Genomic DNA, 64752 nt, shown 5'->3' on the forward strand with positions numbered 1-64752 from the left:
ATTTTTTTTCTTTAAAATAACAATTTTTTTTATTTAAGCTATCGCACGTAACAGTATCACACCTTTATTTAAATATACTTATATATAATTATCCCATATATATTATAAATGCTCAATTTATGGAGAAAAGATGTGTATACAATTGTTAGAAAATAGCAAAAATAAAAGCTATGAAACCGGATTGGATAGATATAGAATTATCGAAGATTAAATATAATTTACAAAAATGTTTCATTTAAATAAAAGAAAATATTTGCCAATTTGCAAGGAGTAAAAGATTCATGGGAAGAAACAGCAAACATCAAAAATTAAGGAATAAAGTACAAACTAAGTACTACTAGTCATGATATGATTTGTCCGAATCTTAAATACAACAATTAAGTATCCTATGTTTGCACTCGAATAGTATACGACCAACATTTTTAGATTTATATCATATTTTTATATATGAAAGATCTATTGTACAAATTTTCTTCCATGAAGTTTAAATCATTTCTCAAATAGTTAACGGGATGATAAGGGTACTATTTGATCACATGCTTATGGATCTTCAAGGACATATATACAAGGAAATGAGACAAAAACATTGATGTTTCTTATACAACAAAAATATCTAGCATGAAACTAAACAAATTAGTATGTGTATATGATTATTATATAGGCTTGCATTGAATTAGTTTGGACTTATCAGTTTTAAACTAGTTTGATCACTCACATCCAAAGCCGACGGTTAACTATTACAAACTAACCAAACCATCTTTTTCAATAATTGAATTAACCATATCGTTTATAACCAAAATCAAACAGTATTAAAATCTATAAATTGAAACATCGGCTAATGTTTGGCTTAACCTATAGTTGAACTAAACGTACTATATACTCGCCGTTATAACCTACATGTCATAAAAAAATGCTAGTGGGGATGCTAGTGAGGTATGAGCCCTATTAGTCGAGGTCCAATGATATATACAACAAGTTGAGGTTTCCTAGTTTTATATCATTTGTGTTGATAGGCTGTATTAAAAGAGTATTATTCTAAAACACTTGAATAACCAAACTAGAAAAATTAATATATTTGAATTTAACTCCAACTCTCCAAGAACTATATTATTGTATGGTGGAATGTTTTTTTTTAATTCTTTTAGAATATTATAATAAATTGTAAAGTTAAAATATAAAGGAAGAGATAAAAATGAAAAGTGTGAGAAGGATTTGTGACCATATAAAAAAATAAATTCAAAAATAATAATTAAAAAATGATAACTCAAAATATAAATAAAGCACGCAAAAATTTAAAAAGCTAAAATGTTACCGTCATTATTACCGTTCAAAAAAAAGACAAAAAAATTGACGGAAAGACACAATGCCGAGATCAAAGACACAATGACGAAAATGAACAAAAGACACAATTATAACTAAAAAAGACACAATGGATTAGAGATGAGCAAAATGGGTACCGATTTGGTACCGTCGGTACCGAATCGTTACCAAAGTTTTAAGTTTCGGGATCGATAAGGTACCGGTACGGTACCAGTATTTCCCGATCTTTTACCTTTGGTACCGGTATAATCCCGGTACCGGTACCGAACCGAATATTTCGGTACCGGTAGCGGTGCCAAAAATTAGTGATTTTCGGGATCGGTATTTTCGGTACCGGTATGGTATCGTGCTCATCTCTACAATAGATCGTTAAATATAACACAATGCCGAACAAAACATAGTCCAATGTTGAGTAATATAACACAATATACAGAAAAAAGGGACACACAATATATCGTAAAATATAACACAATGCCGAACAAATATAGTTCAATATTGAGTAATATAACACAATATACTGAAAAAAAGACACAATTAACGAAAAAATAAACATAAAACACAATAATAAACAAAAAGACACAACGACTTTTTTCACACACCATTGTGTGTGTTTGTTTTAGAATGAGAAATACGGTGGAAACATTTTTGTGTTTTAACTTTTTTCGTTTTTTTATTAAATCTTGACTTATGATTTTTTTTATTTTTTCCTTAATTTTTTAAAGAGCTTTTTCATATGACTACAAATTCTGCTTATCATTCTCATTTTTCTTTCTCTGTAAAATAACTTTATCCTTATAATAAAACCCTAAAACAAGCCATTACTCAAGTAATATTACGGAATATTAAACTTATCCTCTGGTGATAGATTACTAGAGGGACCTGTTTAGTAATGATATACAATTGAAGGGTTTGTGGGAGTAATAATAGAAATGGGGGATGGCAAAGTAGGTATAGGGTTCCATTTTGTGGTGAATAAGAGACAAAACAAAGAGACCCAATAGTCTTTGAAAGAGACAGAGAGTTGGTTCTCACACTTGCATAGACCGGCGCGTGAGAGACAACTCGCTAAACCATTGGCTACCATACTCATGATGTAACAGCTTCAATAAATGCATGAGATTGGTCACCGACTTGTTGGCAATTTTGTCTACTGATTGGATAGAAATATGCTAAATTCCATTTTTACCCTTCTACTTCTTTGAAGTAAAATTACCTGAAAAGATACCTTTCTATAAGAAGTTAATTTTTTTACGCCATTTAGATCCCTTAATTATAAAAGGTTGGGATTTTACAAAAAGAAAAAAAAAGTTGTGTTCTAAATGCTCAATTACTAGAAACAGAAACCATTGTGCACATGTTTATGTGTAGAAGTTATAAAAGTGTGTGATTGTTTTTGAGGACAGTGGTTGAGACGAGTCTAATCAAGAAAGTAAGAAAAATCAAGGCATGTGCAAAAGCACAATAACGAGCTTGAGCTAAAGGATTGTTGGTGCAGAGGCATCCATCGCATACTTACAACACAAATCGAAGATTCGTGTCATCGATTAGACATGTGGGTCAAGTTTTGTTGATCTACAAGACGACTTTAACATTCCCTCGACATACTAAGGTGATCTTTATATTTTTAGAAGTAAAATATATGCAGTCTGCGGACCACATTTGCAGACATCTGTAGAAGAAGAGGTGGACCAAACCTCTGCAGTCTGCAAGAAGAAGACTTTTGTTTTTTAACGTCTGCAGATTGCTAACTTAATATGGTGGTGGTGTACGAATTGTGGTATCGGGCAATGGCGGTACTAGATGGTGATAGTGGTAGTGGTGGGTGATGGTAGAAGGCGGTGGTAGTTGGTGGTGGTGGTGGTGGTAGAAGTTGGTGGTGGGTGGTGGGCAGTGTTGGTGGTGGACGATGGTGGTAGACGGTAGTGGTGGGTGGTAGTGGCAGATGGTGGTGATGGATGGTGGGTGGTGGAGGTAGACGGTGGTAGTGGCAAACGGTGGGTGGTGGTGGTGTTGGCGAACGATGAGTGGGTGGTAGTGGTGGTTGACTATGGGTGGTTGGTGGTGATGGTGAACGGTGGGTGGTGGTGGTGGGTGGCGAATGGCGGTGAACGGTGGGTGGTGGACAATGGGTATTGATAGGGTGTGGTGTTTTAACCCTCTACAAACCTTAGAAGATCTTAGAAGTGAATGAGCCAAGTATGCACCAAGAAAAGTTTGCGCAGACGTTTTTTAATGAAAGGTCTTCGAGAAAACAAATAGTCTGCAAATTACAATGTCTGCGCGGCGTAGATAAAAGAGGTTGCGCATATCTTTTTTAGAAAAACAAACACCTAACTAACAACTTACAACATTAGAACCATGAGAGTCATGCTCATTGGATAGATCACTAATTTAAAAGGTGAAACAGAAGAAGAGATACTTGATGTTGAAAAAAGTTGTACAAAGTTGCAAGCTAGAAATAAGCATGTGTAAAAAGACAATGACTAGCGAATGTGACATTTTAGCATCGTTGCTAAAGGTGTTCATAAATTTATAAACCAGTAGAACTATCAAATTACACACTTACACTTGTGTGACATCCCACATAAATTGGGGAGAAGAATAAAACCTTCTTTATAAGAAAGTAGATACCTTCCCCCATCAAAACGTGTTTTGGACACTTAATGTTAGTGGATGAGAGTAGAAATCCACGGTTAAGCGTGCTCAAGTGAAAGTAGTATCATGATGGGTGACCTCCTGGGAACTCTTTACATGGGCAACCAAAAGCAAATCCATGAGGTGATGGTGGTACGTCCTGATAAAAGTGAACAATATTATGATACAGCGGTAGCTGGGTTGTTACAAGTTGAGATCGGATTATTACAAAATATGAATGCCATTAGGAAGTGAAGCCAATATGATGAGTTTAGTGACGTATAACTCTTATGACTTCTTAGTCATACATTTTAGCTAAATTTTGTACTTTGATGAACAAGTTCTGCTGTCACACCCTAAGAATTAAACTTCTTTTAGCCAAAATTCACACATAGAGAATTTGGCGTATAGTTGTTATTCTCTTAAAAGTTCTAATATCAAACATAGGTGGTCAAGTGCATATATGATATTGAAAATCAAGTTTAAGGACGCGATAGAAGTACAGTAAACGAGCATGTATGAGGATTTGAAATGTTGGATGAATCCAAAATCAGAAGATGGTGATGGTCGGGTAGAATTGTGTATATTTTTATATCATTTACATAAATTAACAATTTTTTAGCATGAAAAATTGTACTTCATACATGTTCATATGTTGCTGGTTGTTGAAAGTTAAAGATGCCAAATTGCGACTTGTATGACAAAATATGAAGTCTCGGGAAGATCGAAGAGTAAACGAAAGCTAACCAAAGTGGAGAATTGAACCTAAGCGAGTTATACAAGCATTGGACTGGATACGAGACGAAAACATGGAATTCCATGTCCCGACGTAGCTTACTCTAGGACAAAACAATAGGGCATAGTAAACATCAAAACAGTTTGTTTCAGCATTGGAAAACAAGGCCCGGTGTAACTTACGTGGGGTGATAAATATTGATGCAAACCAACGAGTTTTTTAGTGTATAAATGTTTGTAATAAACCCTAACCCATTTTTAACTTCTCTCTAATGTTGAGGCTAGTAAACACCACTAATCATCATTCGATCGATGTATAATAGTTCCAACCATCAATTGAAGATCTAATGGCTACAATGAGGGGATAATTCTTTTAGAGTCATGTCTGGGTGTAAGATTATGTAACCTAGGGTTTATTGTCCTACACTTTGATTTGAACCTTTGTAATTAACTAAATAGTATGGATTAACTTGTTAGTATTATCTTGGATTCATACTTGTTAAGATTTCCTTTCATCAGTAACATTATGAAATGAGGATTGTTATTAAGACTGATTCTGACTAGGTTTGTTAAATTTTGCTAATTTATGAGGTGTACAATTGTTTGTGATTCATAGAGTGAAGGTTTTCTTGCACCAGTTGCATATGATAGACGATTTTTGACACATATGATTAGGAATGTATGTTGATAAACCTGAATTGTTAAGTGTGTTTAACTGTAATCAAGTTAATTGTGTAGGCTCCTCTAGTGTTTCATGTTTCTTTAACCGAGTGTGATTTGTCTTTCATTATTTGCTTACAACTTGTCAAGTGATCGTGTTATTTAAATCTCAAATTACTACTAGTGTGATCATCACTAGACTAAATCTTAATAATATGATAATATTCAAAATGCTAAAAATAAGATACAATACACACTTACCACGTACTCCTCTTGGTTTGACACCTTATTTACATGCACTTGTATAGGTATTTAAGACTCATAATTACTTTATTTCTTATTAGACCACGCCATTTAGATCAAAATGGCGTCGTTTTGGGGGGGGGGGGGGAGGTCGTGCGCTTAGTGTTTTGTTTGATGGGATTTTTTTACTTTTATTTTTTTTCCCGTTTACACGAGGTGTGTTGTTTGTGCAGGTGACAGGTGCATGCACACCTGTTTCTCAAGGAGACTATTACGACTTGTTTTTTAGCCAGAAATTGAAAGATTAGCAACGCAAAACCATGCTCAACAAAGACAATCATAAATGGAAGATCAAAACCCACGAAACCAACATACACAACTTGAAGATGCCCCAAATGCCTACCAACCAGCCAATAATGATTAACCCAGACCACCAACTCCACTCGAACCCATTCAGACCATTCAAAATCCTAATTAGTCAGTTAACCAATCCCAAAATAGAAACAACCGTCAAGCCACACCATCAGTATTCATACAGAGGATGAAGAAGAAGAGGGAGGGAATGATCAGAATGGGGGAAAAAATAGAGAATAATTGGAATGTTCGAGACAATACAGAGTATTAAAAAGCTGATGAATTAGAAGATGGTTGTGAGATACTGTAACATTGGTTAATCATGATCAGCGTGCTGGAAATGGATCCGAGAATGTAGAAATAAACCTTAATGGTAATGCAGACAGAGGGGTAATTTGGAAATTTTAAGAGAAGATGAAGAACCATAGGGTGGGGATCAAGTTAACATAGTGGATCGAAGAAGAAGAAATATGGTAGCCCTCGTCTAGGGTGTAAACAATCGGTTCAGCCCATCGATATCTGATGATGCTTCCTAATAGTCCCACCAGTTCGTATACTGGGACGAAAGATATTCAACTCTTGTTCGCCTTATATAAATTGTTTGCCCACGTTTCATGGTATAGCTTCTTAAAAGCTTTATTCACATTTGTCACATTTTGGGGCAATACGTAGTTAGATTGGTGACAGGAGTTAAAATCAGGATGAAGTTTGATTGCATTTATTCTAATTTTCACTGAAAGATAAAGTCATGGTTCAACTCGTTACCGGTTAATAGTATTAGGAATTGGGCCAAGATGCAGCAAGTTTTCTTGAATGAGTATTACTCTCAGGCCAAAACCAATGATGCCAGAACTGATATTCGTCAATTCCAACAACAGTTTTGTGAATGACTCCATGAGCCGCTCATGCATGTTAAGAAGTTCAATAGGAATGTTCGCATCATCAGATCGAGTTATGGGAGCAGATTATATGTTTTGTGGACAGGAAGATAGAAAGAATCTGAAAGCTTCAAGCAATAGAATATTATTAAAGCAATATGTGGAAGATGATTGGGAATTTCTTGAGCTAATGTGGCAAGATTCAAAGGCCGAAGCATAAGCTGAGAGAAGAAGGAAACACTCTACAAACAAAATAGTTAGTCGGAAACGAGTACATATGATCGAATAACAACATTAGATAAAGAATTGCAAATGTACAAAAGAGAAAGAAGAAAGTGGTTGGTAGAGTTTGGGTGAAGTACTCAGTTTGTGAAGACTGTGGAGAGATGGCTCACATAGTAGAAAGTTGTTTTGAGTATGAAGACGAAGAGGTTAATTATACTTACGTGGATTCTAACGGTCAAGGGTTTAATTCAAACACACCCCACCCGTGTTGGAGGAACCATCTGAACTTCAGATACGGGAATGAAACTACTCACTCAAACCCCAATTTTCAGGGCTCGAATCAGAACCGCCAATAGAATCAATATCGTCAAGACGGGTATCAAAATATTTCTTACAACCAAAGCGATAGTCGGGGGTATAACAGAGACAATTACCAGGGTAATATTTCCTCCAATGGGTAGAATTAGGATCAACAAAAGGGATCCTCGGGAAGTATTTATGATTTTAGTGTTAAGATGGATGCACTGATGAAGATAGTTCAGACTCTCAGAAGGAAAATCATAGGCAACACGAATTGAAAGACAAGTCTGTAGCTGATATGGAAAAACAGCTTGTTCAGCTAGCATCAGATGTGGTTGGATTAAATAAAAATGTGGGTCAACAACCAATTGACACCACAAAAAACCCGCAACATTTCAGCTCGACCTCGAAGAAGGGGAATAATATGCATATCAATGTGGTAAGTCTAATTTTAAATAATCATGTTTTTGGTGCTGAAATCACTCCACCATCCCATTTTATTGATGGGATGGTGGAGGACATTTGTGACATTCCATATACTGAGTTTGAACATAAATTGATTTCACAAAATAAATTTAAAATAAAAGCTGCTGAAAAATCTGTTTGTGAATAATGTTTACAAGAAATTTTTATTGAAGCCGATAATAAAGGTGTGGAGGTTAATACCACCTCATACCCTTTAGCTTTAGTAGAACCGGTATTAGTTTCTGCCTCAAACAAACATTAAGATCCGAGAATGCCTCTATTAGAAATAAAAACTGGAGGATTTCGAAGCAAATGTGCACTTATAAATCTTGGGGCTTATGTTAGTATCATGCTTAGAAGTCTATATGATAGGTATGAATTTGGTCCTTTAAAAGGAGTGGACACTATCGTGGTGCTGGTTGATCAAACTTAAGCACGCCCTCGGGGCATGATCACAACTGTTTTGGTTAAAGTGGATGATTTTTGTTACCTAGTTAACTTTCTTATACTAGATTGTGCTTGATATAATGCTAAATATATATGTTTCCCTTGTTTATTTTATTTAATATTTTAACTGTATTTGTTCGTTTTTAGTCAAGATTTGTATACTACTAACGATTTTGTGTGTCATAGGTTCCGGGATTTGATCGTGATTAAAAAGAGCGAAAAACGAGCTAAAACGAGCCGAAATGGAGATCTGGAACGCGTCAGGAAGAACCAGACCGGGCCGGTCTGACCGGCCCCCTTGGTGGAGCACGCGGCGCTGCACGGAGGGGAAGGCAAAAAGCCCTTAGCGCGACGTCTAGGCAATGCTGATGGGTTTTTAATTCGTTTTTGGTTATTGTCGGGCCTAGTTTTTGCTATTTAAACACCTTTAACTTAAACCTGACATAACCTGAAGCCACCAGACGATTTTGGAGAGTTCTTGGAGCTATTTTATGAGTTTGTTGGTGATTTTGAAGGCACGAAAACAGCCGGTGAAGAGCTTTACGTTCAAGATCGAAGACTACGGGTTTTATCGCCTTTAATCTTTCGTTTCTCATTATTTCACCATGTTTTCAGTTTTATTTGCTTTGTTTGATTTAGACTATATGATGCTAGGCTAAACTTCATAAACTACCTAGGTCGTGATGAACCTTTGTTCGGTTTGATTTTGATTGGGATTTCTTTTCGTTATGGATTTTATGTTCTAAGTAAAGTGTTGAGTTTGAATTAATTGATGCGTATGATTGCTTGGTTTTATTTACTTGGATTTATTGTTTCACATTACCCTTGGTGATTGTTTCATAGGATAGGGTTTTGTTAGGTCATTTACTGTGTGTTCTTGACTAGTTTATGATTGATATGCATAAAAATCATAGAAACAATAAAATCAATTAAATAGATAAAAGTGAGCTGCTAGCCTAGAAAGCTGTAAGGTGATAGGTTATTGATAGATCTTTGTTGGTCAGGATTGCTAGATTTAGTTCTTCGTAAGGAGTCCGTCTTGGTTGTCAGCTTAGTCAATTAAGTCAATTGAGTCTTCTTAACTATCTTTGATTTCCGCGCTGTAAGGTAGGATTTCGTCATAAAGATACTTAGACATAAATTATTAAATAACCGTAAGGAAGTTTAATTTATAAAACTGGTGAGTCTTAAAACTTGTTAGAAATCCATAGGTGTCTTCTTGAAGGTCAAGGGTCCTGTTCGGGTTTTCTGTCAATGGTCTATTTTACGATCCCAGTTCCATAACTTAAGTTTCCCATTTGATTGATTGTCGTGACATTGGGGATTCTAGTCTATGTAGTTATTTTCATCATCTGAGTTAATCTAAGTGTTTTAATAGTTTATTATATTTTATTTAATTAGGGTTAGGTTTAGTTAATTAATAATTAGTTTAAAACCCCCCTTAAAACATTATTATTAAAGAGTCATGTCTTGTAGTTGAGTCTAATTAGCTAGTATACGTAATTTATAAAGTCTTGTGGGTTCGATATCCGGACTTACTTAGCTGTACTAGAGTCGACTGGTACACTTGCCGGTTAGTAGTTTAAGTTAAGTTTAAGAGTCTAGAATTATTACTTAGTGTCTAGATTAGCTTATTTTTAGTTAATAATTATTAGACTACCTCAAGCACATCAAGTTTTTGGCGCCGTTGCCGGGGACTTTTGGCGATTGCGTTGCTAGCTTTGATTGGACTTACTTGCTATATACATGCTATTTTGTTTTTGCTTTTGAGTTTTTAGGGTTTTAGTTAATTAGATAATTACGTGTTTATTTATTTATTTATTTTTTTTTTCTTTGAGTCGTAGGTGTCTAGTTGTCCGTGTCTTTTGCTTGTTTAGATTCTTGTAATTATGTGTGAAATTTGTAATGGACCTCACTCTACCATTAAATGTCCATACAATAGTAACCTTAATTGTGATACGTGTGGTGATCCTCATTTACACTATGATTGTCCATACAAGGGTTCTCGCTTTATTTGTTATAGATGCGCTGGTTGTCATATGACTCGTGCATGTCCATATAATCGTACTAACCCTTCTGTGCAGCCGGTACATAATTTTTCACAGGGACCTTTTCCGTATTATTTTGATAATTCGTATCAGGAACCTCAGCAAAACCAAGAGCTGTGTTATGATCAATTTTCTAATAGTCTTTCTGATGAGGATGTAGCTGCTATGGGTAGGATAGAAAATATGTTGGTCCAATACATGGCTACAGATACCCAAAAGATGCTCGTTGAGCATGATACCATCTTCAAAAATCACCATGATATTATTACAGATCTCCAACGTCAAGTAGAAGAAATTTCTAGGAGACTGGATGAAGAAGATGAAATGGAGAGGTTGAGATCCTTGGAATATGTTGAGCAGTCAGAAGAGGATATCACTCAAGTAATGGAGTCAAAAATGGATGTTGAAGTCCCACCTCCGGTTTCACAAGCTATTATTGATTTTTGGAGTGACTCTGATGATGAGATAAACGAAGAAGAGTGGGATGCTTATCAGATGTCGTTAATGAAGAAAGAAGAGATAGAGGATGAAGTGGATTTGGTAGATTCACTTGAGTTTATGTTTGGTGTTGAGGATATGGTTAAGGTTGATAATGAGCTTAACGAGGAAGATGAATTCCTTGATCTGGAGTTGGATGGATTGTCGGATTATGACGGGGGAGACACATTAGACGTTAATGAGGATGTTGCGTTTTTCGAGGCCCTACTTGTAGAGGACAGTGTAGATGAGGATGTGGTGTTAGAGGAAGAACACTATTTCCGACACGTGGATTGTGTTTTGAATGCTTCTCGGGAATTAAAACCACGGGAGAAGGTCGAGGATGATAGGTTACCTGAAAACGGAACTTGCATATACTTTAGAAGATGGTCTACGGGAGTGAAAAGGCCATTAATAGTCAAACACGACCAGTCTTCTCGATACTTACAACGCATTCGGCTCTTTCCAGGTAAGTTTAAATATAGGTGGTCTGATCCGTTACTGATTTTTAATTCTAATTTAATATTTTGCGGTTCCATCATTGATATATTAATGTTTGATAAATTCCGGGTGGAACTAAACGGGTTAGATAGAGTCCAGATTAAGGAGAAACCTCCTGATTAAGTTCAACTGTGGGGAGGTTTCGCGGAGTTTATATAATTAATCGAGTCACTAACGTAGTATTTTGTAGTGTTTTTTTTTTTTGAGTTTTGCTAGGTAAAAGAAAGATTGAGTGAACTAGAGAGATGATCCCCAAGGAAGAGTATACTGAAAAAGACAAGTGTGGGGATGGAGTAGCAGTGGAGCCGTATACTTTATATTTATTTATTTGCTGCTAATTATTCATGTTTTATTTGTGGGTTGACGTACTTTAATTGGATAATATCTATCATTATGATAAGATACATTTTTTAGATATGCTTGTTTTGTTTTTCTGTTTGCGTTCGTGTGAGAGAGAATGAGTTACTATTTACTGAGCACGTTCGTAGTTGGAGGGCATTCATGGAAGAAGACTTTGGCATCATGTTTCATGCGCATATTACCAGCTAAGTCTTTTCCATTATCTAGCATATTAACTTTTTATTTTGTTTTTATAATTTTTTAGAGTTGTTAGTTTTTGTAGTCCGACGTTATTTTATTTTTGTTTTAAGTCGTCCTTAGGACAATGCAAAATATAATTGTGGGTATGGGACACAATTGTTTTAACTAATTTTAGTTTTGTTTTTGTTTTCGTTTTGTTTAAAAAAACAATAAAAAATAAAAAAAATTGAAAAATGTTTTAAAAATGTCTCTTGAATATAGTTTTTTGCGTTAAAGTGGGAGATGATGATATTTATCAGGAAATCGGTGTTTCAAACTACTAATAATATGAGATAAATAAAAGAAAACGCACTTAACTTGGGATGTCTCGGTAGGCTCAGCCTTGAAAATGAAAGGGCAATTTGATAAAATGGTTAAAACGAAAATCTTTTGTGGGTAAAGCGTTTTGTCCGTGGAAAATAAGTAATGAAAGGTCAGCCATACTCAAGCCTCAATTCTTGGTATGAAAAAGTAGAAAAATCATAAAGTTTGAAAAGTAAAAAAAAAAATTGAATACGTTATCATATGATGCTTGGGTAGGTTTAACGTTAGAGTATGTCGTGTAGCCTGTGATATAAATCTTAAACTGCTAGTTTTAGTGTTTTACACCTCATTGGCGTATGGTTTTATAACCTTAAATCTTGTATTGATGGGATGCCCCGGGTCCGAAGACCATGGGTCTGTATGCCGACTATTCATCTGGGTATTCACAATTCAAATGGGGTTGTGAATATTTAAAATTAAGCCAAAAAGAGCAAACCCTTATAAGTCTATAAACATGATCACAAAAGTACAAAAGTACAAAATTCACTACAAACTTGATCATCCACGCTGTTAGCCATGTGGGGTCCCCTTGCTCGCGTCTCATTACCATTAAGAAACGGACCACAAAGGACACGCTACATGTAAGACCTACAGATGAAATTTTGCATACTCACCTATGGTGATGGATTTGGGGTGTTGCTTGATAACGGGGGTATGTCATATTGTGGGGAGCACTAGCTATAAAATAATTGAACCTTAATCGTATCTAATGTCTGCTTGGTAGACTTTGATGCTTAAGCTTAGGTGGATAAACAATACCCTTGATCGTCTTAGCTATTCATGAAAAAATAGAGCAACAAATGTTTTTAAATCTGCTAATTTTGAGGTTTAATTCAAGTTGGGGTGGTCTGTTCCGGTAAAAGCTGAAAATAAGTGGGTCTTAATTGTGTAAACCACTAAGTAAAAAAATTGTCGGGTCATATTTGCCCCGGTAAAGATTAAGGCATGGGTTTAAGTGGACAACAATATCGGTGATCGCGGTTTTTGCGTTTTTCTGAGCTTTAAAAATTAACCTATATGTTTGTTAGACTTTAATTTTCCGATTCTGATACAACTGCATCAAACTTTTCAGGGACGAAAAAAGAATAAGTGTGGGGATATTTGATATAATGCTAAATATATATGTTTCCCTTGTTTTTTTATTTAATATTTTAATTATTTTTGTTCGTTTTTAGTCAAACTTTGTATACTACTAACGTTTTAGTGTGTCGTAGGTTCGGGGATTTGATCGTGATTAAAAATGGCGGAAAACGAACTAAAACAAGCCGAAACGGAGATCCGGAACGCGTCAGGAAGAACCAGAACAGAGAACCGGTCAGACCGGGCCGGTCTGACCGGCCCCCTTGGTGGAGCATGCGGCGCTGCGCGGAGGGGAAAGGCAAAAGGCCCTTAGCGCGGCGTCTAGGCAATGCTGATGGGTTTTTAATTCGTTTTTGGTTATTGTCCGGCCTGGTTTTCGCTATTTAAACACCTTTAACTTAAACCTGGCATAACCTGAAGCCACCAGACGATTTTGGAGAGTTCTTGGAGCTATTTTATGAGTTTGTTGGTGATTTTGAAGGCACGAGAACAGCCGGTGAAGAGCTTTACGTTCAAGATCGAAGACTACGGGTTTTATCGCCTTTAATCTTTCGTTTCTCATTATTTCACCATGTTTTCAGTTTTATTTGCTTTGTTTGATTTAGACTATATGATGCTAGGCTAAACTTCATAAACTACCTAAGTCGTGATGAACCTTTGTTCGGTTTGATTTTGATTGGGATTTCTTTTCGTTATGGATTTTATGTTCTAAGTAAAGTGTTGAGTTTGAATTAATTGATGCGTATGATTGCTTGGGTTTATTTACTTGGATTTATTGTTTCACATTACCCTTGGTGATTGTTTCATAGGATAGGGTTTTGTTAGGTCATTTACTGTGTGTTCTTGACTAGTTTATGATTGATATGCATAAAAATCATAGAAACAATAAAATCAATTAAATAGATAAAAGTGAGCTGCTAGCCTAGAAAGCTGTAAGGTGATAGGTTATTGATAGATCTTTGTTGGTCAGGATTGCTAGATTTAGTTCTTCGTAAGGAGTCCGTCTAGGTTTGGTTGTCAGCTTAGTCAATTAAGTCAATTGAGTCTTCTTAACTATCTTTGATTTCCGCGCTGTAAGGTAGGATTTCGTCATAAAGATACTTAGACATAAATTATTAAATAACCGTAAGGAAGTTTAATTTATAAAACTGGTGAGTCTTAAAACTTGTTAGAAATTCATAGGTGTCTTCTTGAAGGTCAAGGGTCCTGTTCGGGTTTTCTGTCAATGGTCTATTTCACGATCCCAGTTCCATAACTTAAGTTTCCCATTTGATTGATTGTCGTGACATTGGGGATTCTAGTCTAGGTAGTTATTTTCATCATCTGAGTTAATCTAAGTGTTTTAATAGTTTATTATATTTTATTTAATTAGGGTTAGGTTTAGTTAATTAATAATTAGTTTAAAACCCCCCTTAAAACATTATTATTAAAGAGTCACGTCTTGTAGTTGAGTCTAATTAGCTAGTATACGTAATTTATAGAGTCTCGTGGGTTCGATATCCGGACTTACTTAGCTGTACTAGAGTCGACCGGTACACTTTCCGGTTAGTAGTTTAAGTTAAGTTTAAGAGTCTAGAATTATTACTTAGTGTCTAGATTAGCTTATTTTTAGTTAATAATTATTAGACTACTTCAAGCACATCAGTGCTAAAGCGGTGAATACCACACAACATACACTTATACTGGGTAGGCCAAATTTAGCCACAACACATGCAGTTATTGGTTGTGCAAAGGTAATATTTAAGTTGAAGATATGTGACAGTGTGAAACGGTCATTATTGTTTGACAATGTCACTAACCCTCTTGTTATAAAAACCGCCTAAAAGTGGATATTGTTGACGAGTGTGCGTCATTTGGAAAGGATCACACGAAAGAGGAATGTTTTGTTATTGACATGTATGAGTGAAAGAGTAGCCAAGAAGTTAAAAATCTGAATGGCATAGTAAATGAGGTTATAGACGGTGATGAAATAACAACACGTAAAGGAAATAGGACTAGTGATGCATGTGTAGACGATAGAGTGGTAGAAAAAGTGTTGTTTTCAAAAGGGTACTTCACACAAAGTCGAGTTTTAAAATTTTAAATTAATTTCTATCTTAACTAGACTGCACACAATAGGCAAGTGTACCTATCATATATATAGTATAGTTTGGGTAAGAGTCAAGTATCGATCCACGAATACACTTGTTAGATTTTTACTACTAAATCATTGTATTTATTTTAACCAGAAGTAAACATCGTATTGATTTTGGTTTTAACAAGTAAATTTCTGGAATTGAAAAGCATATTAAGACAATATTTAGGTTTTCTATATTTTTCGTAGAAATGATCAAGGATAAAAGTGTACCATCTTGGTTAGAACTCCTCTTAACTTGGTTTAACAATTAATTGGTAAATATGTGATATAAACTCACTTTGATAATGAAATGTGGAATAGCACCTTAATCCTAAGTCATGTTATTCCATGATAGTTATATAAAGAGATTTGTATAAATTCATGACCTCCATAAAAACGTCATTTTATATAAGCAAGTTGGTTTATATTAAGTATACACAAGGATACTTACTTTAAAGATGAGACAATCCTTAAAAATTACTAAGTGAATTGTCCTTGATATTTTAGTAAAAATAACTTTTGTATTATACTTAACATACCAATTGAGATTAGTTAAGTTGTAAATGATTAACCTTTAATTAACAAGTATTAACCCGCACAACTCTTGGACAATTGTAGAAGTTTGTAATAACCACACAAGAGTTGTTCAAATTAGGTTATGTTATACACTCACTTGACAAGTAACCAACCAATTTTAGTGCATTAACATTAACAGCTTGTTTTCACGCATTGCCAACATTGACATTTAAAGATGATTAATTACTACCAATAATTCATTGGGTCCACGTTCATATTAGGATTTATGTTCTATCAACCAAGGTCTCAAAAGAATGGCAGTTCTCCGGCTTATCATCAAGCTCGATACTTGGTGTCTCTTTTAAGAGTGATATAGCATTCTTCATCAAGTGATAATTACAACATAATGTTTACTTTTTATAAATCAATCACATATGTAACCAATATTATTAAAATTTAGTTAAGACTCATGATAAACCAAGATGATACTATGAAAATTTAGTTAAGACTCATGATACCAAGATGAGTTGTGTTCTCTGCCATGTTCATTCGGTCTCGGGCACAGTTAATTGTTTTCGGGATCATCTAAGGGTTTTTCGGTCAAATTCTTAAGATCTCGGTCAATTATCGGGTTCTCGGTAAACCATCGGGTTCTCGGTAAATCTCTTGGGTTCTCGGTTTTGGTTCTCTGTTACTTGTGTCTCTGGACAACTGTGGTGTTCTCGGCTAAGATGAAGAGTTCTCGGCTATTATTCTCAATCAAGGGTTCTCGGTTGTGTTTTCGTTCACTGTTTTCGGTCAAGGTTCTCGGCTACTTGGGCTTTAGTGACTGTGTGGATTTGGGCCTGGTGTTTTGGGCCTCAGTGACTTGGGATCACACAGTAAATTGTTTTGGGCCTAAGTAATTTGGGCTTCTGCTTTATGGATCAATTAACTAGTACATCCACTAATGTTGCACTACATCGGTAGAGTTCTCGGGTTCTTAGTGTTAAGTTAGTATTGAAAGTTCGTTCTCAAGTTTACAAGGGAAACCTAAACCATCAGAAATAACATTCATGGCTTTTTCAATTCAAGCTTCTCCCATGCCAATTAAGGTAACAAATAATATATGTTCTAAGCCTTGCATATATAAAATTGAATCGCTTAAAACCCAAAATAACAATACTATAAGGGAGATGGAAAGGGTTAAATGTGAAAACTATACTCTGAAGAAAAATGAGAAAATACTTAAAGAAAAAGTAGATGCACAACATAAGGACATGCGTCAACTTCAAAAATATTTTAGTGTAAAATGCTGTCACCACTTATATGCTAAGAAGCGTATTGTTGAATTAACTGCCGAACTAGATGCATCTAAGAAATAACTTGAAAAATTAACTGTTAATTTTGAAAATGCCGATATCAATTTTAAGAAATTTGATGTATCTAGTGAGGTGGTTGAGAACATAATTAAGCACCAACTAAAGTATAACACTCAGAAAGTTGAGGGGTTAGGATATGAAAAGGTGCCTCCTCATTATAATCACAATTATACTATTATGCCTGTAACTGAAGAGGAAGAAGCTAGGGAGAAGAACATGATATATGGTAAACCGGTTTAATCTGAAATTGTTGGATCAGGATCCCTAGAGGTAACTAACCTGTTTTTAAATGTGTGAACAATTTTGATGCTTCACTTCATGTGCAAATATAGTAAATGTTGTTGCTTCTGATAGTGAAAGGGGTTCAGGCTAGTGAAAATGAATCTTATTCTAACGTGTCATCAAACTCATATCACACCACAACACAAAAATGTACTAATAATAATACACAGAGTCGTGGCAACAAAGGGAAGGCACATAAGAAATCAGCACAACAAGGACAGTCTCGTCCTCATAGGTCCTCCGGATCTCCATGTGTTGATAAATCATTGGGTGCTATTTATATTAAGAGGCAAACATGTTACCACTGTGGCACACCGGGACATATAGCCAAAAATTGTGTTCATCGTCTATATGTTCTCTATTACAAGCAAAATCAGAAGGCTAAGCTAAGGGGCAAGAAGAATGAAAAAACCTTTCCTAAGAAGAAACTCGAATCAATCTTAACTTCACGTCCTTTCCAACATGAGGCAAGTCATCTCGTTGACGTTAGAAGAAGGATGAAGGCGTGTTTTGTCTGTGGGAACGGGGGCATTTGGCAAAGGAGTGTCATTATCGTCCTGTTAAAAGACAAGCTCCTCAGGTGAAATGTAATAACTTTCAACAGAATATAGTGGTTAAACAAAATGCCTATTTTACAAAACCACGAGTATATGTACAATGGGTCACAGATACTCAAGGATTCAAATTTAATATGACAGGTTTACACTCAAATGATTTTGAAACTGTCAAAAAAAAAATTTCAGAAATCAAATAGTGTTGAAAGTTCTAAGAATTCGAAATTAAATTGTTCCACTCCAAAGTCTGCTCTTTCCAATTTCACTGAACCAAAACAGACTTGGAAACTTAAATAAAAAGTTTAGATGTTTTGATGATTATATAGATAAATAATTGAATTTTATTAAATAAAAAGTAGTTGTTGGACGGCTATGTTTGACCAAACAAAGACACAAGTCGGCGTTATGTGAAAAGCGCCCCCCCCCTAGCGCCCAAAGCGCCCTGGGGGCGGTGTTCCTGACGCTTTGGGGGCTCTATGAGGTGAGGAAGCGTGTCACTATGCATGGTCTTACACTTCCGAATCGATGTGACTTTTTATTCCTATCATATGCCATCGTTTGTTTCATTCGATTACTGTACTTTGCCTATTATACTATATATGATTTATAAATATATCTTTCCTATTAGTATTTCTATGATCATATAATTTAATTTATGGTTCTTAGTCACCAAAATCCGACTACTAAAATAAAACTTTGAAATCATTCGTTAGGGCCAGTTACGCAAAATCCCTCTACCAATGCCACATCAGCACTGAAAGCATTCATTTTTCATCCTCAATATGACTACACTGAACCAACTCCCCGCTTTCAACATTTTGCGGCACCTTGGGTAGGGTAGTGTTCCCGCGTGGTGAAGTACTTCTGCTTCACAAATGCCGCCTTGTCGCCTCGACTACACTCCTCACACCCCAGGAGACTTGGAAACTACACCCCTTGCTTGTAGCTGGTTTCATATCCTTTTCTCAATGATTTAGTAAAATTCACATTTATCTCTAATTTGTATTCATTTTTTATAATATGTCTCATTTCTTATACTTATCTTTAATTAAATAAATACTTTTTATTTGCATTTTCTTAATTTATTTTCCCTTCCCTTCGAAACAACTTTCTTAAACCATCTAACAAACGTTAGAAACAAAATGTTGGGTCTGATCCGTGGAGAATGAGAAATGACTCTCCAAATTTGATCTACTTTTTGCGACATAATGAAATAGAGTGAAACAATAGATGAAACTTTAATATATTCTATAGCAATGACGTTTGATGAAAACTTTAAAATATTCCTCAAGTCATAGCAATGACGTTAGTATGAGGAATCCAATAAAAACACTTTGGAAAACATGCATTTATATCCTCAAGTGTATTCCTAGTCACAAGAGTCCATGGATGACAGGGAATATGATACTATTTTGCAACAATGAATGGTGTATTAATCGGTTAACGTTTTAGAAGTAATCTAAAAAGGAAATTCCAGATAGTTATTTGATGTATTAGCTTGTAATTTAGACCATGTTAGTTAACCGAAAGGAGAAGTCATTTACCGGTACCTCAGTGACTTTCTCTAAAGAAGGTCATGGCTCAAGTCTTATTCGTGACAAAATGTTGTATCTAAGCAGAGGTTTTACCTTGATGGGCCTTCGGGCGGTGGATTTCTCCTAGAATTGGTATCAGGCCGGGTCACCAGTGTTGTCTGCAATTGCGGGCATAGATGACCTTTTGTCAATTGTGCACTTGGGTGACCGGACTTTGTTGGTCGTCAATAAAAGGACAATGTGTAGTTATAAGTTATAACAATTGATGTATTAATACTGAAATGTGAAATTATCGTTAGGGCCGACCAAAAAAAAAGTCTTATTGTGTTAAAAAGGTCATTGACGACATGATTAAAACAGGTATCAAACATAAGTATAACTTGTTTAACTAATTTATATCCCATGTCTATAATACAGTTCTATGTTCATGTACCAAGAAAGAGAATGGAGCATAGCCTACTAATTTAATTATTTAATAAATTTATAATTACAGTGCGTGCTTTTTCCTTAAACATTTTTTTGGGCTTATTGGTAGTCTCTTAATCTAATCTACTCACTATACTATTAAAATAACACATGTTGTCTACATGGTATTCAATTAGTCTCTCCATATAAGATGTCAAGTGTACAAGTTTCCAACTTAACAAATTCCACTTCATTATTTATTTTTGTTTAATTAAAATTGTTTGATTTTTACGGTTTAAACTAGAATGATAAAATGAAAAAAAAAAATATTGGTTGGAATCGAGCTCATTACCTCGCTTTTAAAATGTTTGTGGCTTATCAACTCAGCTAGGATGGACTGATGCTAACTTTCTCTTTTCCTTAATATGTATTGGTTCACGACCTTCCATTTTGATTTCTTTTCAAATACAAATACAAATACAAATTATTATTACTTTACAAATTTATGCATCTAATCTAACTATACTAATAAAAAAATAATGAGGATGATGTGGCAATCCCACATTCTTCGTTGGCCTAATCTAATGGGTTATGAAGCAAAACCATATTGGTAAATGGGTTATAATTTTCTTTCTAATTCCCTAATATATCATCTCATTCTCTTAATTATCCATTGGTCATGGGTCAAAATCATTTTAACAAATGATTTATAATTCAATTTCTAATTCTCTAGTTTCTCATCTTATTTATACTACATATCCATAGTCAGGGGACAAAACAATTTTGAGATGAGTTATAATTTCTCTTCTAGTTCTCTAATCTAATCTCATTTATCATAGTTGTCCACGGGTAATTGGTCAAAACAATTTTTGCAATTGTTGTATATAAAAAAAATCGAATTTGTAAATTTGAGATTATAGACTTCTTATTGTTTGTACTATATATTCTATCTTCTTTTTACCTATAATTTTGTTTATTTCTTTCAGATAATGGATCTTTTTATTTTTATTATTTGACAAATCTCGTGTAATACACGGGTTCAAAAGCTAGCTTTAGAAAATATACAATTACCCATTCATTAACATTCATTATGAATACCTTATAATTTATAAAATTATAATGTTCATTATGTAATAGATATATTTATATTTTATGTTTTTTATATTTTTCATCTGTGTATTACACGAGACACTAACTAGTGATTCATTAAGAGTCTACTCCTAAATCAGTCAGAGGTTAATGGCTCATTAGCCTCTTAATGGTTAAGTTTCATAGACATATTAAATGATTCAGATCATGCCTCTTAATCAGTCAAGCCATTTAATGATTTAGCACAAAATTACCAACAGCACTTTAATCGTGTCTTTAACAAGTCAGGAATTTTCTACCCTAATTTTCATTAGTCCTTTAGCTTTATAAATATGAGACATTGTCCTTTTTCGTGGTGGGGTGTTCTAAAGGGACATGTTATTCATACACCCTTTGATTCTTTAGAGATTGTGTACATAAAAGATAAAATGTGTGTTAAAAGGGTGTATGAATATCAAAAAGGGTGTGTGAATAACCAATGCCTTTCTTTTCTAAATAGTTTCCAGTTTCAATTATGATTTTCTTATAAGAGTGATAGGTATGGAAGCAAGGTGCGTGCCACCTTAGCCGGCATTGTTGAGGAACGCCGCTCAGCTTGTGTGACTTCAGTTGGGGTTTAACAATGAGGTGCTGCGGATACTGCTGGTTTGCAACGGTTATTTATTTGTTTAAAAAAATAAGTTTAACTATAAATTTAAAAGGCTATTAACACCCTTTAGCCGATACATTTTTTTGATTAAACTAGTATTTACACCCCCGCGCAGCGGTGGAGTTGTGAAACTTTGTATTTACATATCCACTCTTGAAAACATGAAGTTACCATCACCACCGCCTTCATTCACCATCCACTCTCCCGTAGACAGTAACTAACGTTAACCATTAAGAAAACTGAACAAAAAATGGATGTAAAAACGTTGAACCGCACACGCTCATTGCATCGTGTTAACACACAAATTTAGACCGAAACAAAAAATATAGAAATAATTAACTAAGTCAACTTAACATCTACGCATTGCGATTGGGCTGTTAAACGGGAAAATATACATAACGTTCAATCACACACATGCGTTACAACGCGTTAACTCGCTAAATTCAAACGTAAACGTTAAACAAAAAAATGTAAAAGATGAAAAGTATAGAGCACCAAAGTTGAAAGCGGAAAAATATTGACGACTAAAACTAAAATATATTTTGTTACATATTTGTAAACTATGAAAAAGTGTTAAAGCTATATAAATAAGAATATTACATTATATAAACTTTGATGCACAGTATACAAAAGACTAGTACATAGTTCTCCCACTTTTATTATTATATAAGTATTCTTCGATTAAACCTCAGTTTTTACACGTCTATTCTATTCTAGTCTATTTATTTACTTATATTTATGTACAAGATGGTTCCGAACAATTGCAACCGGATTCGTATAGTATGGACTACATTCGAGGGGTGACCTTAGCTCATGCATGGATCGTTGTTCCGAAGGATGTCGACACAAGCAATGTTGATCACATAATGTTTTATCATGTTCTTTTTGTATTATATTTTTATGTTTTGGTTATTATTAGTTAACTCTAAATAGTGCTGGTGGTTTTTGGGTGTGCATTTGAGGTAAATTTGTAATGCAACAACCCCAATATAGTTCGCACCATCAACTTAATTTGAGGTAAAGGAACTTAAGACTAAAGTTGATGAGTTAATGACATACAACCACCATGTTGGTCAAAGGAGAGCTTGTGTGAGCGAAGACGAACCTGATTGATAGGGGGGGACAAATCCCTGTCGCATCTGTGTATATGTGTGTTTGTTAGAAATAATAAAAAGATAAAAAAGATGGGCTACAACACCAATATAAAATCGTCCATCTACTAATTTAGCGTCACGTGCCAAAAACCGGTATTTAACTTGTACCGGATTGAGTAAAAAAATGGTACAACCGGTTGAACCGGGTTATACCGAGAGGTTAAACCGGTTAAATAGTTTATCTATAATTTCCTATAAATACAGCTTCAACTCCAAAAATAACCAAAAGTAAATTCTTCCATAACAAAAAATATTCCAAAAGTTAATCCATATTAAAAAAAATAATATAAAAGCACTCAATTTTAAAAAAATAGTCATAAGTTTACACGTTTGAAAGTTAATTGTTGGGTTAAAAGTAATTTTGAAAAAAATATGGGTCGCAAATATCAAAAATTTCTCAGACTTAGAACCGGTATGCCGGTAAAAACCGGTATTTTAGAAAAAAACTGCCGGTATGATGTTCTAGCAAACCGACAGTAAATATCGGGCTCAAACTACCGGCCTGTTGTGTTAAATCCGGTTCAACCGGACGGTTTGAACCGGTATTTAAAACACTGATCTTATTATACTATTAAAGCAATACGAGATATTCATATGTCATTCAACTAGCATGTCCACATAAGCTTTTAAGTCATCCGGTTTCCATCTATAGAACTGCCACATAATTCACTAATTAATGTTTTCTAGAATTATAACCTCACTAATTAATATTTTCTATAATTATTACCAACTATTTTCTTTCAAATTATTTAAAATCCGATTTTGACCACAATTTATTATTTATAACTGATTTTGTGTTCACTTTTTTAGTATGACTATTAATTTAGCAATTTAATGATTTATATATTTATACAGTTTCTCATTTCACAATTTATGCATACTTTTCCTACATCTTGTAGTTTTGTAGAGAACAAAGTAAATAATTCTTATAATATCTACATATATACATGGTTGCAAAAGTCGTTAGGCGCTCCCGAGGCGGTTGACCGGGGAGTTACGAGTACTCGGTCTAGAAGGAGAGTACTCGGACGTGGTAAATTATAAAGAAACTAATTTTTGGGACTTTATATATATGTCAAGTATCATAAACCTTCTAATATTTATAACAAAATACGTGAATATCAATATAAATAAATAGAAAGACCCAATTACAAATTTTGTCCTTTAAAAAAAGCCAAATTACGGTTCGTGTCCTTTCCTTGCAGGCGGTGTCTTTTAAACTTTTTTTTTCTACACGTTATGTCCTTTACGCTAACTGGGTTAGAAAAACTCAGTTAAATGCCCTCACGTGAGACGCATGTGAGGGCATTTTTGTCTTTTCACCACCTGCAACTTCTTCCTCTTTCTTCTTCATTTTTCTTCTTTATTATTATTTTTCTTCATTTTTCTTCTTCATTTTTCTTCTTTATTCATCCACTCCCACAATAACCACCACCAAACGCCGATTCACATCTCTTCCGACTCCCACATACTCCCAAACACCAATTCCCACCATGGATTCCGGTCTTCCCGCCGCCGTAGACGCCAGATCCGGCGGTAAAATATCAAAACGGAAACCAATTTCCGCCAGAACCACTCCGTACGACCGACCGGAACCCTCCAATTGGCGTAACGGCCTTCTTTTTCCGGCCAAAATCGTCGCCGGCGGTGCAAGTAAACTTATTTCGTCGATTTGGAGCCCTAAAACTTGGGGCTCAAATGGGTTGTCTTCAGAAACTGATTCCGATTCAGGTTTGTGTTCAAATTTGGGGCATTTTTGTGTTCAAACCCTTCACGTCATCCTTCCCAATAACCCACACCAAACCCTTAATCACCATCCGCCACCCAACCCCTAATTCATGAACGGCTCTGATTCAATACACGCACATCCACCAACGGCTCCATAGATTGATATATAAAAATTAGGGCTTGCAACTACAATGCAGATAATTGAGAATCAATAAGGGATTTGGGTTTGCAAACAGTGAAATGATTTAGGGTTTGGGTTTGGATCTTTAGTGGCCTCCCAAATCTCTATTCAATTTCAACCTTCTGCTGCCGGTGGAAATTAGTGGTCGCAACAGCAGGTGATGGGTGGTGATGGCGGTGGTGGCATGTGGTGGCTGGTTGGTGATGGTGGTAGTTCTGAATCTTATGAATGTTATAGAGAGAGAGAGAGAGTGAGTGAAGAAGATGAATGTTATAAGAGTGTGTTGGTAGGATGAAAGAAGAAAAATGAAGAAGAAAGAGGAAGAAGTTGCAGGTGGTGAAAAGACAAAAATGCCCTCACATGCGTCTCACGTGAGGGCATTTAACTGAGTTTTTCTAACCCAGTTAGCGTAAAGGACATAACGTGTAGAAAAAAAAAGTTTAAAGGACACCGCCTGCAAGGAAACTTAGAAAAGGACACGAACCGGTTTTTGGCTTTTTTTAAAGGACAAAATTTGTAATTCTGTCTAAATAGAAATACATCTTTAAATACTAAAGTATCTAAAATTTGAAAACGATTAATTAAAAAAATGATAGTCGTTCTTTAATGTTTTAAAAATATGAATTATGTTTAACTTTTTAAAGTCAAAATCGGCTCGAGTTAACTAAATCCAATTGTGACGGAGGTTGACCACTTTTGATTGATTCCAAGTAACTAGGCGGGGCCGTGGCACCATGCCTTATAGCGATTACTTGACGAGTACTCGGCCCCTAGTCGGGATTTTTACAACCATGCCTATACATATAACGTTTGAAATATTTTCCACCTGTGTATAGTACAGCCCAGTATCCTAGTAACAAATCGAAAGAAGAGCTAGCTCAATAATTGATCTAGTTATTAGTGTGTGTGTTGTGCTTCCCGATCCCCCTCTCCTTTCACAGATTTTGGCTCAGTATAAATTTGAACTTGATGTGTTTTCACATGCACCTCGTTTCTTCATTTTCTTCTTTGTTGTTCTGGACCATCGGTTTCAATAACCTGGTATTTTCGAATTTCGACAGTACCGGCTTTCTTCCCGAACAGCTCCATATTCCACCTAGAGAACATCCTTTTAGTTTATTTACATGTTAATTTGAACAACCATTTTATTCCGATATCTTATATATCAAAATGGCATTAAGCTAAAATAGAAGGGTGTAAATGGAAATGCAAGAGGAGTTGAGAGGATAGTGAAAGAAGAGGCTGACACGACGTTGACTCTTATTGTACGGACCGTATTTTTAGTCAGAAAGATATGTTCCCAAGAGATATCTCTCTTTCTCTCTCTCTCTCTCTTTCTAACCCGATTATTATATTATATATACCCTACTAATTAATATAATATGTTTTTTTAAATCAGTCTCGTTTTTATTTTTGGGGTTTCAAAAGAACCTGTACATGACTAGAAAACTCAAATCATTCGGATATATAGAGTCAGTTTTAGAAAATTTTCACAATTTGGAATGAGTATGAACATTTTACCCTTACCCACGTCAAAACCATACATATTATATAACTCTAAAATGTATGACAGATCTTTGTTAAAAACTTTAAGATACTAAAATTATAAAATTGTAACAAGTGTAACTAAATATAAATATAAGTCGTTTTACCTAAATCAGATCATGTGTCAGGTACCCGGGCATCACAATATATAGTTATTTCACCACTACATATAACCATGAATTAATACTAGAAAACCAAATCGTCTCACAGAATCAAAGGTACACAAGATGGGACACCCAAAAGTTCTTAAAGATGCCATATGGGCTAAACAACTACATCAAAACACCCCCAGTAATTGTATATTCTTTTAGTCTTTTAATAATATGGACTGATTGATTGGTAAGTCCTAAGTATTTTCTAATTACAATCTAAATATGTTATAATATATATGTGATGTACCGAACAATAATATAGACATCGTTAATTTTTTTGGAAAGGCAACACTTTTATAAATCTTATAGAAACTAATAGTAATATTATTTGTTCCATTTTTTTGCTTTTCATGCAGTTTTAAACATTGTTGATTAACAATTAACACTTTGATTAAGGATCTTAGAAAGCATATTGATAGAGCCTCCCTCCTTTCTAGTTCTTCAAATTGCCCCCTACTAAATGGAATTCTTTTGTTCAAAAAAATTTGAATATTATGGCTTGGAGGGTGCTTTGGGACCGATTGCCCACCAAATGGTATCTCAGTCGCCGTGCTTTTGATATTCAATCTATCTTTTGTCCATCTTGTAATAAGTATGAAGGTTGAGGACAATGATCATGTTTTTGGTTCATGTGATGTCGCTTCTAGGGGTTGGACATAGATTTTTTTGTGACGATACGGCCTAAAACTTTGATGCAGTTGTTTGATGGTGTGAAGATCAACACTAAGAAGAAAAGGCTTATTGAGGTGGTCATTTTCTCGACGTGGCGGGTGCTTTAGAGATATAAGAACACTTCCATCTTTCAACCATCCAAGCTAAGAAACGGAGAGATTTTTTACTCTATTTTATATTATTCGTATTTTTTGTATGCTCGTAGGAATCATAAAGTTTTATTTTCTTGGGACGAGTGGTTAAAAAACCCTCTCCGCTAGATGTAAGTTGTTTATTTTGTTTTCGGCTTCTTGCCGATTTCTTTATTTTTTATATAATCTATGCCGTTAAAAAATTAACACTTTGATTAATTTTATATATCAATTAAGTAAAAGTTGTATTTTGTTTGAGGTCAAAATAAATATATTTTCTACAATGTCTTATAGAAGTTATAATTTTGTTACAAAAATCGAATTATTCAAATTTTAGTCTTTTTGTATTAGAATTAGGATTCAAAATTCAAATAAAGCAAATTATAACATAAATAAATATGCATGTGTGTTTTAATTCAAAAATAAACAATATACAATTGAATTAGAATATTCTGTTTAATCAGCTTGAAAATCACACATATGGATCTGATTTGAAAACCGAATTTGAGATTCGGTTCGGATGCTAACCTAATCCAAAAATCCAGAAACTGAAATTTATTTCATTTGAATGTTCGGATTTAAGTTCGCTTAAATAGTTAAAACCTAAAGAAGCTTTCATTAAATATTATATGAACATAATTACATTACTGACACTCGTATAGATCCAATAACATAACCAAAAAATCACATAATAAAAAACAAATGCATTATTGGCAACAAAATAAAATAGTAAATGCTTATAACAATATCGGCACTCGTAAATGATGAAAACATTAACGAAACTTGTATAGCATAAGATTAAAAAATATATATATAGAAATACCAAAAAAACATATTTAAAAATGACGTTTACTCGGTATATATATAAAACTTGGACGTTACGGCGAGTTGACGCGAATTTGACGGGTGATGGCGAAAAGGTTCTACATCTTCCCTTATTAATGGTCATCATGTATCGGATGGGCTCGATAAATGGCATTGAACCGGGGATATTATGGGTGATTTCTCAATAAGGACTTTATGAGTTTCATGATATTTGATCGGGTAAAATAGATCCCAAAAAAGTGAATTCTTTTGTGCGGTAAGCCGGCTTGGATAGGATACCTATTAAAATGGGGTTGGGTTAAAGGAATATTTTGGTTAATACTACTATTTTGTGATGCTTGCGGGTCTAAGCTTGAATCCACAAATCATTTGCTAGTGGGATATTGTGGTCTAGGTGTGATGTAGGATATATTCAAATGCGGGTTGTTCGATCGAAGAAAAACTTAATTTTGCACAAAGAATGCCGGGTAGCAAGATGTTCGAGAGAATCACGTTGTGATTTGTATGGGTAGCTAAGAATGAAAGAATTTTTAAGGGGATAAACAAAATATTAGAGAATATTAAGGTGAATTCGTACCTATAGATTTAAAATAAGATGAAATTTAATTTTTCTTTCATTGAATGATAGATGTATTTTTAGTATTATCTTTGTATTGTCAGGGAAAAAGCTTATGGTGGCCCCGAGCTCTTTATTCGGTAGTGTAAATTTATTCATTTTCGTCCGAAAATTTTTGTACTTAGTTTAATTTAACCGTGTTTTAGCCTGGCAACTTTTATGCATATTGAGTCCAGATCCCCTTCATTTTCGTCAAAGCTTATCACTGGTTATTGTTACTCTTGATCTTAGCATCTTGCTTTGATGTTTGTATATTTTTATGAAAAGTGTCTTGCCGTTCAAAGAAAACAAAACAAAATGTTTGATTATCTTGATTGTTTAAAATTGTAAATCATAAATGTTTACCTGAAAGAAATATTACGTTCATTAGAAAATATACGAATATATCATTTTCCAGTTCAATATGTTGTATACATATATATATTTTTTATCACGTTCATACTTTTTTCATTATATATATACATATATATATATATATTAAATTATATATGTCTTGTAACTAGTTATCTTACTACTTTAATAAATAACTACTACTATATGCCACTTGTCACACCATCATCCATTCTCATACTTTTTAACTCATTTTCTTAAATATGGATACTACATGTGTCATTACTCACTCACTTTTTAACTCATTTTCTTAAATATGGATACTACATTTTCTTAAATATCTGGGTTTGGTAAGACCCATACCCATGAATTCGGGTCAAATGCATGAGAAGCCTCCATTTAAAAATCAAGCAAATCTGACGACTCCAAAAAAAGGGGGAGCGACCACATCGCGACACGTAGGATTTTTATATCTTCGTTTATATATATTATAGATAAAAAAAACTACCATTTTTGTCACTTGTCAATCTCATACCTCTCCTCACCTTTTTTTTCAACCAATTTCAATATATGATCCTTATCTTTTAAGTAATTTCAATATGTGAATTCAAGTTTATTTTTATTAGATGTAAATACTAATTGATTCATTCATTAACATTAATGGTAAAATAAGGAAATATCAAAATTGAAATTGCATGCCTGTAAAATAAAATTTGAAAGCCACATGTTGCAAATAAAAAAAAATAAATGTGCATTATTGTCGAAAAATTTGGATTTGTACGATAAACTACAAATTGATTTTAAGCTGGGATTCAAACAACAGTTCATAATTTTTTTTATATAAGATTGGTTTCTAATTTTGATTTAAAATTTTCTCATACGCATTTGAACTCTGGAAATGTGTATGTTCTTAATTTTCTACAAACATTTAGTATAAATATTACAAACATAAAGAATACATGTTATAATCTTGGTGTTTAGCATTAAATCATTGAAGCTGAATATTATAATTATAATTCATATGTATAACGATTTACTATATGAACTATCTGCCATCTATTTATATGCCTTTTTTGTGTAGTATAAAGAGTTTTAGCAATAAAAAAATCAATATTTAGTTTTCAATATTTTCTTTCATAACTCAGACCAAAATGCTTCAGAAACATACGTTTTATGACTTTATTTATACTTTTTTATACATTTAAATATATTTAATTTTATATCCTTTATAGGATAAATTACTTAATTAAAAGCATTTGATATTTTAAACCAATTTTTTTTTTCAATCCCATTCTATTATTTTCGTTTTCCAAAAATCATTTAGGATATTGAAACTTAGAATGTCTTTTTCATCAGTTATTTATATAATTCCAATATTATATTAACTTATTAATTTTGTTTTTATACAAATACAATGAATTGAGGTTGTGTTAGTGTTACATGTTGGTTAGTACATAATTAAAGTGTTTATTATGGTTTATATTAAAAACAATAAACAATCGATTCATAATATGTGGTATGAGAACAATCGACTTGGACTAAATCTTGATAACGCCAGCTGCTAATGCTTAACCTTTAATACCTAAAGATATATATGATTTTAAAACTAAAAGTTTATTTGGGTTAACCCGAAACCTAGAATTCGGACCCAAGAACCAACCAGAATTACTTCGGTTCAGGTTCGGGTTAGTATTTTCTTGGGTTCAACTTTCTCGGGTCGGGTTAGTTTGGGTTCGGGTACGGGTTTTCTTGGATTGGGTTTCAGGTTATGGGCAGATGTTCTCAAATGACATCATACTAATTGATTAAAAGCTATGATATTTTATGTGTATGAATATCTTTTTTATTAGTTTCATGGATATATTATTATTTATCTAGAGTTGGCATGTACTTGGAGAACCATTTTTGATTTTTTGTCACACAGAGAACTATGCGTGACTATATAAAGAGTTATAAACAGATCTATATGTTATCTTATTAAGAGTTACAAGCAGACATTGACTACAAAATTTTAATTTTTTGATAAACAATGTATATATATCTACTAATACAATCACAAATGTAATGTAAAATGAGGTTTTTACTTATTGTAACATATTTGTGTAATTTTAGTTATGTAATTTCTGTAATTTTAATGTAAATTATAATTGTATTAACAATATATAATCAATTTGTTGATTGTATTTCACTTAATGGTTAAAATTTAAAATTTTAATCAATTACCCGTGTAATACACGGGCCTCAAACTAGTTATATAATAAAAGTATATATTCACGTTCACAAAGAACTGTCTTTGAATTTACGAGCGTGACTATTTTTTAGGGACAAATAAAAATGGACACATGAAAAAACACCAACTCAACAAAATAAAAATCTAGTGTAAATAGAAGTACAAAGGGGCTAGGTTTATTGTGTTGTTGACTATTGAGCATGTGTCAACATGTGTTAGCGAACACATGCAAAATGATAGCCTTATTTAATTCATAAAAACACCAACTCAACAAAACAAAAAAATCTAATGTAAATAAAAGTACAAAGGGGCTAGGTTTATTATGTTATTGACCATTGAGCATGTGTTAGCGAACACATGCGGAATGATAACCTTATTTAATTCATCAATTACTTAAGCATAAATGATAACCTTATTCAGCTATATGTCCTTCAAGAGTCGAAACATTCTATGCACTCATTCATTCCCAGTGCTCTATAAAATAATACAAGTAGATCGATTGAGCACAAATGGATCAACAAGTGTGTAGACCACTGCGCATACTTGTAACAATTTCCTTGATGATATCTGTAATAAAGGGGTGACAAGGAGATACATATGCGATGTCTTGATTGAGACTTATGAGAGTGAACCTTCATAAATACAAGTAGAACAAACACAAAAGGTATTAAAGTTGTCACTTTGTATGAGTTTCTATAGATCTCTTCACCATTCAATTATTGTTGCCCATACGAGATTATACAGTTTGGTCATTGTAAATCTGTAACTGGGTCACAAAGTAAAACTAAAAAAATAAAATCATTTAGTTTGTGTTGCCCGTGTTAGATTATATAGTTTTCTTGATGATGTTTATATTCAACTTGTGTTGCCGTTAGTTCTCTTGTGATCATTTAGTTTCAGTTGCCAAGTGAGATTTTACGTTTTTCTTTACATTGTAACCCGGTCATACAGTCTTCCGTCATTATAACTAGGTCGTACAGTAGAAGTAACAATATATATTTATTCAGTTCGTGTAACCCATGTGAGACTTTATCGTTATTTTAATCCTTCAATTTTAGATGGCCTGAGTGAGATTCTACACTTTTGTTAGTCGTTGTAAGGTGGTTGTAACTCAGTCCTAGTGTCAAACTAACAAACAAAAATAAATAAATAAAAATAAAGGTGTCATATTAGAAGTAGGGTGATGCCAATAAATAAACATCTTTCAACGATACGGTGAAATTTTAAATTAACATGGACCTCATCAAAAGGCTAGATAGTTTGTCAACATATGACACTTCAATCATGCAACCACACAGATAAACGACAAGCGACATATCATGTGTCAAAACAATTATATCAACGGTTGGTATATCAACACAACAAAGAACATCACTACAATGACATGTTTATATTTTAGTACGTCTTTGATCCATTTTATATTATAAAGTTCAAATGTTGACAGAACAAAATCCCCAACATACCAAGTGTTACTAAATCAAAAGAAATAGAGCTTATTGAAATAACTATAATTTCAAAGCGAATTAGAGGTTAAAAATCCAAAGTATGTCTCGTTGGCTGATAATAATCTATAATAACAATTTCTCCAAGGGAAATACTAGCTTTCGAATAGCAATCGATCCATCCCAACAAACAATTGACTTATTTTTTATTCCAATCGAAATGTTTTGAAATGCAAAAATGAAAAATAGACGTTACTTCTCCGTTATAGACCGAGTCTTGGCTAGTGAAAGTGAGAATTAGTATAATCATCAGTCAAATCATCGGTATGTATTAACATTGGTCAGTGAGTTTGTGAGTTTTAAACTAATAAAATCCGATTTTAAAGATTACAGATTTATAAGTATTTAAATGGTGAAAGCTATATATGATATACAAACCAAATTATGCGTGCGTGAGTGAGTGTGTGTGTGTGTTAATTTAAGAAAATAATTTGATAATTCTGTTAATTTGATTGCAAGCACCATAAACACGGCTCTTCAAAAAAGTGTCGATTTCGACCCATTTGCTTGTTGACGGGTCAATTTGACATGTGTTCTATCTAACATGGGTCAGTTACAAAATCAGCTAAGAATACGGAACCTGTCAAACGCTCAAATTCTGTTTTTAATACATATGGCCCGACCCGTACTAGAAATGAGTTGTTTCGAATCCAAGCCCGTCTTCACCCAACCCGCCCATTTGTCTCCTCCAAAAATACACGTTAATCAATAGAGGAAAGGATTCAACCAAGATATAGATTATAGAGTCAACAAAACTTACTTTGGTCTGTCTTGTAATGTCACCAATGACTTCAAAACACCGGGACCAATCTTGTCAGCAAGAACACCTTGTTCCGATATCAAAAAAGACTTCTCCTTTACGTAACTTTGCAGTTTCTTAACATCATAATCAAGCCTCATTTGATGTACAAATTTAAAACTCATTTATTAGTTAATAAATGCAAAACACATGTTGATTAAAAACATAATGGATATGATAAAATGGTACTATTGAGAAACATTGATAAGACTAGTCTTTCATCAGACCAGACCTGTATTATTGATGATAGCAGTTATTTGGCATGTATGTCGGTAGTGGGTCGTTTCTATACATGGTAAACATAGTGATACATCTTAAATCAACTTTGCCTGGTGTGAAAAATACAAGTTAAATAAGTGGGCCATCACATTCATGAAGGTCTGTGTGTACTAAAGGAAGCATAATTTCTACAAGAACATGCACCACTTACAAAGAGGGTTCAAACGTTAAATATTGTATTATGAGATGATCTAGCAAGGAGTTAAAATTAGTTAGTGCCATGAGAAAATAAACAATGGCATAGCCTGATAGACGCTTTATTATTCGGTACGCTACAGCAATCAACTATTTGATCAAAGCCCATAATTATGAAACTCACATTCACTATCAGCCTACAAATGTGTTGTGTAACAATTATATTGAAGCGGAGAAACAGAAGAGAATTAAGAAGCTTTGTGGGAATTCAACTTCTGCATACGTCAACTAGTATGGGTTATAAACTAATTCAAACACTAACACACTAACCATTATAACTTTAAACTAACTGAGTCAAATAACTAAATATAGAGTCCAAGAAGACACTCTTGAATGTGCGTGAATGTTGTTACGTGGACATGGGAATGCTACAAGAGTAAGGTTGCATGTAACAAATTACATAAACCAACAAATAGTTTGCACGCACAATTGTTAAAAAATTTAATAAATAAATACGCAAAAAAAAACTGGAATAACATCTAAATGTAGTAGTAATTAGAATGGAGGGGAGATCCCTTAGTATACACTAGAAAGAAACCAGAAACCTTAAGAGATGCCTATCTTGGTCCCGTAGGCTAAGCACAAATAAAGTAATAATTATAATTAACAATATCTAATTGTAATTAATGAACAAAAAATACAGTTCCACTTAATATATGTTATGATGATACAAGATCGAATTCATTGTTTCATCGATGCCCACATTAAAGATAGAAAAAATTGAGGTAGATACAAATTGACTATATTGATTTGCATTTTTTTCTTGCAATAACACATATTTGTTGAAAAAATTCCTCTAAGAGGCTTAATTGAGTTGATGCAATCAGTAAATTCAGAGTTCCAACAAGAAACATGTTTTCGATTTTATTGAATCAGGTCAATAATCATATCATCCATGTTTTTCAGTTTTTCTTATATGATCAGAAGCTTTAGCAAAAATGTGAAGTCTGTGAACAATCAAAACCAACTGCACAACAACTCTGTTGCAACCAACTGAACCGAAGTATATAGGCTACAACTGAAAAGATATCCAACCTAACTTACTTTTAGCACTATCACTAAATTATTAAAAAATTTCAAAGCATATAGGCTACAAAACAGAGGCTTATAATAGTGATTTCTGAATATAATGAAAAAAGTAAATGATCAGTGCGCCTAGGTTAGCTTTAAGCAGCCCTAACTAAATGTCTAAATGATAAGAAAACTAGGCATGGTGATTAAGTTTAATGATGGTTGTAACTTTATAATGATAGGTTAAATTGTTAAAACCAAGATACCTTTCTCCAAAATCGTATGAGCGGCATGAAACAGAACCCGAGCATACACATCAGTTCCAGAAAACATCATCTGTGTTTTTTCCTTAGATTCATTATTCCCACAAGTTGCACAAATCTCCTTCACAAAAGACCTTGATTTATCAATTTCCTTCATCACCAACTCAAAAGGTGAAAAAACGCTTGTTTTCATGGTCCGAGCTCGCTTCCTTAATGCAGTCAATGCTTCTCGGTTCCCATTTCTCGTTCTATCATTCTCAACTAACTGTTATTACAAAACTATAAAATTGTGAAGCATGAGAAAATAATAAACTTATAGTGATGAAAGCATGTTTTTAGTTACCTGATGCCTTGCAAGTAAAAGATTCTCTGCTTCAGTCTCGATGTCGATCAGCTTTTCTTGAAATTGCTTCATTGTATCGTCTATTTTTAGTATGTTTAATACAAATTTTCATCAAGAATAAAACCTAGATTGGTTGCAATAACGTTAATAATGATTTACTCATCACTTAATAATAAATATAAAATGTGTGTTTGTGTATAAGGATAATTAGAGGTGTGCATGAGCCCAGCCCCCGCGGGCTACTCGAGATCCACTCCCTAAACGATCGACCCAAGCCAAGCTTAAACAAGCTTGAGCTAGATCTCGAGCCTAAAAATAGACTTAATTAATAAACGAGCCTGATCCCAAGCCCGAGCTTCAATTATCTAGCTTGAGTAGGCTCCCAAGCCTAAACAAGCAGGCCCACAAGCCTAAGCAAGCCATATTTTTATTTAATCTATTAAATATGCATTTACAACATTATTATCGTTAACATATGTAATTTAATGAATAAAAATAATTAAATATAACAAATTATGTTATATAAAATCTAAAATTTTATACATATATAAAATGTAAATAAATAAAGTAAAAGAATAATTAATAGAAAATAAACGAGCCGAGCTCGAGCTTTAAAAATAGAGCTCGAAACCCCCAAGGTTAACCCTGTAGGTCCTTACAAAAGTTTTCAACAATTCTATTATTGGAAACACAAAATGTTAAATTTACACAAGTAAAAAACAAGATAGCATAGCAATCAATTTGGCATTCGCTACATGCAGCAAGATTGTAATATAAATATCATGACAAACTTTAAGCAGCCTAAGATGCAAGTTTAATCTTTGATTTCTGGCTACACAACTTGAAACATTCCCTAACACCATTCTCAGCAACAACATTGGTTTCATTTAGTTAAATATCATAGTTATTGACCAAAACAGATAAAAAAGTTAAATGCAGAAAGCTTTCAGCTTGTATATTCTATTTCTATTCAGTCAACAAAGGTAACCTTTTGAGTAAGGCTGTATGCAAACCAAACGTTCGGCGAACGGTTTGGTGGGAAGTTCGTTTATGTTCGTTCATTTAATAAACGAACGAACATAAACGAGATAATCGTTCAATTATTTAAACAAACGAACATGAACAGAGCTCCCATTCGTTCAATTGTGTTCGTGAATGTTTGGTAATGTGTTCATGAATGTTCGTTTATGTTCGCTTTTATATGTTGTTCATGAAAGTTTTTTGTACATTTATTATGTTGTCTAAACATTTTATATTCTTAAATTTATTACACCTAACATAAAACAGTATACCATAATTTCACATTGTTTTTGCATTGTTCCCATGTAGGCTCCGCCAATTTTATTTGTGTTCATGAACCGTTTGTGAACACATTCATTTCCTTAATAAATGAACACAATCCCGTTCAGTAAGTGTTCGTTAACCATTCACGAACACATTATTTCCCTAACAAAAGAACATGAAGAAGGCATTGTTCATGTTCATTTAGTTCGTTTGCATCCCTACTTTTGAGTCTAAAACTGGAGGCATGTGCAATAGTTATCTAGGCAGATGACCGAATACAGATAATGCACAAAAGTATAACATCAAAGACGGATCAAAACAAAACATTCTAACAATAATAAGATGAAATCATGTGCTCAACACGCCATTCAATTAGAAACTATACTTTTGCTTTGACAGCTCATTAGGCTTCATCAATCCATACTAAAAAACAACTTGCAGATTGCAGCAGCGCATTCAAGCCAAAAAGAGTGTATAACTAAAACATCAATGAGTGTCAAAAGCTAACAATAATCAGTTATTTAATATTCAAATTAGACATTCGGTTGGGTCTTAACTGATTTTGTTTCAACACTCGGTTGGCCTTGATAGTGTGCAGATTTGGAACATCTAACTTTTTTTATCATTTTCTGTTTTGTATCATCTTTACAAGAATAGGATGCTGCGTGAAAGAGAGATGTGTGTGATTATAAAGCTTAGTCATACAGCACAAATTGCCAATGCGCAAAAGAAGTATTTCTTTGAGATTGTTCCGAGTTTTTAGTTGAATAGATTACAATACAACATAATTACATGGCTCGTTGAGTCAACTACGAATTTAATTTTGGATCACACGTACCAAAACGCAACACGAACGCGTTCCGGGCTCGCGTCATGAAATTGGCGTTCCAGAAAATTATTTCAATTGTACCTAATGCTATTGTGATTGTGAATTCCTTGATTTCAAAACATATACCGCCACTCAATGGCAACATCGAACCGAAATTGGAAAGACCCACTGAAATTGTAAAGCCATTGACGTTTCCAGAAATTCAATTGAAAGGTCCCCCCAATTTATGCGTATTCAAGCCTTCTCTCCATACTCAATTTCTATTCAATCATGGTATTTAGGGAAAAAACAATGTTGCCTATGAGGAAGATGATAGAGTTGAACAGCAATCAGAGCCAGAGCAAGATGATTTTGTTGATCTTGGCAAGGAGGAACACAACCAGAACCAGAATGCCGATAAGCAATAGTAAAGACCAACGAGGTGCTAAAAGTGTGTATTTGTAAATACTGCAATAATAAGTAAAACAAGTTCCTACACTCGAATACACACTCATTTTTTGAGTTCTATTGGGAAAACGGTTGCAAAAAAGGCTGAGAAGCTAGAAGTTTGTAAATCGTTAAAAAGCTCTGTAGTGACTCAAAAAACATAATTTAAGCTCTAAGAAACCAATATATCAATTTTTTCTATAATGGAGAGAAGAGTGATTGATTTAAAATTCGTGAGGGCTTTATCTGCAAACGGGATTCCATTTAACGTTTTGTGTAATCCACAACTTCAAGTAACGATAAATGCAATAAAAAAGGCACCAGAAGGTTATAAAGTGTCATCTAGTGAGAACACAAGAGCCGTCTACTAGATGACTGTCAATGTGTCAGATAGGAAAAGGATCTAAGACCATGTAGTAGAACGGTTAGAAATTAGCCATATATCACGTTAGATCCTTCTTCACATCTCTTAACACATTCATCGAGTTGAAGAGTTCTTCGTTCTCACTGGATGGCGCTTTATAACCTTCTTGTGTCTTTCTTACTGCACTTAACGTTTCTTGAAATTGTGGATTACGTAAAACGTTAAATGGAATCCAGTTTGCACATAAAGCCCTTGCAATTTTTAAATCAACCATGCTTCTCTCTGGTATCAAAAAAAGATCAATCTATCGGTATCATAAAGCTTAAATTATGTTTAGTTGTCACCGCAGAGCTTTTCAACGATTTACAAACTCCTAGCTTCTCAGCGTCTTTCACAGTCGATTGCAACCGTTCGTAACTATCTCGGTCTTTCACAGTCCATGCTTTATGTGGTTGTCGTTGTGTATGTAAATGTCACAAAACATAATGATTCAATCATTGCAATATTTTGCCTACACATAAAAAAAGTAACCAAGAAGGACAGAGAAAAGGAAATAAGAGAAGCTAGAGGTAACACAAATGGACCAAGAAACTATACGAAAAATTAGAAGTAAAAGCAAATGGGAATGTCGTTGGCTAAGTCTACCTTGTGACTTCTGGTTCTGGTTGTCTTCCTCATCGTCAAGATCAACAAAATCATGCTGCTCTACCTCTTATTGATGTCCAACTCCATCATCTTCCTCATAGAGTAAACTTCTTTCTTTCCACATACCATGATTGAATAGAAATTTAGAATGGAAATCGGAAAAATAATATGGATTCAAGAATGGATAACTGAATAGAAATTTGGAATGGAGGGAAGCCTAATATAGGCTTGAATACGTAATGAGAAACTGAAACTGGAGGGACCTTTCAGTTGAATTTCATGAAATGCCAGCGGCTTTACAAATTCAAAGTGGCTTTTCAATTCCGGTTTGATGTTCCATAGAGCGGTTGTACATGTTTCGAAATCAAGGAGTTCACATCCAAAACGAAATTCATAGTTGACCCATCGAACCACGTAAGTTACAAGTTATATGGATCAAAGATTGCAAATAGTGTTGTGTGACAACATCCAAGTCATATGGCTAATCTCCCACCATTGAAGCATTCCTTTGTTTTATCTCCGTTTATGAATAAACCTATTTCCTTTTCTGATTCAGTTTTGGAAGATTTAACGATAATCCGAGGTCCTAACTTCAACCTAAGCGGTGTATCTATGTATTAGTTTCACATCCGGTAGTTGCCCTATGAATTAGATCGAAGGATCCTATATATGTAGGTACTTGTATATGAATTATAAAAAAAAAAAAGATATCTGATAACACTACTTGATCTCATTCAACTATTTGACTTCACTTTTATAATTTTTTTTTAAAAAAACTGTAGATTAAAATAATACCTATAAACAAATAGCTGATGACAGGTTATAATGCAGACAGTATTCAAATAAACAACACAGTAATGTAATACTAGTGACTTTTAAGCTTTATGATACCTGAGGTGTCGCGGCTGCTTCCGTCCGGTGGTGTTATTGTTAGGGTTTTGTTTCAGTTTCTGTTAAATCGTTAATTACACGTGATTGGGCCTAATATTTTAAACACCCAACACAAAACTAGAAAATGCCATTTTATTATTATTATTTACATGTTCATTATTTTATTTATATGTCTAGACTCGATATAAAACTTATTTGATACATGTTTCGCTATGTTGTTTTGAATGTTTGATGGTTTGATTTTAAAAACTTATTTGTTCATGAATACGGTGTTTTAGTTTTACACTACAAATGACTTTTTCTTAATATATATAACTCTTATAATTGTTGTATTTGTTTTTGTTAATGTAATTTGTAGCATCTTGATCTTGGAGTGATCAAGCAAACTACATACTATTGCATTTTGAGTAAAAAGATAAATATGTAAAGATATGAAAGTATTATTTTAGGACACTGAAAAATATTTTGATGGGGTAAATTGAGTTGAATAAGGTAATTTCTAACATTCTTTGTTCTCATAAGATAATGCTGAACTATGCTACAGTTTGAAAACATAGGTTTAATTAATTGGTTCTATTCGATTTTTTTCGGTTTTTTTAAATGGTTAACCGAACATAAACTGTTTTTTCAAAAAACAAAAAAAATAACCGTTGGTTAATGCTTCGGTTTGGTTTTTCCGGTTATTCGGTTCAGTTACTTCGGTTTTCTGCTCACCCTTAGTTTTATATATAAGTTATCGAATTGATATTTTACTTATCGGGGACGGCCCTGAATACATAATATTTAAATACTTACATATTTACACACACCTTATATTATAAATATATAGACAATATAACATGAGTTCAATAAATAAATAAGATTTCAAATGAAAAGCCTAAGAAAAGTAGGAAAAATGTGTGTCTTGTAAATTTATTTCTTAAAATTTCTTATAATTAATTTTACAGTGAAATAGTTATAAACTTCTAATGATATAAGGAGTATTATTTTTATTTTTTTGTTATGTTCTTTTGGGGAAATATATAACTTTGGCCCAGCATAAAATATGTTATTTCAAAGAAATCTTTTACTTAGGCCCAACATAAGAAAACAGTATTTTTTTTTTTAGATTACAAGGACGTACCCATCATTTCTACGTTCCTAATCTCTTCTCGTTTCTGGTTAATACTATTTAATAAACATATTATTTATTAGGTCAACTCACTAACCCGTTTAAGTCATTTTTTACAACCATCAACCCGTTTAACACATTAACATCTTGATTATTACCCATCAACATGCTTAACATGTTTAGATAAATTGGCTAAACTAGTAATGTTTAGATTACGTACACAAATGTAAATGTATACGGGTTAGGATATATGTTTCTGACACAAATAAAAATACTAGTTAAAAATACGGGTTAGGATTTCGATTTTCAGAATCATGATCATGAATCCAATTCCGGTTATCACGTTACCAAATGCTCATGATCATCTTAATTAATTATACTTTCCTCTACAATGAAGTTACGTCCGTTTCCATTAATCATGTTGCATGGCTTATGGGTTATGCTTTGGTATCCCTCAATCAGGGTTTTCGGTTTTCTTTACCACCCTGCCCACCAGTTTTTGATAAATTGTCTCACTGAGAGCTTGGTTCCGTAAAACGGATTGCTTATTGCATTGTGTGTTGATTGTTTTAACTAATCAAATGGAGCCTTTGGAGTTGGTTCAGAAAGTCGTGGTTGTTTTGGTTTGTTTGTATACGTCACGAAAGATGTTTCGATACATATGGAGCTTTGTCGATGTCGAAAAAGATCCTCTTATTGTGCTCGTCACAGGAGCCGCAGGCATGCATGCATCTCCTTGATTTTATTTTATAAAATTGTCGATTCCAGTAGGGGGTGCATGGGTCAGTTTAGGCTCAAACCCAAATTTCGGTTTTTTATTACAATTTCACGGCTTTCTGAAAAAAAAAGGAAGCAAAATATTGACTAGTAGTAGTGTCTACTCTCTAAGTCATCATATGTTTCTTGATCCTTTAGATAACACATTTGAATGATTAACAGGTCAAATTGGGTATGCTCTAATACCGATGATAGCCGGAGGGCAAATGTTGGGTTCAAATCAACCGGTAATTATACACATGCTTGATATTGAGCCTGCTGCAGAAATCTTGAAAGGGGTAAAAATGGAATTATTGGATGGAGCATTCCCTCTTCTTAAAGGTTAGTTTTCAAGACACATTGATTGTGATATTCATGTACAATTGTTTGTATATATAAAGTTTTCATTTGGATCTAATGTAGGCGTTATTGCGACAACCGATGTTATTGAAGCGTGTCAAGGTGTTGACATTGCAATCATGCTAGGTGGATTCCCTCATAGGAAAGGGGACAACAAAGATCTAATATTTAAGAATGTTGGTATATACAAGGCTCAAGCTTCGGCTTTGGAGCAACATGCTGATCCAAACTGCAAGGTTTGTGTCTATTGTTTGGTTAACTTGTTGATGGTAATATGGACGGGTTGGAAGGTGGATCAAAACGAGTAATATTTGGAGCTTGAATGACACAATTTGATTGAAAAAATATGATTACCAAAGTCATAAAATGATTCAACAATAAGTGTCTTTAGATCAAACTGGATAGAAGGTTTTTTACCCATAAAATTTACTAAGGAAACTTTTTGCTACGGTTGTGCATGGGTTGGTTTTGGGCTTAAACCTAATCAAAGACTGGCAACTCGATTTTTGGGTTTTTTTAACAGTGAGTTTTGTTCAGTTTTGATTTCTCGGTTTAAGTTGGCTGGCCTTGAAATATTTGGGCCGGAAAAATAGGCCCAAAATACTGAATTTGAACATGAAACTTTGAGTCTTAAACTTTTGTTAAGTTATTGACTATTACCCGTTTGGGCCTAAATTTTTCATACGACACCATATTTTATTTTTTATAAATCACTTGATATTCAAATAGAAAAATTATAATCTATTAATTCAATAACAAAAGTTGAGTTATTTTGGTTTTTAAAGATTTGGTTCAATTTTTTTGCTACATACAAAACCGAAACCAAACCAGAAATTCAGGTTCTGAAGAAAAACATAAAACTAAACTGTCGTTTTGGGTTGAGTTTGTTTATGTCAGTTTTTTCAGTACGCTCAGTTAATATGGTTTTATGCCCCCCCAAATACTTTTTAGGTAATTTTTTGTATTACTCGTGTGGCATGATAGAGATAAAACATAGCCCAAATTGTGTAGTGACACATTCATAAGTAAACGGCTCGTAACCGCCACCTTTTGAGAGGAAATAAGTACGTGCTTGTTTAAACTAAAATATGCAGAATCAAATGAATTACACAGGTGCTTGTGGTAGCTCATCCAGCAAATACAAATGCATTAATCTTAAAAAAATTTGCACCTTTGATCCCGGATGAGAACATCACATCCCTCACTAGACTCGATCATAACCGTGCATTAAACCAGATATCTGAGGCTCTTAATGTGCATGTTGGTGACGTAAGAAATGTTATAATTTGGGGGAATCACTCGTCAAATTTATATCCAGACGCTAATCATGCTACTGTTGATATGGGGGCGGGACATAAACCAGTGAGAGAACTTATTTCTGATTATCAATGGTAGCTCTTCATTTTATTTATTTTCCTTGAATACAAAATCTTAAGTATGTTTTTAAGTTTAGAGTGTTGTTAATGATGATGAATATGTTTCAGGTTGAATACTGAGTTCATCACAAATGTGCAACACAGAGGTGAGGCTATAATTAAAGCTCGGAGGTTGTCTAGCTCGTTTTCTACTGCAAGCGCTGCGTGTGATCATATGCGTGATTGGATTCTCGGTACACCAAAGGTCCGATCTTGTGTGTGTTTGTGTGTTCTGTTTTGTTTTTGTTTTATGATTTTTTTTGGGTTGGGGGGGGGGGGGGGTTTCTAGGCGTAACACGGTATTTTTATGAGAACTAGAGGAACAAAATAAAGCATTTTAAGATATAAGAAAATGGTTAAAATTCGATGTTTATTCATCTCTCATAAAATTATACACACATACACACACAATTCATTTATTTATAGAACCTACACATATGTAAGTTAACGCTAAAAATTTAGTATAACATATGAACAAATTAGTTTAATGGTCTTTTATGTATATAGCATACAAATTTGTATGGTAGAAGAGTTTTGTTTTGTTTTGTTTATTTAATATGATTGATTGATAAAAAGTTAAATGATTTAGGTTTGTTCTCGCAACAATGAGAGTTTAGTGATGATGAAACTCACCTTTATATGTGTGTAGTGCACGTCCGTCTTAGAACAAAATATATGTTGAGAAACGTAAGAATGACATGATACATTTGTACATAGTCAATAAAAGATAATCAGAAGTAGTGATAGAGTGAAACAAAGACGGTTACATAATTGTACGGCGTATCACATTTAAAGCAATAGCTACAAATGCATCATGCAGTTCTTGCAGTTTACAACATAGTACTGAAACGAACCCCCTATATATATATACATCATTTCCTTAATCTCATTTTTCCACTTTCGGGAGCCAGGGAACATGGGTGTCAATGGGAGTTCATTCTGATGGGTCTTATGGCATCCAACCGGGCTTGATTTATTCTTTTCCAGTCATTTGTGAGAAAGGCGAATGGTCGATTGTTCAAGGTATGTTTAACATAATAAATATAATGATAGATCTAATATATGAAGTAAAACAATTTAGTAAGTAGGTTTTATGCAATTTATATATATATATAGGGTGACTTGACTTTTAACCCACACAACTGATTCAACCCGTTTCGGAACATGTACCTGTTTGACCCGTTAGAAATTTGAAAATTTTATAATGGTGTAGGGCTAAAGATTGATGAGTTTGCAAAGGAGAAGATGGATGCCGTAGAAAGAGCACTTGTTGAGGAGAAAACCGTCGCCTACTCTTGCCTACACTGACTTTCATGTAATCATGTATATAATTTCCATTGCTGCAATTATGAGTTAACTGTTGTGTCCTTCATTTCTCGCTTTATTTATTCATAACCACTAGGAAAAATTTGTGAATACATGAAAGTCCATAGGTAAATAACTAAGTACTACATGAATTTGGTCTTTGGCAAGTCATGGTCATGATTTGGCTTATTTAGGACCCTCTTCTCTAGTGTCGTCGTAATGGGCACCTGTTCAGACATGTGTTAGTAAAAAAGTGGGCTATGCAATTTTATACTTTTTTAAAAATAATTAAAATTAAGACGCTACACTGATTTTCGCTTTTATAATGGTTTAGTTAAGGCTTAGTTATCAATTATCACGTTCATCAAATCGTGATTTTGTTTGTACTTGAGCAAACTCTAAATTGATAACAAGACTACTTTTTTAATTGACTCTTAATTCAAAATATAATCTTTCATGAATACACGTGAAGATCCGATACATAAAGATATTGGGAAGTATTAATGTATTGTAACGAAGTCAAAGATTATATGAGAACATTTAAGCACAAAAACTGAAGATGTAAATATGAATATATATTTGGAGAGATATATGACTTGTCATATTATAAAAGGATTCACTCAAAACACTCAAGTGTATGAGATCATATATATTTCATCAAAAGCATTCAATGGTAAGTTGTGATGCTTTTAGTATCTTACGTGTGATTGAAAATCAAAACTATCATCATCGATCAGTGGGTGCATGGGAGATACATGCAAATATCACAAGACAGCGTGACTAAGGCTAAGGGTATGGAAAAAGGCTTATATGTATATTGTATATATATAAACCCAAACTCTCAAACCATCAAGACGGTAAAAGTTAAACATGCATGGATACTTACCAGATCATTTTTTCCCATCTACAGAAAAATGCAACACTAGGGATCTTAACAATAAGATATATGCAACACGGGTAAAAGTATTTAATCCAATGCCATATTTTATTAATTGTGTATCTGCAAAATTAAATCACAATCACATACTCGTTAAAGCATATATAGACAAGCACGAAAGATAAATGCCATATCAGTTCAGATCCTTGCGAAAAGTGAAAACAATAGTAAAGACTATATATATTGTGATATGTCATTCTCACATAAGTCATCCTGCCTCTCTAGTAAAACATGTAATCAAGATTTAATTACACGGCCATATTATCATAAACTATGTGATGTGCATGTGAAAATAAATGACATGACTATATGCGTCATAACCAAGTCCCAAAATTCAACTTTTAACATATTTTAATTTAAAAGCAGGGAAATGGGATCCATTTCCTATAATGAAAAAGACGTTATCATAATCGAATATAATATATACATTTCATTAGATAATATGTTCCTTTTTAGACGACAACGAACGATTAGTCTAATATATTGAAACATATATACAATAGGGCGTATCTGTATTATAAGTTGATATACGTTTCTCTCGTTCATGTTACCGTTGAAGCCATCTGATTATGGCGTAAAGTCGTAAATGAGTCGGACTGCTGATTGTATATGAGCTACTCAAAAATAACTTGTTAAAAGCTTGAATCAAACCAAAGTTAAAAAAAAAAAACATGTCATATAATGTGTGATACGTACCACCTATTTGCATATACCATATTCTTTCGACACCTATCTCAATTTTTATTACTATAGAATTGTATAAAATTTCACGAACACTCGTAAAAATAGAAATATAGGAGCAATAAAGATAGATGCTATATTAGTGCAGATCCTAGCATAAACACTAGTGAATACTATATTGTGCTAGGTAATGACAATTTAGAACAAGATATCTGTAAAGTTTTATGGATTAACCACACTGAAGAAACACGGATCCGATCTCCGGGTATGGGTCCTGGATCCAATGAGTCAACAGGGTAAAGTACGATAATTATGACTAAGGTATGAGTGTAACTTCCCAAAGTCCAATGACCGGAACCTGCAAAACAGACACCGTGAGTCTCGTTACAAGAAGGACAAGAGGGGGGGGTCTTCCTGTAACCACCATCCGGCGTGAGAATCAGTAATGTTCGTAAATGGAGAAAGTACTGAAGTAAACAGACTAAGTGTAGTCAGAATGCAAGTGAGTGAATGAATACCTCATACCGTTTGACAATGTATTTATAGCCGAAGGACGTAAGAAGGTGATTGGGCCAGCTGTCCTCTTCTAGAAGATCTTCAATAACCGTCTGGACGCGTGTCCTTTTATGACAGGTTGAGCTATACGTCCCATGTGCATGGGTATAACAACCTGGACACGTGTCGCCCAATGATAGGATAGGTCGCACCCTGGCCATGTGCACGGTTATAACAACCTGGCCAGGTGTCCTTTATTCATTGGCCGGTAAGTCACGTGTTCCTCAAGTAACAATCGTGGATATCCTTCTAGATGGTAATTGGTTGGTGACAGCTGTCCCACTGGCATTTCCTCTCGGTCGTTTGGGCGGATTGATATCTTATCCTGCGGACGACTTTCGAGGGTGCAAGGATGCTTCCGCGCGTGGTACGAGGACGTTCTTCCTCTACCGTGATATGCGGGTGATCCGTATGTCCCACGGGTGGTCTATTGGAGGTTCCTCTGTGACCCGCGGGTGGTACTTAAGAGTATTTGGGTCTTTTTGGTACCCTACCTCTATACACACGGTTTCTGATTACAAGATAAAAGGGTCAATAAGAACCCTAGAAAATAAGCAGCAATTACAAAATAACTTCAATGATAATGGTCTTCAACAGTGATATATATAAACCACTCTTGTGTCCACACAGATTGTGTGAAGATGCCTCTGTCTTGATGTTATTGTATAGCAAACTTATAGCATCAACAGAGTCGAATGCTTCACAATAGAAGAAAAGAATGGAGAATACTCTTGCAATGCACCTTTCTTAGTAGATGATAAGGTGGCCCTCCAACTCACTTGTTTGACTTCATAATAAAAGGAAAATACCTCATAAAAGAAAAATAATTATTAGAAAAGATATGAAAGGAAAGACAATAATCAAGGAATTAAATGAAAATAATTGTAATATTTTAACAATATCTCAATCATCAAATAAAACATGTCATGTGGTTTCTGGAAATTCGTAGTCACATGATATCAACCATGTTATTTTATGCAAATAGAACTTTCTCAAGGCAGTATGACCCCTCAAAAGCTAAGGCACAACTCTAATTATCTATTAGGGGTAGGGGTGGTCTCGGCAACCCATTCAGGTTGAGGCTTTGCCGATCGGCTACACAACCGCCACCAATTCAGGTAGGCTAGGCGGGTAGCTAATCCGGCTACTTTTTCCCTGGTGAAGATGGCAATGATTTTTGATAATTAAGCCATTGGTAACGGATATAAAGCCATTGGATATTGAAAAATATATTTTTTACATATGTAATACACACCACATTAATCATTTTTATTTAACAAAACTCATACATTAACCAATTTTTTTATCAATTTTCTACACACCAAACAAAATGGAAGAGATGATTTTATTTATTACAACTGGGATTACTATAGTACATTCTTCATCAACAATGTCCTTAGATGAAAGTACACATTTATGACTTCAGTTTGATCTTTTAGATCATCTTACAACCTTAAATCTATCGTACTTCAGGGATGAGCAAATTGTACCTAGTACTAGTACTAAAACAAGCATTTCGGTACTGGTGTCAAACTTTTAAGAAAATCGGGATCAGGAAATTCGTGATCGGTACCAGTATTTACCGACTTTTACCTACGGTACCGATATCAAATCAAGCATTTTCAATACCAATACCGGTATCAGGTTTTTAAAAAAATCAGGATCAGAATACTCGGGATTTGTACCCGTATGGTACCGAGCTCATCCATATTATACATCGACTCAGACGAGAATTAGTTTAATTTTATGTCCATATATTTTATTGTTGATGTTTTTTTTTACTTTAACTAACTTTTTATTTTTAATTTAGATAAATTTCGAGTTTTGTTTTAAAATTGTAATTTATGTTTTATTAGAAAAAACAAAAATAAGAATGGTCAAAGATGAGGGTATGGGTGACAAATGTGACCCGTTGGATTGAATGAGTTGTAATAAAATGTATATAATGGGTCAGAATGAGTCAAACTAAAAAAAGAAAATGATTAAAACGGGTCAAAAAGGGTTGACATTTCTCGATTTTTATAAAAATATTTATGAAAGTTAATAATATACTTATAGTTTGATGATGCCCAAGACACGTTTATTTTTTTTACTATCAAATTGGTTTTTAATTTAAATAATATTATATATATCTTTTATAAGATATTATTTTTTATTATATCCTATTTTATAGGATTTTTACATAAATAATTTGGTGAGAATAATTTTTAATTAATGAGATGTTATAACCCGTTTAAGGAATATCTGGGTTTGGTAAGACCCATACCCATGAATTCGGGTCAAATGCATGAGAAGCCTCAATTTAAAAATCAAGCAAATCTGACGACTCCAAAAAAGGGGGAGCGACCACATCGCGACACGTAGGATTTTTATATCTTCGTTTATATATATTATAGATAAAAAAACTACCATTTTTGTCACTTGTCAATCTCATACCTCTCCTCACCTTTTTTTCAACCAATTTCAATATATGATCCTTATCTTTTAAGTAATTTCAATATGTGAATTCAAGTTTATTTTTATTAGATGTAAATACTAATTGATTCATTCATTAACATTAATGGTAAAATAAGGAAATATCAAAATTGAAGTTGCATGCCTGTAAAATAAAATTTGAAAGCCACATGTTGCAAATAAAAAAAATAAATGTGCATTATTGTCGAAAAATTTGGATTTGTACGATAAACTACAAATTGATTTTAAGCTGGGATTCAAACAACAGTTCATAATTTTTTTTATATAAGATTGGTTTCTAATTTTGATTTAAAATTTTCTCATACGCATTTGAACTCTGGAAATGTGTATGTTCTTAATTTTCTACAAACATTTAGTATAAATATTACAAACATAAAGAATACATGTTATAATCTTGGTGTTTAGCATTAAATCATTGAAGCTGAATATTATAATTATAATTCATATGTATAACGATTTACTATATGAACTATCTGCCATCTATTTATATGCCTTTTTTGTGTAGTATAAAGAGTTTTAGCAATAAAAAAATCAATATTTAGTTTTCAATATTTTCTTTCATAACTCAGACCAAAATGCTTCAGAAACATACGTTTTATGACTTTATTTATACTTTTTTATACATTTAAATATATTTAATTTTATATCCTTTATAGGATAAATTACTTAATTAAAAGCATTTGATATTTTAAACCAATTTTTTTTTTCAATCCCATTCTATTATTTTCGTTTTCCAAAAATCATTTAGGATATTGAAACTTAGAATGTCTTTTTCATCAGTTATTTATATAATTCCAATATTATATTAACTTATTAATTTTGTTTTTATACAAATACAATGAATTGAGGTTGTGTTAGTGTTACATGTTGGTTAGTACATAATTAAAGTGTTTATTATGGTTTATATTAAAAACAATAAACAATCGATTCATAATATGTGGTATGAGAACAATCGACTTGGACTAAATCTTGATAACGCCAGCTGCTAATGCTTAACCTTTAATACCTAAAGATATATATGATTTTAAAACTAAAAGTTTATTTGGGTTAACCCGAAACCTAGAATTCGGACCCAAGAACCAACCAGAATTACTTCGGTTCAGGTTCGGGTTAGTATTTTCTTGGGTTCAACTTTCTCGGGTCGGGTTAGTTTGGGTTCGGGTACGGGTTTTCTTGGATTGGGTTTCAGGTTATGGGCAGATGTTCTCAAATGACATCATACTAATTGATTAAAAGCTATGATATTTTATGTGTATGAATATCTTTTTTATTAGTTTCATGGATATATTATTATTTATCTAGAGTTGGCATGTACTTGGAGAACCATTTTTGATTTTTTGTCACACAGAGAACTATGCGTGACTATATAAAGAGTTATAAACAGATCTATATGTTATCTTATTAAGAGTTACAAGCAGACATTGACTACAAAATTTTAATTTTTTGATAAACAATGTATATATATCTACTAATACAATCACAAATGTAATGTAAACTGAGGTTTTTACTTATTGTAACATATTTGTGTAATTTTAGTTATGTAATTTCTGTAATTTTAATGTAAATTATAATTGTATTAACAATATATAATCAATTTGTTGATTGTATTTCACTTAATGGTTAAAATTTAAAATTTTAATCAATTACCCGTGTAATACACGGGCCTCAAACTAGTTATATAATAAAAGTATATATTCACGTTCACAAAGAACTGTCTTTGAATTTACGAGCGTGACTATTTTTTAGGGACAAATAAAAATGGACACATGAAAAAACACCAACTCAACAAAATAAAAATCTAGTGTAAATAGAAGTACAAAGGGGCTAGGTTTATTGTGTTGTTGACTATTGAGCATGTGTCAACATGTGTTAGCGAACACATGCAAAATGATAGCCTTATTTAATTCATAAAAACACCAACTCAACAAAACAAAAAAATCTAATGTAAATAAAAGTACAAAGGGGCTAGGTTTATTATGTTATTGACCATTGAGCATGTGTTAGCGAACACATGCGGAATGATAACCTTATTTAATTCATCAATTACTTAAGCATAAATGATAACCTTATTCAGCTATATGTCCTTCAAGAGTCGAAACATTCTATGCACTCATTCATTCCCAGTGCTCTATAAAATAATACAAGTAGATCGATTGAGCACAAATGGATCAACAAGTGTGTAGACCACTGCGCATACTTGTAACAATTTCCTTGATGATATCTGTAATAAAGGGGTGACAAGGAGATACATATGCGATGTCTTGATTGAGACTTATGAGAGTGAACCTTCATAAATACAAGTAGAACAAACACAAAAGGTATTAAAGTTGTCACTTTGTATGAGTTTCTATAGATCTCTTCACCATTCAATTATTGTTGCCCATACGAGATTATACAGTTTGGTCATTGTAAATCTGTAACTGGGTCACAAAGTAAAACTAAAAAAATAAAATCATTTAGTTTGTGTTGCCCGTGTTAGATTATATAGTTTTCTTGATGATGTTTATATTCAACTTGTGTTGCCGTTAGTTCTCTTGTGATCATTTAGTTTCAGTTGCCAAGTGAGATTTTACGTTTTTCTTTACATTGTAACCCGGTCATACAGTCTTCCGTCATTATAACTAGGTCGTACAGTAGAAGTAACAATATATATTTATTCAGTTCGTGTAACCCATGTGAGACTTTATCGTTATTTTAATCCTTCAATTTTAGATGGCCTGAGTGAGATTCTACACTTTTGTTAGTCGTTGTAAGGTGGTTGTAACTCAGTCCTAGTGTCAAACTAACAAACAAAAATAAATAAATAAAAATAAAGGTGTCATATTAGAAGTAGGGTGATGCCAATAAATAAACATCTTTCAACGATACGGTGAAATTTTAAATTAACATGGACCTCATCAAAAGGCTAGATAGTTTGTCAACATATGACACTTCAATCATGCAACCACACAGATAAACGACAAGCGACATATCATGTGTCAAAACAATTATATCAACGGTTGGTATATCAACACAACAAAGAACATCACTACAATGACATGTTTATATTTTAGTACGTCTTTGATCCATTTTATATTATAAAGTTCAAATGTTGACAGAACAAAATCCCCAACATACCAAGTGTTACTAAATCAAAAGAAATAGAGCTTATTGAAATAACTATAATTTCAAAGCGAATTAGAGGTTAAAAATCCAAAGTATGTCTCGTTGGCTGATAATAATCTATAATAACAATTTGTCCAAGGGAAATACTAGCTTTCGAATAGCAATCGATCCATCCCAACAAACAATTGACTTATTTTTTATTCCAATCGAAATGTTTTGAAATGCAAAAATGAAAAATAGACGTTACTTCTCCGTTATAGACCGAGTCTTGGCTAGTGAAAGTGAGAATTAGTATAATCATCAGTCAAATCATCGGTATGTATTAACATTGGTCAGTGAGTTTGTGAGTTTTAAACTAATAAAATCCGATTTTAAAGATTACAGATTTATAAGTATTTAAATGGTGAAAGCTATATATGATATACAAACCAAATTATGCGTGCGTGAGTGAGTGTGTGTGTGTGTTAATTTAAGAAAATAATTTGATAATTCTGTTAATTTGATTGCAAGCACCATAAACACGGCTCTTCAAAAAAGTGTCGATTTCGACCCATTTGCTTGTTGACGGGTCAATTTGACATGTGTTCTATCTAACATGGGTCAGTTACAAAATCAGCTAAGAATACGGAACCTGTCAAACGCTCAAATTCTGTTTTTAATACATATGGCCCGACCCGTACTAGAAATGAGTTGTTTCGAATCCAAGCCCGTCTTCACCCAACCCGCCCATTTGTCTCCTCCAAAAATACACGTTAATCAATAGAGGAAAGGATTCAACCAAGATATAGATTATAGAGTCAACAAAACTTACTTTGGTCTGTCTTGTAATGTCACCAATGACTTCAAAACACCGGGACCAATCTTGTCAGCAAGAACACCTTGTTCCGATATCAAAAAAGACTTCTCCTTTACGTAACTTTGCAGTTTCTTAACATCATAATCAAGCCTCATTTGATGTACAAATTTAAAACTCATTTATTAGTTAATAAATGCAAAACACATGTTGATTAAAAACATAATGGATATGATAAAATGGTACTATTGAGAAACATTGATAAGACTAGTCTTTCATCAGACCAGACCTGTATTATTGATGATAGCAGTTATTTGGCATGTATGTCGGTAGTGGGTCGTTTCTATACATGGTAAACATAGTGATACATCTTAAATCAACTTTGCCTGGTGTGAAAAATACAAGTTAAATAAGTGGGCCATCACATTCATGAAGGTCTGTGTGTACTAAAGGAAGCATAATTTCTACAAGAACATGCACCACTTACAAAGAGGGTTCAAACGTTAAATATTGTATTATGAGATGATCTAGCAAGGAGTTAAAATTAGTTAGTGCCATGAGAAAATAAACAATGGCATAGCCTGATAGACGCTTTATTATTCGGTACGCTACAGCAATCAACTATTTGATCAAAGCCCATAATTATGAAACTCACATTCACTATCAGCCTACAAATGTGTTGTGTAACAATTATATTGAAGCGGAGAAACAGAAGAGAATTAAGAAGCTTTGTGGGAATTCAACTTCTGCATACGTCAACTAGTATGGGTTATAAACTAATTCAAACACTAACACACTAACCATTATAACTTTAAACTAACTGAGTCAAATAACTAAATATAGAGTCCAAGAAGACACTCTTGAATGTGCGTGAATGTTGTTACGTGGACATGGGAATGCTACAAGAGTAAGGTTGCATGTAACAAATTACATAAACCAACAAATAGTTTGCACGCACAATTGTTAAAAAATTTAATAAATAAATACGCAAAAAAAAACTGGAATAACATCTAAATGTAGTAGTAATTAGAATGGAGGGGAGATCCCTTAGTATACACTAGAAAGAAACCAGAAACCTTAAGAGATGCCTATCTTGGTCCCGTAGGCTAAGCACAAATAAAGTAATAATTATAATTATCAATATCTAATTGTAATTAATGAACAAAAAATACAGTTCCACTTAATATATGTTATGATGATACAAGATCGAATTCATTGTTTCATCGATGCCCACATTAAAGATAGAAAAAATTGAGGTAGATACAAATTGACTATATTGATTTGCATTTTTTTCTTGCAATAACACATATTTGTTGAAAAAATTCCTCTAAGAGGCTTAATTGAGTTGATGCAATCAGTAAATTCAGAGTTCCAACAAGAAACATGTTTTCGATTTTATTGAATCAGGTCAATAATCATATCATCCATGTTTTTCAGTTTTTCTTATATGATCAGAAGCTTTAGCAAAAATGTGAAGTCTGTGAACAATCAAAACCAACTGCACAACAACTCTGTTGCAACCAACTGAACCGAAGTATATAGGCTACAACTGAAAAGATATCCAACCTAATTTACTTTTAGCACTATCACTAAATTATTAAAAAATTTCAAAGCATATAGGCTACAAAACAGAGGCTTATAATAGTGATTTCTGAATATAATGAAAAAAGTAATTGATCAGTGCGCCTAGGTTAGCTTTAAGCAGCCCTAACTAAATGTCTAAATGATAAGAAAACTAGGCATGGTGATTAAGTTTAATGATGGTTGTAACTTTATAATGATAGGTTAAATTGTTAAAACCAAGATACCTTTCTCCAAAATCGTATGAGCGGCATGAAACAGAACCCGAGCATACACATCAGTTCCAGAAAACATCATCTGTGTTTTTTCCTTAGATTCATTATTCCCACAAGTTGCACAAATCTCCTTCACAAAAGACCTTGATTTATCAATTTCCTTCATCACCAACTCAAAAGGTGAAAAAACGCTTGTTTTCATGGTCCGAGCTCGCTTCCTTAATGCAGTCAATGCTTCTCGGTTCCCATTTCTCGTTCTATCATTCTCAACTAACTGTTATTACAAAACTATAAAATTGTGAAGCATGAGAAAATAATAAACTTATAGTGATGAAAGCATGTTTTTAGTTACCTGATGCCTTGCAAGTAAAAGATTCTCTGCTTCAGTCTCGATGTCGATCAGCTTTTCTTGAAATTGCTTCATTGTATCGTCTATTTTTAGTATGTTTAATACAAATTTTCATCAAGAATAAAACCTAGATTGGTTGCAATAACGTTAATAATGATTTACTCATCACTTAATAATAAATATAAAATGTGTGTTTGTGTATAAGGATAATTAGAGGTGTGCATGAGCCCAGCCCCCGCGGGCTACTCGAGATCCACTCCCTAAACGATCGACCCAAGCCAAGCTTAAACAAGCTTGAGCTAGATCTCGAGCCTAAAAATAGACTTAATTAATAAACGAGCCTGATCCCAAGCCCGAGCTTCCATTATCTAGCTTGAGTAGGCTCCCAAGCCTAAACAAGCAGGCCCACAAGCCTAAGCAAGCCATATTTTTATTTAATCTATTAAATATGCATTTACAACATTATTATCGTTAACATATGTAATTTAATGAATAAAAATAATTAAATATAACAAATTATGTTATATAAAATCTAAAATTTTATACATATATAAAATGTAAATAAATAAAGTAAAAGAATAATTAATAGAAAATAAACGAGCCGAGCTCGAGCTTTAAAAATAGAGCTCGAAACCCCCAAGGTTAACCCTGTAGGTCCTTACAAAAGTTTTCAACAATTCTATTATTGGAAACACAAAATGTTAAATTTACACAAGTAAAAAACAAGATAGCATAGCAATCAATTTGGCATTCGCTACATGCAGCAAGATTGTAATATAAATATCATGACAAACTTTAAGCAGCCTAAGATGCAAGTTTAATCTTTGATTTCTGGCTACACAACTTGAAACATTCCCTAACACCATTCTCAGCAACAACATTGGTTTCATTTAGTTAAATATCATAGTTATTGACCAAAACAGATAAAAAAGTTAAATGCAGAAAGCTTTCAGCTTGTATATTCTATTTCTATTCAGTCAACAAAGGTAACCTTTTGAGTAAGGCTGTATGCAAACCAAACGTTCGGCGAACGGTTTGGTGGGAAGTTCGTTTATGTTCGTTCATTTAATAAACGAACGAACATAAACGAGATAATCGTTCAATTATTTAAACAAACGAACATGAACAGAGCTCCCATTCGTTCAATTGTGTTCGTGAATGTTTGGTAATGTGTTCATGAATGTTCGTTTATGTTCGCTTTTATATGTTGTTCATGAAAGTTTTTTGTACATTTATTATGTTGTCTAAACATTTTATATTCTTAAATTTATTACACCTAACATAAAACAGTATACCATAATTTCACATTGTTTTTGCATTGTTCCCATGTAGGCTCCGCCAATTTTATTTGTGTTCATGAACCGTTTGTGAACACATTCATTTCCTTAATAAATGAACACAATCCCGTTCAGTAAGTGTTCGTTAACCATTCACGAACACATTATTTCCCTAACAAAAGAACATGAAGAAGGCATTGTTCATGTTCATTTAGTTCGTTTGCATCCCTACTTTTGAGTCTAAAACTGGAGGCATGTGCAATAGTTATCTAGGCAGATGACCGAATACAGATAATGCACAAAAGTATAACATCAAAGACGGATCAAAACAAAACATTCTAACAATAATAAGATGAAATCATGTGCTCAACACGCCATTCAATTAGAAACTATACTTTTGCTTTGACAGCTCATTAGGCTTCATCAATCCATACTAAAAAACAACTTGCAGATTGCAGCAGCGCATTCAAGCCAAAAAGAGTGTATAACTAAAACATCAATGAGTGTCAAAAGCTAACAATAATCAGTTATTTAATATTCAAATTAGACATTCGGTTGGGTCTTAACTGATTTTGTTTCAACACTCGGTTGGCCTTGATAGTGTGCAGATTTGGAACATCTAACTTTTTTTATCATTTTCTGTTTTGTATCATCTTTACAAGAATAGGATGCTGCGTGAAAGAGAGATGTGTGTGATTATAAAGCTTAGTCATACAGCACAAATTGCCAATGCGCAAAAGAAGTATTTCTTTGAGATTGTTCCGAGTTTTTAGTTGAATAGATTACAATACAACATAATTACATGGCTCGTTGAGTCAACTACGAATTTAATTTTGGATCACACGTACCAAAACGCAACACGAACGCGTTCCGGGCTCGCGTCATGAAATTGGCGTTCCAGAAAATTATTTCAATTGTACCTAATGCTATTGTGATTGTGAATTCCTTGATTTCAAAACATATACCGCCACTCAATGGCAACATCGAACCGAAATTGGAAAGACCCACTGAAATTGTAAAGCCATTGACGTTTCCAGAAATTCAATTGAAAGGTCCCCCCAATTTATGCGTATTCAAGCCTTCTCTCCATACTCAATTTCTATTCAATCATGGTATTTAGGGAAAAAACAATGTTGCCTATGAGGAAGATGATAGAGTTGAACAGCAATCAGAGCCAGAGCAAGATGATTTTGTTGATCTTGGCAAGGAGGAACACAACCAGAACCAGAATGCCGATAAGCAATAGTAAAGACCAACGAGGTGCTAAAAGTGTGTATTTGTAAATACTGCAATAATAAGTAAAACAAGTTCCTACACTCGAATACACACTCATTTTTTGAGTTCTATTGGGAAAACGGTTGCAAAAAAGGCTGAGAAGCTAGAAGTTTGTAAATCGTTAAAAAGCTCTGTAGTGACTCAAAAAACATAATTTAAGCTCTAAGAAACCAATATATCAATTTTTTCTATAATGGAGAGAAGAGTGATTGATTTAAAATTCGTGAGGGCTTTATCTGCAAACGGGATTCCATTTAACGTTTTGTGTAATCCACAACTTCAAGTAACGATAAATGCAATAAAAAAGGCACCAGAAGGTTATAAAGTGTCATCTAGTGAGAACACAAGAGCCGTCTACTAGATGACTGTCAATGTGTCAGATAGGAAAAGGATCTAAGACCATGTAGTAGAACGGTTAGAAATTAGCCATATATCACGTTAGATCCTTCTTCACATCTCTTAACACATTCATCGAGTTGAAGAGTTCTTCGTTCTCACTGGATGGCGCTTTATAACCTTCTTGTGTCTTTCTTACTGCACTTAACGTTTCTTGAAATTGTGGATTACGTAAAACGTTAAATGGAATCCAGTTTGCACATAAAGCCCTTGCAATTTTTAAATCAACCATGCTTCTCTCTGGTATCAAAAAAAGATCAATCTATCGGTATCATAAAGCTTAAATTATGTTTAGTTGTCACCGCAGAGCTTTTCAACGATTTACAAACTCCTAGCTTCTCAGCGTCTTTCACAGTCGATTGCAACCGTTCGTAACTATCTCGGTCTTTCACAGTCCATGCTTTATGTGGTTGTCGTTGTGTATGTAAATGTCACAAAACATAATGATTCAATCATTGCAATATTTTGCCTACACATAAAAAAAGTAACCAAGAAGGACAGAGAAAAGGAAATAAGAGAAGCTAGAGGTAACACAAATGGACCAAGAAACTATACGAAAAATTAGAAGTAAAAGCAAATGGGAATGTCGTTGGCTAAGTCTACCTTGTGACTTCTGGTTCTGGTTGTCTTCCTCATCGTCAAGATCAACAAAATCATGCTGCTCTACCTCTTATTGATGTCCAACTCCATCATCTTCCTCATAGAGTAAACTTCTTTCTTTCCACATACCATGATTGAATAGAAATTTAGAATGGAAATCGGAAAAATAATATGGATTCAAGAATGGATAACTGAATAGAAATTTGGAATGGAGGGAAGCCTAATATAGGCTTGAATACGTAATGAGAAACTGAAACTGGAGGGACCTTTCAGTTGAATTTCATGAAATGCCAGCGGCTTTACAAATTCAAAGTGGCTTTTCAATTCCGGTTTGATGTTCCATAGAGCGGTTGTACATGTTTCGAAATCAAGGAGTTCACATCCAAAACGAAATTCATAGTTGACCCATCGAACCACGTAAGTTACAAGTTATATGGATCAAAGATTGCAAATAGTGTTGTGTGACAACATCCAAGTCATATGGCTAATCTCCCACCATTGAAGCATTCCTTTGTTTTATCTCCGTTTATGAATAAACCTATTTCCTTTTCTGATTCAGTTTTGGAAGATTTAACGATAATCCGAGGTCCTAACTTCAACCTAAGCGGTGTATCTATGTATTAGTTTCACATCCGGTAGTTGCCCTATGAATTAGATCGAAGGATCCTATATATGTAGGTACTTGTATATGAATTATAAAAAAAAAAAAGATATCTGATAACACTACTTGATCTCATTCAACTATTTGACTTCACTTTTATAATTTTTTTTTAAAAAAACTGTAGATTAAAATAATACCTATAAACAAATAGCTGATGACAGGTTATAATGCAGACAGTATTCAAATAAACAACACAGTAATGTAATACTAGTGACTTTTAAGCTTTATGATACCTGAGGTGTCGCGGCTGCTTCCGTCCGGTGGTGTTATTGTTAGGGTTTTGTTTCAGTTTCTGTTAAATCGTTAATTACACGTGATTGGGCCTAATATTTTAAACACCCAACACAAAACTAGAAAATGCCATTTTATTATTATTATTTACATGTTCATTATTTTATTTATATGTCTAGACTCGATATAAAACTTATTTGATACATGTTTCGCTATGTTGTTTTGAATGTTTGATGGTTTGATTTTAAAAACTTATTTGTTCATGAATACGGTGTTTTAGTTTTACACTACAAATGACTTTTTCTTAATATATATAACTCTTATAATTGTTGTATTTGTTTTTGTTAATGTAATTTGTAGCATCTTGATCTTGGAGTGATCAAGCAAACTACATACTATTGCATTTTGAGTAAAAAGATAAATATGTAAAGATATGAAAGTATTATTTTAGGACACTGAAAAATATTTTGATGGGGTAAATTGAGTTGAATAAGGTAATTTCTAACATTCTTTGTTCTCATAAGATAATGCTGAACTATGCTACAGTTTGAAAACATAGGTTTAATTAATTGGTTCTATTCGATTTTTTTCGGTTTTTTTAAATGGTTAACCGAACATAAACTGTTTTTTCAAAAAACAAAAAAAATAACCGTTGGTTAATGCTTCGGTTTGGTTTTTCCGGTTATTCGGTTCAGTTACTTCGGTTTTCTGCTCACCCTTAGTTTTATATATAAGTTATCGAATTGATATTTTACTTATCGGGGACGGCCCTGAATACATAATATTTAAATACTTACATATTTACACACACCTTATATTATAAATATATAGACAATATAACATGAGTTCAATAAATAAATAAGATTTCAAATGAAAAGCCTAAGAAAAGTAGGAAAAATGTGTGTCTTGTAAATTTATTTCTTAAAATTTCTTATAATTAATTTTACAGTGAAATAGTTATAAACTTCTAATGATATAAGGAGTATTATTTTTATTTTTTTGTTATGTTCTTTTGGGGAAATATATAACTTTGGCCCAGCATAAAATATGTTATTTCAAAGAAATCTTTTACTTAGGCCCAACATAAGAAAACAGTATTTTTTTTTTTAGATTACAAGGACGTACCCATCATTTCTACGTTCCTAATCTCTTCTCGTTTCTGGTTAATACTATTTAATAAACATATTATTTATTAGGTCAACTCACTAACCCGTTTAAGTCATTTTTTACAACCATCAACCCGTTTAACACATTAACATCTTGATTATTACCCATCAACATGCTTAACATGTTTAGATAAATTGGCTAAACTAGTAATGTTTAGATTACGTACACAAATGTAAATGTATACGGGTTAGGATATATGTTTCTGACACAAATAAAAATACTAGTTAAAAATACGGGTTAGGATTTCGATTTTCAGAATCATGATCATGAATCCAATTCCGGTTATCACGTTACCAAATGCTCATGATCATCTTAATTAATTATACTTTCCTCTACAATGAAGTTACGTCCGTTTCCATTAATCATGTTGCATGGCTTATGGGTTATGCTTTGGTATCCCTCAATCAGGGTTTTCGGTTTTCTTTACCACCCTGCCCACCAGTTTTTGATAAATTGTCTCACTGAGAGCTTGGTTCCGTAAAACGGATTGCTTATTGCATTGTGTGTTGATTGTTTTAACTAATCAAATGGAGCCTTTGGAGTTGGTTCAGAAAGTCGTGGTTGTTTTGGTTTGTTTGTATACGTCACGAAAGATGTTTCGATACATATGGAGCTTTGTCGATGTCGAAAAAGATCCTCTTATTGTGCTCGTCACAGGAGCCGCAGGCATGCATGCATCTCCTTGATTTTATTTTATAAAATTGTCGATTCCAGTAGGGGGTGCATGGGTCAGTTTAGGCTCAAACCCAAATTTCGGTTTTTTATTACAATTTCACGGCTTTCTGAAAAAAAAAGGAAGCAAAATATTGACTAGTAGTAGTGTCTACTCTCTAAGTCATCATATGTTTCTTGATCCTTTAGATAACACATTTGAATGATTAACAGGTCAAATTGGGTATGCTCTAATACCGATGATAGCCGGAGGGCAAATGTTGGGTTCAAATCAACCGGTAATTATACACATGCTTGATATTGAGCCTGCTGCAGAAATCTTGAAAGGGGTAAAAATGGAATTATTGGATGGAGCATTCCCTCTTCTTAAAGGTTAGTTTTCAAGACACATTGATTGTGATATTCATGTACAATTGTTTGTATATATAAAGTTTTCATTTGGATCTAATGTAGGCGTTATTGCGACAACCGATGTTATTGAAGCGTGTCAAGGTGTTGACATTGCAATCATGCTAGGTGGATTCCCTCATAGGAAAGGGGACAACAAAGATCTAATATTTAAGAATGTTGGTATATACAAGGCTCAAGCTTCGGCTTTGGAGCAACATGCTGATCCAAACTGCAAGGTTTGTGTCTATTGTTTGGTTAACTTGTTGATGGTAATATGGACGGGTTGGAAGGTGGATCAAAACGAGTAATATTTGGAGCTTGAATGACACAATTTGATTGAAAAAATATGATTACCAAAGTCATAAAATGATTCAACAATAAGTGTCTTTAGATCAAACTGGATAGAAGGTTTTTTACCCATAAAATTTACTAAGGAAACCTTTTGCTACGGTTGTGCATGGGTTGGTTTTGGGCTTAAACCTAATCAAAGACTGGAAACTCGATTTTTGGGTTTTTTTAACAGTGAGTTTTGTTCAGTTTTGATTTCTCGGTTTAAGTTGGCTGGCCTTGAAATATTTGGGCCGGAAAAATAGGCCCAAAATACTGAATTTGAACATGAAACTTTGAGTCTTAAACTTTTGTTAAGTTATTGACTATTACCCGTTTGGGCCTAAATTTTTCATACGACACCATATTTTATTTTTTATAAATCACTTGATATTCAAATAGAAAAATTATAATCTATTAATTCAATAACAAAAGTTGAGTTATTTTGGTTTTTAAAGATTTGGTTCAATTTTTTTGCTACATACAAAACCGAAACCAAACCAGAAATTCAGGTTCTGAAGAAAAACATAAAACTAAACTGTCGTTTTGGGTTGAGTTTGTTTATGTCAGTTTTTTCAGTACGCTCAGTTAATATGGTTTTATGCCCCCCCAAATACTTTTTAGGTAATTTTTTGTATTACTCGTGTGGCATGATAGAGATAAAACATAGCCCAAATTGTGTAGTGACACATTCATAAGTAAACGGCTCGTAACCGCCACCTTTTGAGAGGAAATAAGTACGTGCTTGTTTAAACTAAAATATGCAGAATCAAATGAATTACACAGGTGCTTGTGGTAGCTCATCCAGCAAATACAAATGCATTAATCTTAAAAAAATTTGCACCTTTGATCCCGGATGAGAACATCACATCCCTCACTAGACTCGATCATAACCGTGCATTAAACCAGATATCTGAGGCTCTTAATGTGCATGTTGGTGACGTAAGAAATGTTATAATTTGGGGGAATCACTCGTCAAATTTATATCCAGACGCTAATCATGCTACTGTTGATATGGGGGCGGGACATAAACCAGTGAGAGAACTTATTTCTGATTATCAATGGTAGCTCTTCATTTTATTTATTTTCCTTGAATACAAAATCTTAAGTATGTTTTTAAGTTTAGAGTGTTGTTAATGATGATGAATATGTTTCAGGTTGAATACTGAGTTCATCACAAATGTGCAACACAGAGGTGAGGCTATAATTAAAGCTCGGAGGTTGTCTAGCTCGTTTTCTACTGCAAGCGCTGCGTGTGATCATATGCGTGATTGGATTCTCGGTACACCAAAGGTCCGATCTTGTGTGTGTTTGTGTGTTCTGTTTTGTTTTTGTTTTATGATTTTTTTTGGGTTGGGGGGGGGGGGGGGGGTTCTAGGCGTAACACGGTATTTTTATGAGAACTAGAGGAACAAAATAAAGCATTTTAAGATATAAGAAAATGGTTAAAATTCGATGTTTATTCATCTCTCATAAAATTATACACACATACACACACAATTCATTTATTTATAGAACCTACACATATGTAAGTTAACGCTAAAAATTTAGTATAACATATGAACAAATTAGTTTAATGGTCTTTTATGTATATAGCATACAAATTTGTATGGTAGAAGAGTTTTGTTTTGTTTTGTTTATTTAATATGATTGATTGATAAAAAGTTAAATGATTTAGGTTTGTTCTCGCAACAATGAGAGTTTAGTGATGATGAAACTCACCTTTATATGTGTGTAGTGCACGTCCGTCTTAGAACAAAATATATGTTGAGAAACGTAAGAATGACATGATACATTTGTACATAGTCAATAAAAGATAATCAGAAGTAGTGATAGAGTGAAACAAAGACGGTTACATAATTGTACGGCGTATCACATTTAAAGCAATAGCTACAAATGCATCATGCAGTTCTTGCAGTTTACAACATAGTACTGAAACGAACCCC

The 64752-nt window shown here is 33.5% G+C and overlaps 2 protein-coding genes across 3 annotated transcripts; both read left to right on the plus strand.

The window, feature by feature from the left end:
- The first annotated feature begins 41812 nt into the window (after positions 1-41812).
- On the plus strand, positions 41813-45132 carry LOC143588731 (malate dehydrogenase, cytoplasmic-like). Of its 2 annotated transcripts, XM_077069659.1 has the most exons (7): positions 41813-42003; positions 42223-42381; positions 42463-42635; positions 43513-43790; positions 43884-44019; positions 44726-44837; positions 45028-45132. In XM_077069659.1, the coding sequence occupies exons 1-7, from the start codon at positions 41865-41867 to the stop codon at positions 45120-45122; spliced, it is 1092 nt and encodes a 363-aa protein (XP_076925774.1). In that variant the 5' UTR covers positions 41813-41864; the 3' UTR covers positions 45123-45132. The 2 variants fall into 2 exon arrangements, with proteins under 2 accessions (XP_076925774.1, XP_076925773.1); XM_077069658.1 differs by lacking the exon at positions 41813-42003 and having other exon boundaries at positions 42226-42381; positions 44726-44830; positions 45045-45132.
- Positions 45133-61944: 16812 nt separating this feature from the next.
- On the plus strand, positions 61945-64111 carry LOC143588730 (malate dehydrogenase, cytoplasmic-like; the record flags this gene model as incomplete). The annotated part of the gene is made up of 5 exons (XM_077069657.1): positions 61945-62083; positions 62303-62461; positions 62543-62715; positions 63593-63870; positions 63964-64111. Coding segments are annotated over exons 1-5 (897 nt in total), but the record flags the coding sequence as incomplete, so codon positions are not given.
- Positions 64112-64752: the final 641 nt, after the last annotated feature.

This window comes from Bidens hawaiensis, unplaced genomic scaffold (genome assembly GCF_021521415.1).
Source record: "Bidens hawaiensis isolate Kalapana, Puna unplaced genomic scaffold, B.hawaiensis_p1.1 tig00036742_1, whole genome shotgun sequence".
In the NCBI taxonomy this organism is placed as follows: Eukaryota; Viridiplantae; Streptophyta; class Magnoliopsida; order Asterales; family Asteraceae; genus Bidens; species Bidens hawaiensis.

What these genes read in the sequence shown, in the direction of transcription:
- LOC143588731 (XM_077069659.1), top strand. Translation starts at nt 41,865, where the DNA reads ATGGAGCCTTTGGAGTTGGTTCAGAAAGTCGTGGTTGTTTTGGTTTGT. An exon ending in ATGCTGATCCAAACTGCAAG is followed by an intron (nt 42,636 to 43,512) that starts GTTTGTGTCTAT and finishes TGAATTACACAG; the next exon opens with GTGCTTGTGGTAGCTCATCC. An exon ending in GGATTCTCGGTACACCAAAG is followed by an intron (nt 44,020 to 44,725) that starts GTCCGATCTTGT and finishes TTCGGGAGCCAG; the next exon opens with GGAACATGGGTGTCAATGGG.